Genomic DNA, 70088 nt, shown 5'->3' with positions numbered 1-70088 from the left:
GTTATTTTTGTAATGAGGCAATGAAGGCTGGGCAAACTTCGGGCTCTAAACAACCATTTGGGAGGGGAAGGGCAGCTCCTGAGGAGGCCTTTTCTGATCTTTGTGTGTACAGTGCCCAGCAGGAAAGGCAGCACTCCTGTCTGCCTCCTCAGACCTGGCAGCTCCTGATGGCTTTTGTGTCTTCTTGGATCCACTCACTCTTGTTTTCTGCTTCTGCTCTTCCTAAGGCCGTTGGGATTGTCAGTATTGTAGGAATCTGCAAAAATCCTCTGAGGAAAATGCCCTGCTGGCTGTTTGGGGTGTGTTACCTGGGGTTTTAGCAGCAGTGGTGCTCAGGACAGGGCGTGTTTGGGTCTCCAGAGTGGGCTTTGGGCGTGAGAGGGGATTGTGCAAGAGAAGGAATTCTTGCATTGCTCCTTTGCTGAGGTTTTGTTTCCTCCAGTTCAGAATCTGGGCCGTCCCTACTGGCTGACCCTGGCTCCCATGTACATCTGGATGCTGATTTTCTTCAGCCAGCCCCACAAAGAAGAGAGATTTCTCTTCCCCATCTACCCCCTCATCTGCCTCTCTGGTGCTGTGGCTCTCTCTGCTCTTCAGGTAAATTCCAGTGGTTTTTAATAAATAGCTGAGAATATTTCCCAGCTGTTATTTCATGGTGACTTTGAGTTGTTCTCCAGTCCCAAACGGGAATTCTGGAGTTGTGGTGCTCTAGTGCCAACAGCACCCAAAATCCAAGAGGTTGCTGAGGGTTCAGTGACCTGCTGATGGAATTGTGCCTCCTTGGCTGCTCAGCTCCAAGGGCAGGAATGTGGGTGTGTAGGAAATGCATTTTGATGTGTCTCAGAAGGAATCCCTCCCTCACTGGGCTGAAAAAAAAAGGCAAAAGGATCTCATTTAAATGTTGGGAATTGCATTGAACATTTGGAAGAGCCAAAAACTGGATGTTTAGTAAACATCACTTGAAACACTTCACAGAGCAAAGCACTAATAGAGACTGATATAAACCTTCCCAAAGCTCAGAATTATTCATCTCCTGCTGTTAAAAAGGCTCAGGAATGCAGCCAGGAGTCCCTGCTGGAGCCTGTTCCAGCTGTTTGGCCTCACCCTGCTGTTGCAGCTCTGTCCTGCTGTGCAGCACTGCTGCAATTCCTGCCCACCCTCAGTCCCTCATCCTTCCTCTGCTCAGGTGCTGTTCTCACCCTGGATCTCCACCACTCCCAAATGGGTTCCAGTCCTTGCCTTCACACAGGATCCAGCTTGGAATGGCACCAATTTTCTGGCTCTGACTGAGAATTCCTCTGTGCTCTCAGAACATCACAGAGCAGTGTTCATTTATTTTTATTGTAACTATGGCTTGAGGAAAGCTTCCTATACGTTTCTTGCATATTTTGCCACTGTTTGATGACATTTTGCCCAGTATGGAGCATCCAGCTGAGAATCTGGAGCTGATTGCCCACCAGCAGGACAAGCTTGTCACTGTCCCCCTCCAAACTATGTGGATGTTATGAGAAAAATGCAAACAGGACAAGAGAAGCAGAAAGCAGCTGAGGGTAGGGAGTGAATAACCACTCCTGCAGAGCAGCAGGGAGGGACCAAGGCAGGGACTGGATGCATTTCCTCCTGGCTATTCCCAGAATGGCTTTTTAATTGAAAAAAAAACCCAAACCTAAAGGGCTTTTCTTTTTATCAGTTTTTTTTAATCGATTTTTTCTTTTTATCGATTTTTCTTTTTATCGATTTTTCTTTTTATCAATTTTTCTTTTCATCGATTTTTCTTTTATCAGTTTTTCTTTTATCACTTTCAGAGTGACTTGTGTTCAAAGCTGGACGCAGAATGTGCTCTGTGGTGTTTTATTCACTTCAAAGCTGTGGTTTGTGCAGGCAGGGTAAACAACCAGAGGTCACTCTGGAAATCTGGGTCATGGAGCTTGTGTTAGGCAGGAGTTCAGTCCAGCATGGAAAATCAGGTGAGTCTGCAGGGAACTTCTGAAAGGAACTCTTGCCCCTGGTTTACCTGGGAGCAACCAAGCTGCAGCCCCTGAGAGAGAACTTTAGGTCCAGAGGCCTTCCTAAAAGCATAAAAAGCACTGAAATACCCCAAATTATCACTTAAATAAGACCAAACCCTATGAGCTTCTGTCATTTTGATGGCTCTGAATTAAAAAATCTGGTGGGGGATACACTGTTGTAAGAGCTTTATGAAAAAATGAGAATTTTGCTGAATGGATCAGAGTTGGAGTAACTTCATATTGTCTCTCTTTTTTTTTTAATCTCTTCCCTGAGAAATGTTACCACTTCATCTTCCAGCGCTACCGCCTGGAGCACTACACAGTGTCCTCCAACTGGCTGGCCCTGGGGACTGTCCTCCTCTTTGGCCTTTTGTCACTGTCACGCTCTGTTGCCTTATTCAAAGGTTGGTGTTTCACATTTGCCCTCTGCTCTCCTGGCTCTGGGGCTCGGGGCTGCAGAAGTTGTGCTGTAGAAAAGGGAGTTGACAGGAAAATTTCGTGGGAGACTGAGCTGAAATCCCTCAAGGAAGAGTTTAATGGAGTAAAGCAGGGTAAAACACAGAATTCCCAGCAGGAAGGAGGAGGTTTCATAATGTGGACTCCTGCTGGATTCCCCCACAAAGGTTTTGCTTGAAAACCTTCAAATGATGTTACCTGTGCCCTGCAGGTAAAATAATTTATTGAGAAGTTTGTCCTTGAGAAGTTTGGGTGTTGTTGCTGCAGGGGAAGGAATAAATTCTGCTGGTCACCATTAATTAATTATTAATTATACATTCATCCATATATATGTGTGAATGGGTCACCAAATTACATCACTTAAAAATCCTCTTCACCTTTCACCAGTAAACTCCACTGATCTAAAACCTGACTCTTTTCAAAGGAGATACTTCAGCCTTCAGATGGATAATCCCACTTGGAAAAGCATTTTCCTGTGTAAAATGTGAATTAGGTGCATGAGTCCTTAATGGAGATGGAATCAAAGCCTTCCCACCTCATCAGTATTTTTTGGGGGGGTTTTGGTGGCCATTGACAGCCAGGACAGGGAAATGTGAATAAAATTGGTAGGGGCACCAAGGGTAAGAGGGGAAGCTTTGAATCCAGCCACTTCTTAGCAGAGACCATTTCATTTATTCACTGAGTTACCAGTTAAAAATTTATACATGAAACAGGCTTTAATTAAATAACCCTTCTTCCTTTAACCTTAATTATGATGTTCTGCCTCCCACAGGCTACCACGGGCCCCTGGACCTGTACCCTGAATTCCACAGGATTGCCACTGACCCCAGCATCCACACGGTGCCAGAGGGGAGGCCAGTGCATGTCTGTGTGGGAAAGGAGTGGCACAGGTTCCCCAGCAGCTTCCTCCTGCCAGACAAGTGAGTGCTGCCATGGGAAAGGGGCAATTAGGGCAGGTGGATAACGAGGGGCACAGTAATGGGTGTGGGGAACCCTCAGGAATTGGATCTCTGGTGTCACCAGCAGTGTCATAAACAATATTAAACTACCCAGATAAAGGATTCTGAAGGTTTTTCATCAGAAAAACTGGCCACAAGTTCCTGGGAGTCTCTGGTGTGCCTGGGGATGGTGTCCTTGGTTTTGGGGCCCAAAAGTACCCAAATAAAGGATTTTGAAGGTTTTTAATCAGCACACTGGCCACAAGTTCCTGGGGATCACCTGGGGATGGTGTCCTTGGTTTTGGGGCCCAAAAGTACCCAAATAAAGGATTCTGAAGGGTTCTGATGAGCACACTGGCCACAAGTTCCTGGGGATCCTTGCTGTACCTGGGGATGGAGTCCTTGGTTCTGGTTTTGGTGCTCAGAAGTACCCAAATAAAGGATTCTGAAGGGTTCTGGTCAGCACACTGGCCACAAGTTCCTGGGGATGGTGTCCTTGGTTTTGGGGCTCAAAAGTACCCAAATAAAGGATTTTGAAGGTTTTTAATCAGCACACTGGCCACAAGTTCCTGGGGATGGAGTCCTTGGTCCTGGTGCTCTCACACCATGCTCTCCCTGCTCTCTGCAGCTGGCAGCTCCAGTTCATCCTGTCAGAATTCCGGGGCCAGTTGCCCAAACCCTTTGCCAAGGGGCCCTTGGCCACCAGGATCATTCCTGCAGACATGAACGACCAGAACAAAGAGGAGCCATCTCGATATGTAAGGATTTGCTCTGCTTTCTTTCCCTTACCTCACTGGATAATGGAAATTATTGCAATGCCTCACAGTGGATCTCCCCATTTCTGCTGGATAATATAAATTAATTCAATACCTCTCCCCATTTCTGCTTCCTGGGGAGTTCCAAAGCAAAATTGGTCCCTCTGCAGCACTTGGAAATCTCCCCATTCTTGTGAGTGGCTTCTGTTTGCCTTTCATCTGCCAGTTTGAAAACATAATGATAATAAAAGAAGCAGCAGAAGTAAGAATTCCTAATTACTGCAGTTTTGGGTTTAGTGTAGTGTGTTAATGTGATCACAGGAATGAGTAATTTGAAGTCCCCCACAGAAAATATTTGTCACTGAGCAGGAATTGAAATTTTCCTCTTTCATTTCTTTTTAAATATAAAACTATTCATCATATTTTCAACTGAGGAGGAGGAACTTAATTTGGAACTTAATTGCATTAGTGGGAATCTGCTAAGATAATGTATATTGGTATTATTGATTTATTTCCTGGTTGAACTAAACAAAACACAGATAGGAATGTCTTAAAATTACTGCTAGCTAGCAATGTTTAAAATTACTGACAGGTTCAATCTTGGCAGTCTTCTGGGTTAAAAGTCTTATTTTGAGGCTCATTATGCAGTTACTGGAAATGGGAAGGAGGCGTGTTCCCACCTGAGAGGAGCTGTCTGCTGCAGTGCATTTAATTTATGAAATCTTTAACTGGGGCTTATTTTTAGCACAGACAGCTGGCTGCTCCAGCCTGTGACTAATAGAGCAAAACACACTTTTGTTTCATGCTTGCTCCTTAATGTCACCCTACAACTTTGTTCTTTCTCATGCAAGCTCAAGGGCCTAGGACTTGAGAAATCAGAAATTAAACAGGGGCTTAAAACTCTTACTTTTGGCCTGCTAATTACACCAGGAGATCAAGATCTTTCCCCAGATTTAGTGAGTACCAGCATGTTCAGATTTTTTTAAAGAGTAGAAGAATAATTAGCAAGAACTGGTCAGGACTGTGAGAGGGGATAAATCTCAATAGCACGAGGCTGTTGGTCATTTAAAGGGGAGAAAACAAATGGTTCAGGAGGATTATCTGAGCCATGGATAAAGCCTTTAATGGCTGTGATCTCACTGTTCCAGGTGTGAGTATCTATTACTGCTCTGCTTGGAAATGGAAGAGGGAACCTCAGTGTTCCTGTTGCTATGAGACACTGGGGGAAGAGTGATTTGATCTTGTTTTGCAATCTCTCTTTCCTTAATCACATCGAGCTGCACTTACCTTGCACTTGCCCAGCTGGGGAGGTGCATTTGTCTCTGAAAGTGCTAAGAAACAGATAAGGAATATTATTTCTTCCCAAGATACATCCAAGCAGGACCAGCAGATTAGGCTGAAAGCTGCTAACAGCAGCTGCCTTCAATGAAAAGGGTTTTTAAGCATTTTCTCTTCACTTCCAGCACCCTCCAGACCCCGTGGCAGCAGCAGATGTGCCCTTAGCTCCAGCTCTGGGCTGTTCCCACTCCTGTCAGCCAGGGTGGGATCCAACTCAGCTCTCCTCCACTTGGCAGAGCAGTGGTATCAAATAAAGAAAGAGTGGGAGGAGGAAAAGGAAAGGGGAACAGAAGAGGAGAGGATGTAGTTTAGAAATCCCTCACAGCTTTGTTCAGCAGAACGAGTTCCTTTCTTTCATTTCAAGGTCTGGGCATCACCCAGGTCTTGTGTAAATCTCAAAATGAATGCAGAGGTGCTGTGTTGGCCCTCAGAGCAGGAGGAATATCATCCTTGGCTTCATTGTAATTGAAGGAATGTGAAAATACAAGGGAAACGTGGCTTGCACCGGGAATTTGGAGTCAGGGCAGCATTTAGGATGAGGCAAGTGAGGTCCTTGAGGCAGCAACTTGTCTTTCTCTGAATGATTCTCCATCACTTCCAGAAAAACTCGGTTAGTGGTTTGGGAGTCCTTGTGCTAATGAGCCAGAGCCTCTTCCAGGGCCTGGAATGTTCCTCTCACACAGAGCACAAAGTGGATTCAGCATCCTCAGCTGCGTTTCCTGTGGTGTAATTTCATTTGCCACTCAGTTGTGATGCCACAGAGCCATCTGCTATCCACCTAATTAAATTGTTTCCAGCCTAAATTGTTACATCAAACCCCAAAGGTGCTTCAAAAAAGGGATCTCAAGCACGGCCAAGAAAGTTGGCAGTAAAATTTTGTGGGAGAGTGAGCTGAAATCACTCAAGGAAGAGTTGGAGGGAGTAGGGCAGGATAAGACACAGGGCTCCCAGCGGGAAGGAGGAGGTTTCATAATGTGCTCTCCAGCTGGATTCCCCCACACAATGAATGGTGTCACCTGTGTCCTGCACAGAGCTTTCCACCTGCTGCGGGGAGTGCAGCCCCTTCTGACTGCTGTGAGTGAGCACAGAGCCTAAAGCCAGCACTGTCTGTGTCCCTGCAGATTGACATCTCCAAATGCCACTACCTGGTGGACTTGGACACAGCAGCAGAGACCCCCAGGGAGCCCAGGTACTCCTCCAACAGGGAGGAGTGGGTGACCATTGCCTACAAGCCATTCCTGGATGCTTCCAGGTAGGATTTGCACTTTGGAGAGGGAGGGATGGGGCAGTCTGGGATTTCTGTTTGCAAAAGTGGGCAGGGAGGAGAGATCCATGGGCAAATGCCAGCTTGAAATGCAATTCCCAGCAAAATGGAGCCTTTGTCAAACTCCTGCTTGCAAAATTTATGACCTAAGTTGCTTTAGAGGGTGAAACCCTGGGAGGAGGGTGGTGAGGAATATTTTTATAAAGAAATAAACAATTTCTTTATAAAGCTTCCTCTGAAGCCATGTTTTTTGGGAGTTGCTTTCCAAAGAAATGAGGTGGATGTGACCTCCTCCCAGGAGACTTTTCACTCTGTTCTGTCCCAGCCAGATTCAAGACAGGCATAAATCATCAGAGGGGATGAGATCTGAAGAATGTTCTGGAAGCTGGCAGAGAGGGGAGGCAGTCAGCAGGGCCACACCTTGATGAGGCACCAGAAAATCCATGGGAGAGATCCCTGCTGGAGTCTGTCCTACAGAGCTGTGCTGCTCACTGAGCACCTTGCTGCAGGCTCTGGGATTTGCTCAGCTCCAGGCTGGCAGGGAGTGGGATCAGGGCTGGGAATGATGTTCCTGCATTCCTGCAAACACAGGAACACTCCTCAGCTGTACAAGGATGTGATTTAGCCCTTCAGAGCTCCTGAAGGTGTCACCCCAGGACAGAGGCTGGAAAAACCTCTGTACCAAACCAACCCAGAGTTCAGTGCCCTCCTGTTTTCCATGAGGGACCCGATTGCTTCCTGCCTGGGCCCTGCAGGGAGTGGGGCTGGGAAGAGCAGGGCAGGGATGGGGGTGTTTGGGCAGCTCCCAGGAGGGCTCTGCTGTTCCCAGCTCCCTGACACAAACAGCTTTCCTTGGCAAGGTCTTCCATGAGCTGCATTTTCCAGGACAACCTGCTGCTACATTGGGGCAAGGGGGAGGTGGCCAATGACTTTTATTAACGAGGCAATTGAGGCATCAAAGGCTCTCCTTGTGCAGAAGATTTGCCCTTAAATGTGCATTTCTGCTTTAAAGCCACATTCGTGTGTTCTCACAGCTGCTTTATCTTGCTTGCCTGATCTCTGGAGCTGAGTTGAGGTTTCAGGTTTGCAGTTCTGCGGTTGCAGAGCAAGGGGCAAAAAAAAAAAAATCAACCCAAACCATGGAGCACCTCCCCAGCTCAGCCCAAAGCGCAGCTCTTGTGTGAAAATCAATGAAATCAGTGAAATCAATGACCCCAGCAGCTCGGTTCAGTCCTGCTGCACTGGAGGCTCTGGGGCTCACTGTGAGCCTCCCATTGACGTCAGCAAGTGCAAATGTAAATCTCAGCTGGCTCTGATAAATGCTGCTGCTAATTGAATTAGAGAGCACTCCGAGCCACCAGCTAATTATGCTCCTCAGGAAGCTGCTTTGCCAAGGTCCATTTAATTCTATATTGGCTGAATGCTCCGAATCTGGCACAGAAAAGGGGAAATATATCACAGCTCCCCTCTGAGGAGCACATATTTTCCAGCTCTTTAGGGCTGAGCTGTCTGCTTGCTCCAAACACTTGGGTTTTCCATCAAAAAAAAAAATAAAATTCTCTGTGCAAAATTAATGATTGGGTCACCTTGCAGGAACATAGCATTGATAAGAGGCTGTCTTGTTCCCTTTAATGCTGTTTTCCTCGGGTTGTTTTCCATATTTTTGTTTTTAAAGTAGCTGAATTACTTCTGAAATGCGTGTGTTGGTACAGAACTTAACCTCCAGAGGAAGTGCAAACATTAAAGGGCTTTCAGAGAGCTTTGATCATGAGCTTCTTGTGGCTGGGAGGCTCTGGGACCCGCCCAGGTGGCACTGGGACCTTCCCAGGTGGCACTGAGACCCGCCCAGGTGGCTCTGGGACCTTCCCAGGTGGCTCTGGGACCTGTCCCTGTGACTGGAACTTGCCCAGGTGGCTCTGGGACCTGTCCCTGTGACTGAGACCCGCCCAGGTGGCTCTGGGACCTGTCCTTGTGACTGGAACTGGCCCAGGTGACTCTGGGACCTGCCCAGGTGGCACTGGGACCTTCCCAGGTGGCTCTGGGACCTGTCCCTGTGACTGGAACTGGCCCAGGTGGCTCTGGGACCTGCCCAGGTGGCTCTGGGACCTGCCCAGGTGGCTCCGTGGCAGAGTTCAGCCTCATTCGTGCCATTCCCTGCTCTGCTCCTGCCTCTCTGAGCTCTGCTCTCACCAATCTCAGGTTACAAAATGCAGTTTTAGGAGGGATCTCTCACCAGTGCAGGTGCCCAAGTGCTGCCAGTCCATGTTAGTCTGGGAATATGGGAACATCTGGAACATCTTCACTTGGGGTTTCCTTCCATCCCACAACAGCTTCCTCTGGCACTGCCGGAGCAGCTTTTGAGCTGTTTCTCCTGAAATTCAGGCAGACACAGGCTTAGCTCCAAGGCTCACGGTGCTTCCAGCTCTGGGAGCTGCTCTGTCCTGCAGCAGCGCCTCTTTCAGAGCCCAAAATCCCTGGCAAAGCAGCCCCTGCTCAGCCAGCCTGGAGCAGCCCTGCTGCTGGGAGCCGAGTGCTGATCCAGGCTCCACACACTCCATCTCCGGGGGACAAATTTAGCAGCAAATGCAAATAGAACATTAAATATATTCCCTGTCATCTGTCACCCAGCCCCTTCCGTGTGCCATCTGCTGTCTGAGGTGGCTGAGCTGACACGGGGAGGTGACAGGAGGTGAAGGTCCCCTCTGTCTCTGAGCTGGGAGGCTGCAGGAGCTGCTGGTCCCAGCTGAGCCCAGCCAGGCTGTGCCAGAGCCTCGGCAGCCCCTGGGGAGATGCAGCTCCCAGTGGCAGTTCCTGCCTTTGTTTTTCTGCTGCGTTTTTGAAAGATCTCCAGTGCAGGCAAACAAAACACAATCCGTCTTTCTGATGGGGAAAAAAAAATAATAAAAATCGCTCGAATTGGGTGTGCAGAGCAGCAGAGCTGGGGGGTGAAGTGACCAGCGGGAGTGTGCCATCCCTGAGCACTCAGCAATCCAGATCTGAGAGTCTGAGAGCTGCTGCTGCTGCTACTGCTTTTCCAAGGTTTCTGTGACTCGGGTGACACTCGTGGCTGGCAGGGTTGATGTTTTCCCATCCAGGTGATCTTAAAGACACAAAAAGAGCAGCTGTGGTGCTGAGGAAGCAAAGCTCTGCCTCAGCCCCGATTTCAATGGGTTGCTCAGATTTTTGAAGCCTCACAAAGCTCAGAGCTGCTGCTGAAGGAGGTTTTATTTGTCCACTTCACACCGAAACCCGGACCGTACCATTAGTGAGAGAATACATTCATTCACAATGCCCTCAGCCAGCGCAGCTCCAGCAATTAGCAACCCAATCAAAGGTGCTAATTTCACCCAGACATCATTAAGCCCTCCGTGCTCCACTGGTCCCGTTTTTGAAAGGCTGTGAAATGCCAGCTCCCAGCCCTGGCAGGGCGTGGGGTGAGTGTGGGTTTAGAGCTGCCCAGCCCTCTGTAATTCAATATTTCCACAGAAGATCGGCTCCAGAGCCAAACTGCAAAATGCCAGTGCCCACTGGAGCTGCTTTTTGCTTCTCAGAGAGGCGTGGGGCAAAAAGGATGGGATAGAAAAGATGGGATAGAAAAGAGGAGATTCCAGGGGGGAAACGACCCCTTCACCTTCACAGTGCCCCGAAAGACAGAGCTGTGTGACCCCCAGGAGCCCCTGGTTGCTGATATCTGGGATTTCATGTCTTTCAATAATTACAGTTCAGTTGAATTTCTCTCAATAATTTCAATACTCCATAATTACTCTCAGTAATTACCTCCCTGCCCTCTCTCCCACTCAGTCCTGCTGGAAATGGACGGTGGGCACGAGGTTGTGTTGGATTTGTGTTGAACCCCGGATAAGGAGGGAATTATGAATCTGACTCCATGGTCTCAGAAGGCTCATTTATTATTTTATGATACTATATTGTATAAAATAATACTATACTAAGATTTCCCTCTAATATATAACCCTCCCTTTTAATTTTTAATTCTTAGGGAATTTAGGGGTTTTCCTTCCCCATTGTTTCTTTCATCTTTCAATGTCTAATTTCATTTATCAGCAAACCTAAAGTTTATTTGTAAAAGCAAATCTCTTTATCCATTCATCAATCAGTGGAATCCTTCCCATTGTTTCTTTTCTCTCCCAGTGCTGGTTTTATCCACCAGCAGCTCCACAGCTTGTTTGTAAATACAAATCTGCTATTCCTCTCATAAATAACCAAGCAATACAGAAAGGATACTTACAGAATGCTAAAAAGGTAATAATGAAAACTTGTGACTCTCTCCAGAGTCCTGACACAGCTTGGCCCTGATTGGCCAAAGAGTGAAAACAACTCACAGCAAAATCCAATGAAACAATCACCTGTGGGTGAACAGTCCCCAAACACATTCCACATGAGCAAAACACAGGAGAAGCAAATGATATAAAATTGTTAAATTAAAAAAAAAGATAAAAAATAAAATAAAAAATAAAATAGATAAAAAAGAAAATAGATAAAAAAATAAAATAGATAAAATAAATAGATTTTTTTAAAAAGATAAAAATAAATAGATGAAAAAATAAATAGATAAAATTGTTTTCCTTTTTCTCTGAGGCTTCCCAGGAGAAAAATCCTGGGCGAAGGGATTTTCCAAGAGATTTCTTGAAGGGATTTTTCCAGAGAACGTGAATGCCGCACAGCTTGGACTCTTAGACCTGTGCCAGCCAGCTCTGGTGGCACCAAGAGGAGAGGGTTGGGCGCTGAGGGATGATTTATTTTATTTTTCCTTTCCCTTCCTGCTGCCCCAGGTCCTCGCGGCTGCTGCGCGCGTTCTACGTCCCGCTGCTGTCGGAGCAGCACACGCGCTACGCCAACTACAGCATCCTGAAGGCCCGCAGGAGGCAGCCCAGGAGGAAACTGGGGGGCTAGGACACACCTGGGCCAGCCAAAAACCCGCCCAGAGCAGCTGCTGGCACTCCTGGAGAGCCGCCCCGAGGGAAGGATGGGGCTGGGAGGGTTCCCTGAGCAGCCCTGGCAGCCTCCGCTCCTCTGCCTCGAGCCATTGGAAAATCCAGCAGCCACCTGTGGATGGGGTGTCCCTGCTGCTCCCTGTGTTCCCTCCTACACCAGAGAAGAGAAAAATGGAAAATGAGATGGGGTATCCCTGCTGCTCCCCAAACTTCCCTTACACGAGAGAAGAGTAAAATGGAATATAAAATGGAAAATGAGATGGGGTATCCCTGCTGCTCCCCGTGTTCCCCTCCTACACCAGAGAAGAGTAAAATGGAAAATGAGATGGAAAATAAGATGGGGTATCCCTGCTGCTCCCCGAACCCCCCATACAACAGAGAAGAGTAAAATGGAAAATGAAATGGAAAATGAGATGGGGTATCCCTGCTGCTCCCTGTGTTCCCCTCTTACACCACAGAAGAGTAAAATGGAAAATGAAATGGAAAATAAGATGGGGTATCCCTGCTGCTCCCCGTGTTCCCTCTTACACCAGAGAAGAGAAAAATGGAAAATAAAATTGCCCTCTTATACCAGAGAAGAGAAAAATAGAAAATAAAATGGCCCTCTTATACCAGGGAAGAGAAAAATGGAAAATGAGATGGGGTATCCCTGCTGCCCCCCAAACTCCCCTTACACGAGAGAAGAGAAAAATGGAAAATAAAACAGGGGGTGGCACCTTGAGGTTCTGCTCCAGGCTGCAAATGTGGGAAAATCCAGCTCAAATTCTCTCTGTGTCTCCCCCACCTGCCCCTCTGCTCTCCTCACCTGCTGTGTCTTTCACCCAGGGAATTTTTCTTTCAGGTAACAAAGTTTAGGAATTTTCCAAAGGGAAAAGGAGGAAGAACACCTGACTGACAGTGAACTGGAATGCACTGGATCTCCAGGAGCGAACCCTCGTGCACCACAGAGGAACAGCCAAAGCTGCTCTGTCCAGGAGACATTGCCAGGGATAAACCTCTGCTTTTGGGAAGAAAGAACCAAACTGGGACAATTATGTGTTTAATGGGATCAATATTTGTATTATCTGTGAAGCCAAGTGTGTGTCTGCTATTTATAATGATTTTTTTTCAAGATCCTTTGACTTCTGGACTTCAGCATCTTAAAAATTCTGGAATCAACCAGAGAGGAGAAGGATGAATCCTTTCTTTCTTAATTTTTTTTTGCAGTTCTGTTTCCCAGAATAGCCAGGATGTGTTACGTGGGTCCAACATGCCTCAGAGCAGCGCTGTGCTTGTTAAATTTCTATTTTTAAATGTGCAGCATCACCAGCTGGATGGAGGGAGCTGTTTTCACTCACATGCCTGGAACTCTGTGGGATTGGGATTGGGATTGGGATGGGATTGGGATTGGGATGGAGCAGAGGGGATGTTCTGCACCTCCTTCGTGCTGTGGCTGTGGTTGGGTTGCTCTGACCAGGGGGTTGGGGAGCAGATTTGGATGTTTGGGATCCAAAAAAGGAAAAGCTCTGGGGATCCCTGTGTTGGTTCAGGTGGTGGGTGCAGCTCTCAGCAGGGTGGGAGGGCTGTGATCCAGCCTGATCCTGCTGGGACAGAGCAGGAGGAGCTGGATGAGCAGCAAGGCTGGGCTGAATCACAGCATCAACCTCAGAAACAGGAGGAGGTTCTGAATCCCATTAAGGGATTTTTTTCTTAATGCTTGTGCTGCAACCAGTGCCCTGCCCGGGGCCTGGATGGTCACACCATGGAGGATCCCAGTGCACCCCACTCCCTGGGGCAGCAGCTGGAAGCTGAGGCTCTAAATTCAGATTGAGGGGGTGTCAGAGTGGTGCCATCCCTGGGGAAATGCAGGTCCCACCTTCCCGGGTGGCAGCTGTGGAGCTCTGAGGGTTTCGTGCAGTGGCCGGGGAGGGCAGAGCTGGCACCAGGTTCTGTGTCTGTGTCCATCCTCTCCCCCCTCAGGGAAGTTCGCCCAGGGCTCTGTGGTGCTGCTGAATCCAAACCTGGACTTGCCCTGCTGGCTGCCTCTTCCCTTGCTCACCCCTGACCTGGAGTCACAGCAGGCACAGCCCGAGCAGGGATGGCAGCAGCTCTGGGCTGTCACTGTCACTGTCCCCTGCCCTCGGCCCTGGCTGGTGTGGGCACAGTGCTGTGAGCACCCACTGGAAACCACTGTGCCTGCTCCACCTTCCTTTCCTGTTCTGGAACTGATAACTTGGCCATAATTAGGAGTTACCAGTGTTTTCCAGAGGAACACAGCGAGTGTTTGTCCCTGGGAGTGAGCAGGGGCAGTGCTCAGCCCTGTGGGTTCTGCTGGGGAGGTGAATTGCTGGGTGAGTGTTAGACAGGACAGATCCCACCAACAAACAGCTTTTCACAGATCCCACAGGCTGCAAACACCTTGTGGGAGCACTGGGGGTAGGATGGTGGGGATGGACAGAGAGCAGAGATCTCTGAAACCAGGGCTGGGAACTTGGGGTTTACTGCAAAGGGCCAAGTGCAGGGCCCTGCTGGGAGCTGCCAGGCACAGCTGGAGCAGGAGTGAGAGAAGTAAAGAGAAAGGTAAAGAGGATGAGAGAGAGAAGATGAGAGGGTAAGAGGGTAAGAGAGTGAGGTTCCCATTACAATACAATAAATCTTCTTCTGTGTTGAATATTCTGATTCTCACTAACCAATCTAGTCAAAGACACAAATCCTACAGCATTTCCATACAGCCTATAAGAATCATTACATCACCATCCTGTGTTACATTTTAAACCCTATAAACTCCTCTTGGGCCCTTCTGCCAAGCTGCAGGGTCTGCTCTGCCCCTTGGGCCTGTCTGCAAGCAGAGGGTGTTTTTCCATCAAAAGGGGATCACCTTCAGCAGCCACACCATTGTTTTCCAGTTGTTCAGTAACTGAGGGATCTCAAAGCTTGCTTTCATTTCAATCTCGCTTATAGTTTCCATATTCTCCAAATCTTTTGCCAGGCAATAACATTGATGAGGCTTTCCTGTTTGGTCTCCCCCACCACACCTTCTCACAGATCTCACAGGCTGCAGACAAACATCTTTGCACAGAAAGGCTGAAGCTCCTGCGTCCCACCCAGCAGCTCTGGGCTCCTCCTCGTGGCATGGATGTAACCCCTGTCCAGCCCGAGGGAGTTCAGAGGAATCCTGTGTTGAAATGAGCAGCTTGGGCAGGCTCAGAGTGAGCAGCAGGGTGGGGAGCTGCTCCCTGGAATGCCCCAGCCTCAGAGCAGCCTGTCCAGGTGCTGCCCAGCCCAGCCCTGTTCTCTCCCTTGCACAAAGCCCAGGCTGGTTTGACCTTTCCTGTTTTTCATCCTCCCCCGGGAGCTGCTGGGGAAGCTCCAGCACTTGGAGTCAGCGGCCCCAGGGCTGTGGATGTGGCTGGGGGGTGATTCCACCGTGCCAGCTCTGGGCTGGGCCCTGCCTGGTGCTCAGGGCATGGCAGGGTCGTGCTCTCACCCTGATTTTGGCTTTTCCGCACCCCTGGCAGCCTCTGCAGCAGGTGCCAGGTGTGCTCAGGTGTGAGAATCCAAGGAGAGGAATTCATTCCCAGGTTTGGCTCCTTCCCTTCACAGCTTCCTGGGAATCTGCTCCCAGGACAGGAGCTCTGTGCAGCTCTGCCTGGATCACACCCAGCCCAAACCCTATTATTAGACTCTGCAAACTGCTGCCTTAGAGACAGCTTTGCTTATAAACCCCCATGATTTTCTCTCTGCCTCTCCAAAGCTGGCAAGGAAAAGGGATCTCTGCTTGGCCAGCACCTGCCTGAGCTGCTGTGGGAGCTTCTCCCCACCTGAGCTCCTCCTTCCAGCCCCCCAGATTCCAGCTGGGGATGGTGAGACATCCACCCCAATGTCGCTGCAAGTCCTCGGTCTCTTTATTTTCAATTACTGGCACACTTAACTTCCCCATTTCTGCAGTTCCTGTGATCCCCAAGAATGTTTTTCCAGAGAGGAATTGACATTTCCTGCCCTGCCTTTCAGCTCAGCGTTGCCTTTCTGCTTCTCCAACAAGAGGCTTGAAGATCCTCCCTGGCAAAGTCTTTGATTTGTCAGAGTTGCTTGGCTGCAGCAGGAAACTTTTCTCCTCCTCTGGAAGGGGAAGGCAGAGCTCCTTAATTGCTTTCTGCAGCTTGGCCAAGTGAAATCCATCTCTGTGCCCTCGCAGCTGAAGCCAAAAAAAAAAAAATATCCCCAATAGGAAGAGCATTGCCCTGGTACCCCTTAAACCTCCCCTGGCACAGCTCCAGCTGTGGATTTCTCCCCAATATTCAACCTAAACTTCTCCTCTCCCAGTTAGAAAGGTCCTCATCCTACTGTTCAATGGCACAATGGCACTTCTAATTGGTTGGGTTTGTTTTTTTTTTTTTTTTTCTCCAAAAGAATTAATTGTAAACTGCCTAAAAATAAGCCTGGAGAGACTTAGAGGGGAAGGGAACCTCAGCTCCTGCATTGTCCACTGAGGGATGGGGGAAACCTTTCCAGACCCTGAATTAGAACAATATGATGAGGACATTCCTAACTGAAAGAGGAGAAGTTTAGGTTGGATACTGGGGAGAAATCCTTCCCTGTGAGGGTGGTTTTTAAACCTTGATTTCAGAGGAGAGAATTGCTCCTAATGGCAGCTCCTTTTGGTTATCAGCTCAAATGTGTGGCTGTTCCATTTTATTTTTATTTTATTTTATTTTATTTTATTTTATTTTATTTTATTTTATTTTATTTTATTTTATTTTATTTTATATTATTTTATTTTATTTTATTTTATTTTAATTTTACTTTATTTTATTTTCTTTTACTTTATTTTATTTTATTTTATTTTATTTTTACTTTATTTTACTTTATTTTCTTTTATTTTCTTTTACTTTATTTTATTTTATTTTATTTTATTTTATTTTATTTTATTTTATTTTATTTTATTTTATTTTTACTTTATTTTACTTTCTTTTCTTTTCTTTTCTTTTCTTTTCTTTTCTTTTCTTTTCTTTTCTTTTCTTTTCTTTTCTTTTCTTTTCTTTTCTTTTCTTTTCTTTTCTTTTCTTTTCTTTTCTTTTCTTTTCTTTTCTCTTTTTGAGCCTCTTCAGGAGGTCTCTGGGTCTGGAAAGGTTTCCCCCATTCCCCAGTGAACAGTGCAGAGCTCCCAGGAGCTGAGGTTGCCTTCCCCTCTTGAGTCTCTCCAGGCTTATTTTTAGGCAGTTTACAATTAATTCTTTTGGAAAAAAAAACCCTCAAAATAATTAGAAGTGCTATTGTGGCTTCTAAGAACTGTTGATAGAAAAAAAAAGAAATCAGCCCTTTTAAAGGCTGATATTCTGGGACAAATCCCCCAGGGAAAGGGAAAAATGTGGCTGTGGCCTGCCAGGGTTCCAGGCAACGTGTTCAAAATAAACCAGAAATGGAGGCTTGTGCTTCCACTTTGCTCCTCTTACCCAGCCTCCAGCTGTGGGTCGGGGGTGACACTGGCATGAGCTGCTTCTGAACCCTTCTTTTCCTGCTGCTGCCCTGGGTTTATCTTGATTAAATTGTGCAGGTCGGGATGGAATTATGGGGGCTTCTTGGAGCTCAGGGAGCAGAGTGAATTTTCCTGAGCCTTCCCCCAAAATTCCTGATGTTCTAACGGCTGGAATGAAATGAGTGTTTGCTTTTCAAGCCCAGCTTGCCCTGTGGAATATGAAATGCACCACTTGTTGTCATTATTGTCAATATTTAGGATAAATTTGGTCAAAGAACTGAGAAACAGCTGATCTTCATGAAGCTCTGACCTCTCTCCAAAAATGTGATTATTTCCAATAAACATCAAAGAAAGGTGAAGTATTTAGGGGCCAAGAGTGTCTTTGGAGCCAGGGTTAAGGGTTAAGCTGGGAAGGGGAAGGGCCTCTCTCCAAAAATGTGATTATTTCCAAGAAACATTAAGGAAAGGTGAAGTGTTTGGGGGCCAGGATTTCTCTGGAGGTTGAGGGTTAAGCTGGGAAGAGCTGAGGGCACGCGGTCCCAAAGGAGGTCAAGGTTTTGTTTGTTTTGAACTTGGCCCAGTTGGGATCCGTGTCTGTTGGCCAAGGGTGATTTGGGGCTGGAAATGGGGAATTGTGGTGGGGGCAATGAGGGGCTGAGCTCTGGGACCCCTTTTTTGTGGGGTTCGGAGCAGGACATGCCCCTCTCAGGGGCTGCTTTGTGACTCGGGCTTTGGGCAATTCCTGCTGGATTTTCAGGGTTTTCTGTGTGGTCTTGTGGTGTTTTTTGTGGTGGTTTTATGGTGGTTTTGTGGTGTTTTTATGGTGGTTTTGTGGTGGTTTTGTGGTGGGTTTTGTGGTGTTTTTTGTAGTGTTTTTGGGGTGTTTTTGTGGTGCTTTTTGTGGTGTTTTTGTGGTGGTTTTGTGGTGCTTTTTGTGGTGCTTTTGTGGTGTTTTTATGGTGGTTTTGTGGTGGTTTTGTGGTGGTTTTGTGGTGGTTTTGTGCTGTTTTTTGTGGTGTTTTTGTGGTGTTTTTATGGTGTTTTTGGGGTGGTTTTGTGGTGCTTTTTGTGGTGTTTTTTGTGGTGTTTTTATGGTGTTTTTGTGGTGTTTTTTGGGGTGTTTTTTGTGGTGTTTTTGAGGTGCTTTTTGTGGTGTTTTTGTGGTGTTTTTTGTGGTGTTTCTATGGTGTTTTTGTGGTGTTTCTATGGTGGTTTTGGGGTGGTTTTGTGGTGGTTTTGTGCTGTTTTTTGTGGTGTTTTTTGTGGTGTTTTTATGGTGTTTTTGTGGTGTTTTTTGAGGTGCTTTTTGTGGTGTTTTTTGTGGTGTTTCTATGGTGTTTTTGTGGTGTTTCTATGGTGTTTTTGTGGTGTTTCTGTGGTGTTTTTTTTTGACCTTGCTGCATGCAGAGCTGGTGGATCCCTTGGCAGGGGAAATCGAGCACCGCTTTTCCTTTTCCAGCAGCACCTGTGAGAGTTCTGTGACCCCAAGGGGAAGGGGAAGGGTTAAAACCCCTCGGAACCTGAATCACCCGAACCTTGGGATGGCCCAGACAGATGCGTTGCCATGGCAACGGCTCCAAGGAAAAGCTGCGGGGATGGGGAACCGCAGCCCTGCCCTGGCCCTGGCCCAGCCCCTGCTGGCAGCCCCTGATTAGTGGCAATCATTAATTATCCCCCACCAGCCCCTCCGGTGACGCCAGCAGGGCTAACGAGGCTGGGCTGTTAATTTGCTGCTTTAACGATGATGTTCTCCCGATTTGGCTGGCAGGGAAGGGGGGGGGTGGTTAAAGTCACTTTTTCTGTGGGTTTGTGCTTCTATTTCACCCCATCCAGGGCTGGGAGTCCGGGGGAAAGGGAATTCCTGAGCTCTGGATTCAGCCTAAATAGCTCTGCTCCGAGAGCAGCACGCCCGGTTTGATGGGGGAGCTGGGAACGGGTGCCTGGGGGATGCTGGGCTCTCATTTTCCAGCTCCAGGAGTTTTCTGAGGGGAGAACTGTGCCTTTATAGGTGTTCAGAGTTCCTCACCTGCCTTTTCTGGGCGCTGTTGGACACCATCCTGGGTGTTCTGCTTTGCTGAAGGACAGAACTCAGCTCCTGCAGGCTCCTTTGCCATGAAAAAGGAGATTTTTGGTGAAGAAGCTCCTGATTCTCCACACCAGGAGCTTCTCCAAGTGACCAAGATGTGAATTGTTGATTTACAGAACAGCCTGCTCTGGAATAGGGGAAGGAACAGGAAAATGATGTTTTTGCTCCCTTCTGAGAGGTTTTGCTCTATGCAATGTGTGTGACAGCACCAGAGAAGCTGAAGGAATTTCTTTTCGTAGCAATATTCATTCTGTACTATTTTGCTGGGGCTGGTGGTCCTGGAGAACACTGCCTGGCTCTGCTGAGGAGTTTTCCATGGAAGCAGCCCCCTGTGCCCAGGGGAGGCAGGCCCAGGTGATTCAGCCCTGCTTTATTTCCCCTCCTGCCTCAGCTCTGCTCCCAGCCCTGCTCTCCACAGGGAATTCTGAGCTCCCAGAATGGGCCTGGGCTTGGCAGGGCCCTCTCAGCCCCGTGCATGTCCATTTGGGGGTATTTTGGGAACAAACCTTCCATTAGCTCCCCGGGTGTGAGAGGTTCTGCTGCTGCTCTGCAAGGCAGCCCCGCACAGATCCTCATCAAATCCCCCTCGCCTTTATTTGCTGAGAAGTCACCCCAGCAGGGGCTGTTCCATAAAACCACATTTTGGCATTTCCCCGGCAGGAAATCACCACCTTTAGGGAGCTTTTTGAGCAGAGAGGTCTCTCCTGAAAGCCCCACATTGAAACTCAGCAAACACTGAGTGACAGCTCTGGGGAAAATGGAGCTTTCCTGGGAGGGAGGCTGGATTGGAAACCCTGGGAAAACGGGCAGAGAGAACTCCTAAAATGAGATGAAGGAGGATGAAACCTGCTGCAGCCTTGTGCCCACATTCCTGAGCGTGCTGCCGTGGGGGTGTGTGCTCCTTTTGGGATTTCCTGTGCTCAGGGCGTCCCTGCTGGTGTCCCCATGGTCGCCCTGGGCTCAGTGTGGGCTTTGGATGCTCCTTTTGGAGCTGTCAGGCTCCAGTTTCTCAGCCTTTACCCCCCACTCACCGTTTATTTTGCCCCCAGGGTTAACTCTTGTCCTTTGTAAGATTTGTGGGGTTTCTACCAGCAGGCACAGGTTTTCTGTGGTTATTCAATTATCAGCAATGGATGGAATTCTCTGCTGCTGGAGCTGCAGGTGTGATTTTTCATCAGGGGCCGTTTCTATTGAATTAGAGGATGCTCCTTCCTTGGTTTCAGTTTCCACTCAATCTTGTGGTTTTACACTCAAATTAACCTCAAATTTCTTGGTTTGCCTGCGTGTCTGGGCTTTTCCACAATTCACTTTTTGTTCTGCTAATTTTTAACCACTGAGAATCAGGATAACCTGTCCAAAACCAGATGAATATCAGGTTTAGCCCACACAGAGTCCATTCCTTTAGCCTTGCAAACCCCAGCCAGTGGCACTGAGTTATTCTCTGCACCTCGAGGTGCAAGCAGCAGAATCCTCAAAGCACTGGGGGCAGAAACATTTCCCTTATTTCTCCACTCATTTCCCAGTTTTTATCCCTTTGAGGGTTTGCCTCAAATTCCCAGCTGATGCTCTATGGGAGTCGCCCAATTAAAAGTTTCTTCTCGTCACATTTCAAATGAGCTCTCTGCCATCTGACCTCCCCTCCAGTGCAATATTCCCATCAGAAAATCACCTGAATCAGCAAAAACCTCTGCTGGCTGAGCTTGCAGCTCTTTCCCCTCAGTGACCTGCTTGGCCACCTTCCCATCAGGGGCAGGGTTGCAGAATTTATGCCTCATTTTCCACTCCTGCTCTTCGTCCAGCAGTGGAGGGAGAAAGGGAGGGGAGGAGAATTAATTCCTGCTGTAATCTTATAGTCAGTCTGAGATATTCCTCAATTTCAGGACTGTCCAAACCAGCTCAGCAGCAGAGCTGGGTGCACTGAATCCAGACACAATTTTAAGGCTCTTTTTGGATTTTCCAAGCCTGTGTGCACTGAGCTTGTGTGCACTGAATTCAGACACAATTTCAAGGCTTTCCTTGGATTTTCCAACCAGCTCAGCAGCAGAGCTGCGTGTACTGAATTCAGGCACAATCTTAAGGATTTTCCAAACCAATTCAGCAGCAGGGCCATGTACACTGAATTCAGACACAATTTTAAGGCTCTTTTGGATTTCCCAAGCCTGCTCAGCAGCAGAGCTGTGTGCACTGAGACAGTTTTAAGGCTTTCCTTGGATTTTCCCGACCAGCTAAGCTGCAGAGCTGTGTACATTGAATAATAGAAGCAGCCTTAAAATTGTGCCTGAATTCAGTGAATTCAGGTACAATTTCAAGGCTCTTTTTGGATTTTCCAAACCAGCTCAGCAGCAGAGCTGTGTGCACTGAGTTCAGTCCCAGGGTCACAGGATTGTCACTAGTGATGTTAAAACAAGAGCTGCTGAGGATCTTTCCACTGGTTTTTTTAATCTCGTTTTAATTAATTCTGAACGAGCCTTCTGTTAACGAAAGTGCAAAGTGCAGTGCCAACCCTGTGGCACCAAGTTTTCCAGTCTTTCCAAATTAATATCTGGCAAAAGTCAGTGGTACCAACAACCCCAAGTGTGTCAGAACCATGGGGAGCAAACCTCATCTAGAAAATCCAGTGTTTGCAGCAGACATCAATTGTTTTGGTGCCTCAGAGAGAAAATAACTTGACCCTAATGAAGACAAGAGTGGCAGGCGCTGCTTTAGCTCACTAGAAATTTAAAAAATGAAATGCACATATTCTTTATTTTGTATTAATACACTGTAACTGCTTTACAGAGTCCAGCAGATCAGTTGCATGTAAATACTACAGATGAACTTGCCAAACTGGAGCTCACAAAACTAGTGCATTTATCCCAAAGCAGAGACTAAACCCTCTAAATCCTTAAAAAAATACATTAAAGAACATACCACACACACACATATTGCACTTTTCTCCGTATGAAATTTGTACCCCAGATACATCACACCAAAGTCTCTTCAAAGGAGGCTGTAGTACAAGATAATAAAGCTAATAATTACTCTAACAGTAGTGTACACAGTTCTCTAATGTTAGAACAGAAGAGATTGGAACAAAAAAGCCACTTCAAAGGAGTGGGAAGTGGTGCCCAATGGATCCTCTCTGTATGAGAAGGCTTCAGAAGCCTTTTAGTCCTAATTGGCTTAAAGGAAATTACATGAAATGTTAAATATGCTTTTGGCTGAGGGGAAGGAGTCAGTCTAAACTACATTAAAAAATACTGCAGCTTCCCCCTGCCCAGCCCTGCAAAGCTCCAAGGAGCTCACGCTGGTTGGCACATCCTGATAAATGAATTGCAGAGCTCCAGAACGGAATTATTTTTATCTTCTGAGCCCTGAAACGTGCGGGCTCCCGGAGCTGGATGGGGAAGGAAGTGGTTATTGTTCTGGCAGCCCCCCAGCCTTCCCTGCCCAGCTCTGAGCACAGGTTCCCCGCTGCACCAGGTGTGGGTTGTGCTCTGGGGTGGGGCAGGGGCAGGGCAGGGCCAGGGCTCTGTGTGCTCCTCGCTCCTGCTCTGTCCTGCTGCAGATTTTGTCAGGCTCCTTCCCTCCAGGTGTGGCTGGGCCTGGGTGTCCCAGGGTGTCAGGCAGGTTTCCTTCTGAAGGGAAACCACACGACAAAACCCTTTTCTCTTTAGAGCAGCTTTCTGGCCATCTTTACCTCGTGATCCCTGCTCCTCCAGCTCTCCTTTGCTGCTGCCTTGAGGATCCCTGTGCTAGCAGAGGCAGAAGCTGAGCACTTTTGGCTCGGGCCAGTGTCAGAGAAGGTTCCAGAGCTGTCTCTGCCTGCCCACACAGGGCCCAGGTGCCTTCTGTCACCCGTTAAACCCTCTTCCCTTCACACAGGGTGCCCAAACCCCTCCTATTCCATGTTTTAATGTGGTCTTATTGCTGTAAATGCTGACTTTCACCTCCCTCTGCCCTGGGGATTTGCAGTATCAAAGACCAAACCTTCCAGCAAACTCTGGTGTGATCAGCACAGTTCCTCTCTCTCTCTCTCTTTGTGCTTTGATGGAGCTGCAATTGTGCTTAATGTTTGCTCAGGAAAGGGCTGGCCTGGCCCCTGGCCTGGCCCACGACACCTCAGGGTCAGAGCCAAACCTCAGACTGGAGATCTCAGCTTCCTGCAGCTCCCTGAGCCTCCCCCCTCCTGGGACTTGGGTTTCATGAGTGGAAAGTTGTGGAGAGACAGCTCCGGGTGGAGCTGGAGCATCCCTTGAAATGGTTGACACATCAAGAGTTGGATGCTGAAATATTGCTGTGATACTTTCAGTGTCCTATATACACGAGCCATTCAAGCACTGAGGAAGTTAAACATGCCCCACATGGTGGGACCTGTGCTCTGAAGGGACTTTGGCCACAGCAGGGATATAAATGGGGTATTGTCTACTTTCTTCAGAAAAAAAGCATATAGGCTGATAAAGAACTGAAAAAGGCACAGCACTATCACTTCACAGGGGTGTTTTTTTTACTTTTTATAAGCTCATTGTTTGTTTTTTTTTATCCTTAAAGTTCTAAAACCCTAAATAATTGTCCAAATATACAAAGCTCAAGAAACCACCAGCAACACATACTGCAAATTCAAAACACAGTTTTGTTTGCTTGTTTGTTATTAAAATGCAACCCAGGGACAGGCGGATCCTTTCCAGCCAGCAGAATTCCTCCTGAAAAAGGGGGTGATTTTAAAAGCCACCCAGGTGGATTTTAATTTTTTTTTTTTTTAATTCCATTTCCTGCAGCTCTTGCTCTCTCTCTCATGGCTCTCTTACCTTCTGTCTCTGTTGGCTCATCCTTGATCCTCCAGAATTCCAATCCCCACCCAGAGGTCTCTCCACACGATCCCAGGTTCCTTGTGACAAAGTCCAGGTCCAGATTCCTTCAGCAGACAGTGAAGAGCTCCTTGGCAGCTTTGGGAAATCCTGTTTGGGTGCCAGCAGGAGGAACTGGAGGCTGCCTGAGATGCTCAGGGCTGGCCACAGAGGAATTCCAGAGCAGGAGCTCAACCCAAGTGCAACTTCCCTTGGATTCCACCTCGTGCTCCTGTTCTCCAGAGGATTTCAGCTGCCATCAGCACAGACCCAAATCTACCCTGAATTTCAGTGAAAACTATTGCTTTTATTGCCAAGAAGTACGAGAAGTGTGCACTCACTCTCCTCTCTCTGAGTGGATGGTGGATGAATGCTGACAAACTCCCCGAATGTTTTCAGAAGGGGCTTTTTCCTTCCTCTGAAATTCTCCTGTTTCGCCTCCTTCCACGCAGACTTTGTGGGATGAAGCTGCTGTTGAACTCCCTGTTCTCCAGCCCCTGCCACTGGGGCCAAACACCTCCTGCTTTTTTATTTTCCTTGCAGCCAGGTGGATTTTCAGTTCCCCTGTCAATGTGAGGGTCGAAAAACTTCGATGGGGCGGGGGGGGGTAGGAACAGGGTGGGGAAAAAAAAAAAGAAAACCAAAAACCAACCAAAAAATTCACATGCTTCTCCTTGTGTCCTTCCAGCGTGCCCTGGGTGCTAATTGACCAGGACATAGCCACCGTGCTGGGGATCCACAGCCTCCATCATCTCACAATCAAAGAGTCCGGGCAGCTCCGGCAGGGGCAGGGAGTCGTAGCTGGGCTGAGCCTCTGCAGAGCTGCTCTGGCTCTCAGGCAGTGCCCCGGGGCTCTGGGGGGCAGAGGGGACAGCAGGCAGCTCACAAGTCTGGTAGGGGAACGGGAGGGGCTGCGCCGGCTGGCCCTGCCCCGGGCTGGGCTCCAGCTGCACCTTGGGGAACTGCCTGAGGAAGGGCTCGAAGCGCAGCTGGCCCGAGGAGGGCTCCAGCACGGGGCTCAGGGGCTGCTGCAGGCTGAACTGGGCTGGCTGCTGCTGCTGCTGGGGCTGCTGCTGGGGCTGCTGCTGCTGCTGGGGCTGCAGCTCCTCCGGGCAGGGCAGGGGCAGAGGGCTGGCCCGGGGGTACGAGCTCTCCGCTATCTGCATCTGGTTAAAGTAGGCCTGCAGCTGGGACTGCTTCTGCAGGAACAGCCTCTTCTGGTGCAGCCTGCAGGCAGGACAGAAAAAATGGTTATTTTGGCCATTTGGGCCACTCACACAGCTCCAATCCCCGGGCAATCCTGCTCAATGACTGCTGCAGCACAGCAAAGTTACCACCTTGCAGTGTTATCAAACTGTCCTCTGATAACTCTATCCACATCTCCTCTGATAACTCTATCAATTTTTTAAGCTAACCCCATGCATGGTTTAATTCAGTTTGTTCAGAATGAGATGCATTTTTTGTGTTTGTATTTTAAAGCCTCCTGTTCACTGCTCTGGGGAATCTGGGAGCTGAAGATCGGGCAGAGAAATTGGTAAACACATGGAAGGCCTTGTTCTTGCTTTTAAAAGAAGTTTTGCAGTGAAACTTTCCTTTCTTAGATCATTTCTAAATGGACAAGGAGAGTTCCAGTTCTTTTATTACTCTTGAGCGTAATTTTTGTGCCTAACTTGGGGGATTCTCACCTGTGCTCCTGGAGCTGCTGTTCCAGACTCCGGGGCAGTTCCTTGCAGTAGAGCTGGCAGGTGTTGGGAGCTTTGGAGAGCAGAGTGGGCTTCTGCAGGGAAAGCAGAGCTGCTTTAAATGCCTTTTGATTTAATCAATGAGTCCAGAAAGCACAAGAAACATTTTCTACCCTTGTAACTGCCCAGCTGTCCACAGAGCCACTCTCTAAACCCATAATGCTGCCCATTGGCTTCTGACCCTTAGGCAATATTTTTGCAGGAGAGATTATGCCATAAAAATCCATGGAAAGCTTCTTCCCAAGTGGAAGAAGCTGGGAAACTGGGGAAAAAACAGTTTTTTTATGAACTAAAGGTATATGAAAATGGGTTTGAAATAAAGGGGGTGTGGAAGAGGAAGGCCCAGGGGGTTAAGAAGTGGCTCCTCAGGTGCTGATGCAGAACCTTTTTGGGATGTTACAGCAATAATCTGTATTCAGCAGCAGCTATTAAACACTGCCAGGCTGGGCAGGAAAACAGCAAGAATGGACTTTTGGCATAATGAGGGTCACAAAACCACAGTGCAATTCCCAGGTCAGCTGTTCTCTGAGAGCTCTCCCTGAGGCCAGGAGAGGGCAGGGTGGGGCAGTGTTACCTTGATTTTTTAACATTTTTTTTTAAGCTTTTTGATGTTTACATTCTTGCAACAGACTCACACACTTTCTGTAAATAACTGATTGTTTTGCATTCTTTTATGGAGGAGGAGAAATTTGATGCACTGTTGGTTTGTGCAGTGTCATTGGAGAGGTGGCACTGTCACCCTCCAACCCACTGTCACTTCTGGAAATCTATAAATGCTGGAGCCAGAAAATAAACTGCCCTTTTCCACCTTAAAAAAACAGCGTGTGGGCATCGTGTTATTTCATGTCCTACAGTGACAGGGAGGGGCAGGGTGGGATTCAGAGGGTGGGGCAGAGCAGGGTGGGATGGGCAGGGCAGGGTGGGGCAGGGTGGGATTGGCAGGGCGGGGCAGGGCAGGGCAGAGGAGCGTGGGGCAGTGTGGGATTCACAGGGGACAGCAGGGCAGGGTGGGGCTGGGCAGAGCATTGTGGGTTTCACAGAGTGGGGCAGAGCAGAGTGGGGCAGGGCAGGGTGGGATTCACAGAGCAGGGAGGGCAGAGCAGTATGGCATTCACAGGCAGGGCAGTGTGGCATTCATTCCCAGGCAGGGCAGTGTGGCATTCATTCCCAGGCAGGGCAGTGTGGCATTCCCAGGCAGGGCAGTGTGGCATTCCCAGGCAGGGCAGTGTGGCATTCATTCCCAGGCAGGGCAGTGTGGCATTCACAGGGCAGGCAGGGCAGTGTGGCATTCCCAGGGCAGGCAGGGCAGTGTGGCATTCATTCCCAGGCAGGGCAGTGTGGCATTCATTCCCAGGCAGGGCAGTGTGGTGTTCATTCCCAGGCAGGGCAGGGGTACCTGCAGCCGGTGTTTCAGGTACTGAGTCTCCAGGCTCTGCCTTCGGGCCAGCAGCGGGGGCTGTGCACCACTGGGGAAAGCAGCTGGAGCCTCCTGCTGCTGCTGCTGCTGCTGCTGCTGCTGCTGCTGCTGCTGGGAGCCTTCCTCCTGCAGGGGGAAGAGGAGCAAGCTGAGAAAAGGCTCCCTTAAGCCTTGCTTTGAGGGTTTTCCCTGCCAGAGGTTCTGTTGTGCTCCTGTTCCACTGCAAATGGGTCGCTGGGAGTTCTTTAACCCTCACTCTGCACGTCGATCTGTGGGTAACTGCAATCTGCTTCTTGCAGTTGTGCCTCCAGCAAGAAAAGGTGTCATTGGCCTTTGCTAAATCTCAAACACCCCTCAGACTGAAAGCAGTGACTGTTGGATTTGGGAAGCTGGCAGAGCCCCTCACTGACACCACAGGGGTGGGCGAAGGCTGCGAATTCTGCAGTCTGGGGAAGGCAGAAAGGAGAACAGCACATTTAATCTGTGCATCAGCTCTTCCCAGATCTCCACACCACCTCATCCTCTGCTGATCTGTCCCAACAGCACTGAGACGGAGCTCGAGTTCTGCTTTAATTACCTGTGCAGGGCTGTTAATGAGGTCCTGCAGCTGGGTGGCAGCTGATGTCAGGGAAGGCTCTTCCTCTGATCCCATCTGCTCATACAGCAGCTGCACTTTGTTCAGCTCCAGGATTCCTTTGGTTCGTGCCAGGTTCTGGAGGTGCTGCCTAAATGCTACAATTCCTGGAGAGGAGAGAGAGGAATGAAGAGAAGAGAAGAGAAAAGAAAAGAAAAAAGAAAAGAAAAGAAAAGAGCAAAACCCCCTTGTCAGAATAATCTGATTTTCTGGTTAGCACAGGAGATAAACTGAGTGATAACTGAGCCACGGCTGAGCACAGAGGGCATTTCCTGCAGTGCCTGGCTGTCACTGCCATTAAAGCAGGCTATTGAAAGAGCAGGGTGGTGTGGAACAGAGGAGTTACCTTGTGTGAGGGAGGTGTCGGAGGCGCGGCGGCCCTCGCGGAAGCTGACGGGGGAGCGGTTGTGAGCCTCTCGTTTCTGGCAGCTCAGGGCCTGCATGGCTGGGTTGGCAGGCCTGAGCCCCAGGAAAGGGGAGGTCACCCCTGGGGGCTGCTGGCTGCTCAGCACCATCTCCTTCAGGGAAGGGGTCTCGCCCAGGAATTTGAGGTCCCTCTGCACGGAGCCCATGTCGTACTCCGAGTCGATGCTGCCCAGCGAGGAGTTCTCATCCAAGGAATAGACTTTCCCTGGGGCAATAAAAACCCAAAAACCAGGATGAAAGTGAGAATCAGCACCACTGACTCCAGCTACTCCTGCCAACAGTGGCTATCTTAGAGTGAACATCCAAAGAAATCAATTTGGACAAAGGATTTGTCACGTGAAAATTGCAGTACAATAATGGGGATTTGCTGCTGGGTTTTTGCAGTACCTTGCAGCAGCCAGACACTCTGCAGATGTTCACTGGAAAGGGTTTAGGGGCTTTTTTAATCCTGACAAAACTGTAGCCTGAAAGGCTTGGTCACCTCGCTGGTGCTGGAGTCCAGAGGGTTTTATTTCCCCACTGTTCTCTGCCAGCTCATCTTTAGGGGATGAATAATACTTTGATTTGATGATTTGGGGACATTCAGTTGAGAAAGCAGCCAATCTTGCCACATTTCCCAGCAGCTTTTGGGGTTTTGCATGAGTTTAATCACCTGTAAATTTGCTGCTCTGATTTTATACCATCTCTAAAGCAGATTTTGGGGTATTTTGTGGTGATTTTTTTCCCCTTTGTCTTTTCTAGTCAATACAAACTGTCTTGTACTCATCCCTCATAAACCCTGATCAGCCTGAGTGCTGAGGCAGAGAACGAGCTTTGAGCTGAGCTGTACCTGTGCCTGGCACCATCACCAGCTGGTTGGTGACCTCAGCCAGGGTGTGCCTCCTCTTGCCCCCTCGAGCTGCCTGCAGGGCAGCGAAGGCCTGGGCCGGGTCCTCCTCTGCCTCTCCTTCTGCCTCGATCCCTTCATCAATGGAGGTTTCCATCATGCTGGAGGGCAGGGACTGGCATCCTTTCCTCATCACCACGGGGGGCACGGGGTCCAGCAGGCAGCCGTTCACCTGGGGGCACAGGGACAGCTCTGCTTGTGCCCAGCTCTGCTTGTACCCAGCTCTGTTTGTGCCCAGCTCTGCTTGTACCCACCTTTGTGCCCAGCTCTGTTTGTACCCAGCTCTGGTTTGTGCCCAGCTTTGTGCCCAGCTCTGGTTTGTGCCCAGCTCTGTTTGTACCCACCTTTGTGCCCAGCTCTGGTTTGTGCCCAGCTCTGGTTTGTGCCCAGCTTTGGTTTGGGCCCAGCTCTGCTTGTACCCAGCTCTGTTTGTGCCCACCTTTGGGCACAGCTCTGTTTGTACCCAGCTCTGTTTGTACCCAACTTTGTGCCCAGCTTTGGTTTGTTCCCAACTCTGTTTGTGCCCACTTTTCTTTGTGTCCACCTTTGTTTGTGCCCAGCTTTGTTTGTGCCCACCTTTCTTTGTGCCCAGCTCTGTTTGTGCCCATCTTTGTGCCCACCTTTCTTTGTGCCCAGCTTTGTTTGTGCCTATCTTTGTGCCCACCTTTCTTTGTGCCCACCTTTCTTTGTGCCCAGCTCTGTTTCTGCCCAGTTTTGTGCCCAACTCTGTGCTCACCTTTGTTTTGTGCTCACCTTTGTGCCCACCTTTCTTTGTGCCCAGCTTTGTTTCCTGCCCAAAGAATCACCCCCACATGCAGGAACTCCCTGGCCTGAAGGCACTTGGGATCTTTAACTCTGCTGAGGTAAGTAAAGCTTGTCATGTACAGTTCTTCATTTCCTATTTGTAATTCCCTTAACACTCAGTTCCCTAAAACTAAATACTCTTATTCCCACAGTTCTGTGCTCTCCAGGACTGGGGTTTTTTTTGTTTTTTTTTTTTTTTTTTTTCTTTTTTTTTAGTTATTAAAAACTTTGCCAGCTCAGTCACAAGCATAAAATATTTCTGGAATGTGCAATACTGCTGTTCCCCCCTTCCTATACCTCCTGTGCTCATTTATCACACTCAGATAAACACCAGGAAAAAAAAACCCCAGCCTTGCATTTCATCCTTGCAGGGCTGTGCTCAGGAATAACTCCATAAATGCACCTTTTTCCAGCACAACTCCACTTGATTAATGTTGTTCCCCTGCAAACACAGGTTGCCTGGAAAAGCTGTGGAATCTCCCTCCTTGGATTTACCCAGCCTGATAAAGCCCTGAGCAGCCTCCCACAGCTTTGAATCAGACCTTTAAAGGCACCTCCCCAACCTAAACTGCTCCTGGGGTTTTAATTCTGGTTTTATTCTCCAAGCCAGTTTGCCATGTACCTTAACTAATTATTTGCCATATGAAATTATATGGGTTTTAAGGAAAAATATTATTCTATATATTTAATTATTTTTATTTATTACTTATTTTTAATATACTCAATTACTTCATTATTTATATATTTAAAATATGTCATTAACATTCTATTTATTTATATTAGTATTATATATAAATATATATTATTTATATATATAATATAATATAATATAATATAATATAATATAATATAATATAATATAATATTTATTTATTTATAAATATTTCCATGTCCTGCAGCTTTTGATACCTCTGTCCTATAATTACTGTCCTGCTGTACAATCAGGATCACACTGGGTAAAATATGGATGGAAAAACCACGACCCTTTACCACAAAACCTGGCACTGCTGCGGCTGATTTTATGTAAAGCCATTTTTTGGGAGCCATTCCTGAATTTTCCTCCAAGTTCTTTGGTATTTTGCAAAGGAGGAGTGTTTGGAAAAGAGCTTTCACTGCATGGACAGCAACTCTTAATAAATGGTCTTGAGGCAGAACTGTATGGTAGGAAAATACCAAGAAACAGCAATAAATAATTTAAACAGCAGGAAAATGATGATTCCTGCACGGGAGAACTCTGGCTCTGCTGAGTTTTGACTGAGTGGATTTTACCTCTAAATTTCATTTTTTTTGAACACCTTCCTTCCCATTTGGAACTTCCCCACTCAAATGCCTGGCACTGATCTGGCAGAAAGGAGGAGCAGAACCCATCCCACGTTGGTTCCCTGCAGATTTTCCAGGGATCAGAGCCTGGAAATCTTTAGTGCTCATGTCCTACAAAAATTAAGAATATTCCCAAGTGACCTCAGCCCTGACACCTCACTGCTGTCACCAGTTGCTGACCTACCCTGGCCAAACTGCAGCTATAAAGCAAAATAAAGCTGGAAATGTTAATTTTGAAGCGCCTTTGAACTGGTTTGTGCTTTCCAGCTGCCACAGACCACACAAGGAGCCCGAGCTGAGAACCAGGGCCACACTCCTGGTGCTGGGAACAAACCAGGGAGCAATAAACCCTTCAAACTGGCAGGCAGGAAATCAAACCCCAGCTGGCACCAGGCAGGAGAAATGTGCTGAAATTCAAGTTATAACGTGGTGCAACATGAGAGAAAACAACAGGGGTTTTATGAGAGTCACATACTTCATAAATGTAATTATTTTAAGCTATTTCCCCTCTCTAACTGCTGACTCCAGATCAGGCTGGAGCTCCTTTTGGACACTTCAGCTGCATCCAGGACTCCTTTGTGTGAGAAGAAGGAGTCTTCAGAGCTCTTGAAAATACATTTTAGAAGGACAAGGGAAGGAAATCCACTTTTTTTGGGTTTTTTTCCCCTTTCCAAAAGCAGTGTGGTGAGAATGGAATGAGAGCAAAGAACAGGAGGCAGAAGAATGATGAAAAAAGACACAGCTCTGGGGAGTCACAGGGAAGGAGAATTTGGAATACCTACAGCTCTTGATGCTTAAATACTTAAATTTCAGGAAGCACTGCTGTGCTTTTAAAAGAAAACAATATTTTTTAGCTGGAATGATTTCTGGAAAAAAAAAAAAACAACCCAAAAACAAATAACAGGGTGATTTCAAGCTGTACCTTTGGTGTCTCAACCCTTTCCTCCTCCATAAAAGCTGCCTCTCCCTGGCAGCTGGAGGGAGGGAAGGAAAAGGTTTCTGCTCCTGAGGCTGAGGGGAGCCCTGGAGACTGCAGCAGCCTTGGGTTTGGGGAATGCAGGTTCACCGAGGGCACCACGGCCTGGGCCTGGAAAACAGAACTGAAAAACTCAAAACTGGAACAGCTCGAGGTGGGGAGCAACGCCCAAAGTCAGGGATGGAACAATGTGCAGCCCAGGGCCAAAGCAGAAGTGCAAGATTTATTTCTTGGTTCAGGATGAAGAACATTCTTAGCCTTTAAACTTGGGGGGAAAAAAAACAACATTACCACCCCCAAAACAGCCAGGCCAACCCCAAATGGAATTAAGCTCAGTACTTATTGAAGCTGACTTATTCCCAGCAGCACAGACAGAGTTTGGGGCTTCCTGGTGCTCTAAAATTCCTTTTTTATATTGAGTACAAACCCCCCTGACTGCTACCAGGAGGCTCAGGAATGGTTTCAATGACTTTTTTTGGGAAATTTCCTAAGAATCAGGAGAACAGGGATATTTTCCCTGGTTTTGAGCCTTTAATTCCTGGAGTGCAGTATCCACACCACTGGCCAAGAGGAAACAATCACCCTCAGCCAGGAGCTGTGGTGCCACCATGTGTGAAAACAAATTATCCTTGGGACAACTGGCAGGCTGTAACTGAAGAATAAAGGGGGAATGTGGCTCTAAAATGCAGGAATTCAGTACAAGAGGTGTTTTATTCCTCCTTGTTCATCCTGCTTTTAATACATCTCAAAACTGATCATTAATACGTCTTAAAATTGATAATTTTCTCTGCAATACTGTGACTTTCTATCACAAGAACCAAGTTTAAACCTGGGTTCAATCTTTGTCACGCTGTTCCTGGACCTGTGTTTTCATAACTGAAGCTGAGCTTCAGCTCAGCAGAACCCAAATATCCCGAAGGGAATCTCTCAGGTCAGCCCTCCCAAGGCATCACTGGGAGACGAGCAATGAGATCCTCGCTAAAACCAAACCCAACATTTGCATTTTAGGCTTCAGGATGAAACCCCACCAAGCAGAGAGGGATTGCAGGTGGGAAGGGAGGGATTTTGGAGGGGAATGAGGCAGAGGAGCCCAGGGGTGAGGAGGGAGCTGACCTTGGCCATGGTCTGCTCGGTGATGGTGCTGGACCAGCATTTTCAGCATTTTAAGGCTCAGGATGAAACCCCACCAAGCAGGGAGGGATTGCAGGTGGGAAGGGAGGGATTTAGGAAGGGAACGAGGCAGGTGAGCCCAGGGTTGAGGAGGGAGCTGATCTTGGCCACCGTCTGCTCAGTGATGGTACCAGACCGGCATTTTCAGCATTTTAAGGCTCAGGATGAAACCCCACCAAGCAGGGAGGGATTGCAGGTGGGAAGGGAGGGATTTTGGTAGGGAATGAGGCAGAGGAGCCCAGGGGTGAGGAGAGAGCTGACGTTGGCCATGGTCTGCTTGGTGATGGCGCTGGGCCGGCATTTAAAGCAATTTAAGCTTCAGGATGAAACTACACCAAGCAGCAATATTTGAAACGCAGTATTTGCATTTTAGGCTTCAGGACGAAACACCACCAAGCAGTGAGGGATTCTAGATGGGGATTCTAGATGGGAAGGGAGGGATTTTGGAGAGGAATGAGGCAGAGGAGCCCCGGGGTGAGGAGGGAGCTGACCTTGGCCATGGTCTGCTTGGTGATGGTGCTGGGCTGGCATTTTAAACATTTTAAGGCTCAGGATGAAACCCCACCGAGCAGAGAGGGATTGTAGGGTGGGAAGGGAGGGATTTTGGTAGGGAATGAGGCAGAGGAGCCCTGGGGTGAGGAGAGAGAGGCAGGTGAGCCCAGGGTTGAGGAGGGAGCTGACGTTGGCCATGGTCTGCTCAGTGATGGCACCAGACCGGCATTTTCAGCATTTTAAGGCTCAGGATGAAACCACACCAAGCAGGGAGGGATTGCAGGTGGGAAGGGAGGGATTTAGGAAGGGAAGGAGGCAGAGCAGCCCCGGGGTGAGGAGGGAGCTGACCTTGGCCACGGTCTGCTCGGCGATGGTGCTGGGCCGGCGCTGGCGCGCGTCCACGCGCTGCTCCACGGGGAAGCTGCTCCTGTGCGACTTCAGCCTCTCCACCAGCAGGTAATAGATGGCAGCAAAGTGGTTGTAGCTCTTGTTCTGCAGGGACTGCAAAAACAAAATTAAAAAATAAAATAATAAAGCACAGCGCAGGAATGTGCCCCCTGTTGATGAAGCGGCCAAATCATTCTCTGTCTGCTTAAAAAGGTGAAAAAGCCCAGGAGTTTCTTTCCCAAGGACACCGCATGGGACCTTTGGGGCTTCACCTCACACCTGGGGCTGAGGACAGAGGCCAAGAGGTCCAAACTGTACCCAATTGTACCCAATTTGGTACAAAGGTACCTCACAGGAGTTTTGGGGCTTCACCTCACACCTGGGGCCGAGGACAGGTGTGTTGTACCCCCATTTGAGGTGTTTTACCCCCATTTCAGTGTGTTTCACCCCCATTTCAGTGTTTCACACAAATTTCAGCATGTTTCACCCCCATTTCAGTGTGTTTCACCCCCATTTCAGTGTGTTGTACCCCCATTTCAGTGTTTCACACAAATTTCAGCATGTTTCACCCCCATTTCAGTGTGTTTCACCCCCATTTCAGTGTGTTTCACCCCCATTTCAGTGTGTTGTACCCCCATTTCAGTGTGTTTCACCCCCATTTCAGTGTGTTGTACCCCCATTTCAGTGTGTTTCACCCCCATTTCAGTGTGTTGTACCCCCATTTCAGTGTGTTTCACCCCCATTTCAGTGTTTCACCCCCATTTCAGTGTGTTTCACCCCCATATGAGGTTTTACCCACATCTGAGGTGTTTCACCCCCATTTCAGTGTGCTTTACCCCCATTTGAGGTGTTTCATCCCCATTTCAGTGTTTTTTACTCCCATCTGAGTTTTACCCCCATTTCAGTGTGCTTTACCCCAATTTGAGATGTTTCACCCCCATTTGAGGTGTTTTACCCCCATTTCAGTGTGTTTCACCCCCATTTCAGTGTGTTGTACCCCCATTTCACCATGTTCTACCCCCATTTCAGTGTGTTTTACCCCCATTTCAGTGTGTTGTACCCCCATTTCAGTGTGTTGTACCCCCATTTCAGTGTGTTTTACCCCCATTTCAGTGTGTTCTAGCCCCATCTGAGTTTTACCTCCACAGTTTTCTGCTGGTCTATGCCCAGGCTGTGCATCAGCCTCAGCACCTGCTCGTTGTACTCCCCCAGGGAGGGCTGGTTCTCCTCTCCTGCTGGGTACAGGATTGGCCTCTGGGCAGGAACCTCCACCAGCATCCACTTGTGCTCCTTGATCTGAGCGATGCTCAAACGTTTGGAAGGGTCCAGGACCAACATTCTCCTGATCAGGTGCTCACACTCTGTCGGAAAGGGGGAAAAAAAAAAAAAAAAAAAAAAAGCAGAATTTTAAACTTAGTGACCTACCAGCCCAGAGATGCATCACTGCTGCTAAAAACCTCTCAAAACAAGATTAAAAATCACATTAAAGTGGAGAAAAGCCCAAATTCTTCATGGCCAGCAGTGCCATTCCCCCTGCCCACCTTGTGGTTACCCCAGCATTTATTCAAAGCACACCAAAATGAGTAAAACCATCCCACTGTTACCTTCTGACATGAAATAAGGGATCCTGAACCTCCCCTCCAGCACTCTCTGCCTCAGGATGGGCAGGGTGGGTCCATCAAAGGGCAGGGCTCCACACACCAGCACATACAGCACCACCCCCATGCTCTGTGGGGAAAAAAAGGGAATTTTCAGCTCAGTTCCAAGCTCCCAGCAGTGTCTCTGAGGGTGCAAGCCAATTATTTCTGCAGAAATAATTATTTTCTGCTGAAAAAGGGAATTTAGATGCAAAGGAGGGAGCTGCACACGGGTGACTGAGAAGTGAACCCCAACTTCAGCTGAGAATTTGGGATATTTTTATCATTTTATTATTTATTATATTATTATATATTCATTATAATATTATTTATTAATATGCTATTCATTAATATAGTATTTATTATATTTTTATTTATGTTATCTACTACTAATTATTTATTATTTATTTTTTATTTTATTTTATTTTATTTTATTTTATTTTATTTTATTTTATTTTATTTTATTTTATTTTATTATTAATCTCAGCCTTGCCCAAACAAAAGCCACCCTCACACAGCAGCCCCTCAAAGTGAAAAACTGTAACATTTTCCATTTCATGCCTGTGGGGAGGAGTTTCTATGAACAGTGAGTTTAGGGGATTGTTCAATGTGAGCAAAAGGGGAAATTCTGGGCAAGAGCTCTGCTGCAATTGTTTATTCCTGGAAGGATGCAATGAATTGGCAGTGCCAGTGGGAATGTTCTTGCCAAAAAAGTCCCAGTGAGAGAACCACAGCAGCCTGGCACAGCACTGGGTCTCTCAAGGGGGAAAAAGCAGGTGTTGACCTCAAAACTTTGTAAAAATGCTGAGATTTTACAATTAAATATAGATTTTTTTAAAAAGAAAACCCTGTCAAAAACCGAACTGGGGATTGCTGCAAGCTAAGCACCTTCACAGAATCCTTAACTCAGAAGTGAAGGCGATTTTATTTTAAATACCAAAACCTTCTCAGGTTAAAAAAATCAAATACTCCAGATCTGCAGCTTAAGCACAATCAAATATTCCAGATCTGCAGTTTCAGAAAAATCGAATACTCCAGATCTTGAGGTTAAGAAAAATTGAATATTCCAAATCTGCAGTTTCAGAAAAATCAAATATTCCAGATCTGCAGGTTAAAAAAATCAAATATTCCACATCTGCAGGTTAAGAAAAATTGAATATTCCAAATCTGCAGTTTCAGAAAAATCAAATACTCCAGACCTGCAGCTTCAGAAAAATCAAATATTCCAGATCTGCAGGTAAGAAAAATCAAATATTCCAAATCTCCAGCTTCAGAACAATCAAATATCGGTTCCAGCTTCCCAGAAGTGGACTGGAATGCAGTTAAAATTCAGGATGAAGGTACCCAGATGTCCAGCTGGGGTCCCTCGTACTGCTGCCCTTCAAAGACCTCTGGGGCTGCGTAGGGGGGGCTCCCACACCACGTGGTCAGAGGCTCCCCGCTCTTGTAGAAATTCCCAAAGCCGAAATCTGTGGGAAAAAAAAAGAAGGGAAAAGTCACTCCAAGCTTCCACTGCAGCACAAAGAATAATTCCAGGCACGCCCCTCTGTGATTTCATCCCAAATCCTTCTGTGGGGACAATCCCAGTCCCATGCTGGGATGCTGGATGTTCTCTGTTTTTGCTGGTTTTGTGTCGTGGAATTATTGAAACACTGCAAAACCATCACAACCTGGAGGAGTTTCGAGTACATTTGTAAACAGCCATCATTAAAATTCAACAAACTGTCAGTCCCAGCAGATAAATGAGATTATTGACTTGCCAAGAGATAATCTGAGATTTCCTGGGCTTTCCTGAGGTGCTTTCTAGCCTTGAACACACAACAAATTCTGACAAGGTTTGGAGCTGGGAGGAAGGAGCTGTGCCAAGAGCAACAGGATGGGAAAGCACGGGGACTTTAGCTGGGAAGGACAGACAGACTTTAGCTGCTGCTGGGGCTGTCTGCAGCCCTTGGAGTCACCAGCCCACAAACAAAACATTCTTTTAAATGTTGCTTTTTATGGCTTCGTGCAGGACAGGCTGCGGTCTGATATTAATCAGAATTTTTATAATTCAGGCGTGAGAAGCAAAAGGAGCTCAGAGACAGAGGCTGGTGCTGCTGTGAGAGAGGTGACAAACAGGGTGACATCAGGCTGGGGATGCAGCTCTGAGTGTCCCTGGGAGGTGACAAACGGGACACTGGGAGGTGACAAACAGGGCTCAGGCAGTGGATCCAGCTCTGAAGGCTCCCAGAGATGATCTGAGGTGACAAACAGGGTGACATCAGGCTGCTGGTGCAGCTCTGAATGCTCTGAGGTGACAAACAGGGATGCTGGGAGGCGACAAAGAGGGCACTGTGAGGTGACAAACAGGGCTCAGGCTGTGGATCCAGCTCTGAGTGCTCCTGTGAGGTGCAAACAGGGCACTGGGAGGAGAAAAACAGGGTGGCATCAAGCTGTTGGTTTAGCTCTGAATGCTCTTGTGAGGTGACAAACAGGGTTCAGGCTGTTGGTGCAGCTCTGAATGCTCCCAGGGATGCTGGGAGGTGACAAACAGGGTGACATCAGGCTGTTGATGCAGGTCTGAACGCTCCCAGGCTGCTGGAATGCTGACCAGCAGATCCCAGAGCTGATAAACGCTGTGGTTTCCACAGGCTCTCCTGAACCATCCCATTCACCCCGTTTGTGTTGTCTGTGCTGTTCAGAGGAGCCAGAAAACCACGGGAGATCCCTCAGAAGCAGAGAAACAGAGAAAGATTTAACAAAAAATCAGAAAAGTCACCCTGGAGCTGGTTTGGGGCAGCAGGGCAGAGCTGGGGCTGCTGACACGGAGCTCTGGGGGAAAGGACTGGGGGCTGCTTCCCCAGCAGCCTCTAATGGATCTCCACCTGCAAGACCACTCAAAAACGAAGCATTTTGGGAACAGTTTTCGTTTTGGAGCTGGGAATGAACACCCTGCAGTGCCCTAAAGCCCTGGTACGTGCAGAGCCCGACTGTCCCAGCCCCAGAGGGGACCAGGGTCAGCACACCCGATAGCCTGCAGGGTGAACTCTGGCACCTGGGCTCCATCAAAGGCTGCTGCCAGCCAGGCTGGCTGCCAGGCAGGCTCTGAAGGTCAGGGTGTCACAGCAGAGCCCAGGGTGTCACACAGAGCCCTGACGAGCAGGGATGGTGACGCCACCGCGGCCCAGGGACGTCACCGGGCCCGGCGGCCAAGGCCGGCTCAGATTCCAAACTCCTGCAGGAGCCAGGGGTGGAACAGGACAGCACAGCCCTGCTGCCCTCCCTCCCTCATCCCCCTGCAGTTCTGCAAAGCCTTCAGCTGCAACAGCACAGGGGGGACAACAGAACCCACCCCAAATCCCCCCATCCCTCTGGGTAACCCCAGCACGGTGGCACCTTTTCCCCTCTTCCCTTTTATCTCCATTTCCCTTTTTTCCCCTTTCCCCTTTTCACTTTTTTCACCTTTTCCATTTTCCCCTTTCCCCCTTTTTACCTTTACCTTTTTCCCCTTTTCCCCTTCTCCCTTTTTTCCCCTCTTCCCTTTTTTCACCTTTCCCCTTGTTCCCCTTTTCCTTTTTCCCCTTTTTCCTTTTTCCCCCTTTCCCCTTTTCCCCCCTTTCCCCCTATCAGAGCCAGACCACTGCTGTGAATTTTTTTTAATCATTATTCCCTTTTTCTTCCCACAGAATTGGCTTGGCCACGGTGACAATGCCTCAGGAGGCACGAGGCCATTCCTGCTCTCCACAGGAGCATTTTGCCACCCCGTGTAGGTGTCCTTAAATCTGATTTCTCCCCTCTCTTATCTCGGATTTGTCAGGTTTTCAACATCCTCATAGTGCAGATAAACATCAGGTTTTTATCTCAGAGCTGCAGCTCTCCCTCGGGTGCCACCCTCATAAATCTTCCTATCAGATTCACAAGTACAAGAACATTTATTTGTAAGCACAGCTAAAGAAAGCATGACCTGCTTGGGAGCACAAGGATTTCAAATCCTAAAAAAAGTGACATTCTTTGCCTGTCCAGACTGGGATTTAAAGTCACCTCTTTGAAGAAATCACCAAAAAGAAACATGAAGAAATCTGAGCAGCAAAAAGCCAGTGTAAGAGAAGCCCCAGGTTTATGTTATTATTACCATCAGATGATGAATTTTGTGATACACAAAGGTTTTATTTCTGGACCTCAGGAGCAAGGACACATCCTGGAGGTGCTCCTGGCCCCTCAGAGCAGGAGAAGTGCAGAGCTTGCAGTGCTGAACTGGCTGAAGAGCAGCTCTTGGCTGGCTCTGATGGCCCTGTGACAGCACAACTGACTGAGCTTTATTAGAAAATCCATGAATGAGAGGCTGTGAATTGCTCCCAGAAGGAGCAGCCACAGCCAGAGGGAATTCCTCACCAGCCCCTGTGCCTGCAGTGCTGTCCTGTACACCTGGACCATGATTTCCCCACTCTGCCTCAGCCCTGCGCTTCTAAAGCTTCAATTTCTTCTCTTTTCATGACCAATGGAGCACCAGAATCCTTCAGATCTGAATTTCAGCAGCACAAAGCACTGCCAGACACCTCCTGACTGGCACTGGGCTTTTTCATGGAATACATGAATTAAAACCAGTGCTCTGTATGTCAGCAACTGGCTCTTAGCTTTAAAAAATCCAATTCTGTTTTCTCTTATTGGACAAAATAATTCCCTGGGTGGGGGAGATCAGCATTATTTGTTAGGGTACACAATTTCTTGTGCTCACCCCTTTTGTCTCCATTATTCTCCCCACACAAATGGCTGGGAAACAATTTGTAAGCACTCCAGCATGGATAACATCCATGAAAACCCTTTCAAAGAAAAAAAAATCAGGATTTAGTCAGGATCCTGGATGCTTGCTCCATGGGGCTTCCTCAATTTTTAATTACTGCACTGTCAGTTGAGTTGCCCCACTTTTTGGAGTGGCCAGGATTCAGTTAAGCACAAAAAAATCATCAGTCTCTCATTCCCCCCCTTCCACCTTGTTCCTCTTTTGCCATTGCTGATCTGTCACAGCCATTCTGGATCCAAAGTGGTCATTTTTAACCCCAAAAATGTCTCATTCCAGAAGAAACATCACTGATATTTGAGGGAAAAAATGTGCTAGCCCTCAAAAAAAACCAAACCAAACAAATCAAACATATGCCAGCCACAGAATTCTAAAAGGACTGAAATTGGGTTCATTACCAGCGGACTGAGATTATATAATGGAGTGATCTCCTTAACATTTCCCTGAATCTGCACGTTAAAATAAAAAACAAACCAAACAACAAAAAGCCCAAAAAAAGGCCATCATTTGCAGCATTGTGTTCAGTTGAATAAACTCTGTGTTTGTGCAATCTGCAAATATTGGCTCTGCACAGTTGTGGTATTTGGTTTCTCAATCTCATTACCCCCTTCAGAATAATCTTGAATTTCGAAGGTATCATTTTTTCGAGCGCACATCACGCCAATGGAATCTGTTTTCCCCTTAAAAATGGAAAAAAACCAGCCTGAGCTTTCAGCCCCGTTTGCAATCTGAGAAATGGCAGAGCCACTGCAGCTTCTGCTGAGCCTCCAGCAGGATGGCAGAGCCTCTCCCTGGTGCCTCCAGAAGCCTCCCAGAAGGAGCTCCAGAGCTATAATTAATCCATTCTCCTAAAACGAGGAGCAGAACTCAATCTGCCTGCCTCGCAGAGAGCCACAGGGAGCTTTTGTTGGAGGAGAAATGTGAGCCTGGCAGATAATGGGCACAGAGGTGCTGATAAAGGCAAGGTATGAGCAGCAAACCTGACCCACTTCAGGGGCTGAGGGCTGAGCAGCCTCTCCTGACGTCAATGCACATTTCCCTGTCCAGCAGCAGCTCCAGCCTCCTTCAAAATAACAGTCTCTGCCTACCTGGGCTGCTGCAGGCAGCAGGGTGTCACAGTTTCCTGCAGGCACCTCAATCTGGGGCTGCAAGGACAAGAACAGGAGCTGGCTCCCCATTCTGAGCAGGTTCGGGTTTCAGGGGTGCATTTCTGGCTGCACAGCAAAGGTGGAGCTCAGAGAGAGCTGAAATGCCTCAGATGCCCTCAAAAGCAGCAAAACCAAAGGACACAGCACCAGTGCAGCTGCTGAACTCTGGGGAGAGCCAGGCAGGGCTGCCTGGCCAGTGCTGAGCACAAATTCCACATTAAACCTGGCAGGGAATTCCTCACCTTCCCCCTTTTCTCAATGGACATTTTAGCTCATTGATACCTTCAGTTTTGCTACTTGCACTAAAATTTAAGGGCTCTGCTCCCAACCACCTCTTCCCTTTTACAAAATAAACCTATCAAAGCTCTCACCTCAAATTCTTTACTCATCCTCTGTTTGTTGTCCAGTTAGAGAGAAAAGATCCTTAAAATTCTGCCTGTCCCTGTCCTTTTAGAGCAATATTAACACAAAACTATTGGATTTCAGTCCAGCCTCAGGCATCAGAGGTGGCAATCTTATGAACCCACAGGTTTTGGACCACTTTTGAATGTTAGTTTATTCTCCCGGTGGCTGAAATACAGAGGTGACTTTGTGCATGTTTCAGTGTTTGATAAAAACTGCTGTGTTCTTGAGGAGCAAAAAGCTTCAGTAAAAGTCTTGGAAGCAGGAGAGCAAAGCAAGAGGCCCACTGGAAGCTAAGAAGAGCTTTATCAAAAGAATTCATCAGTTCTTGTGCTGGTTTTTCCAATTCCTACATGACCTGAAACCAGAGGAAAAGCCCAGCTATCAGAGCTGGGATCCTGGCTGCCCTCTGTCCTTCCCCAGCCTGATAAATGAGCCATGAGCAAGATGAACAACTGGAAGAGGCTGTTCCCAGGGATCTGCACAGGCCAGATAACTCCAAAAACCCCAGATAAACCCTGTGCACTTCGTCATCCTTCCCCTCTGCAGCGAAAAATCCAACAACTGACTCGGCACAAATCACTACAAAGTTTCAGCAGCCTGAGCTTTCCTCCAGCTCCTTCAGCAGCCAGGCTGGACACAGGGAGTTCTTATCAACCTGATAAGGACTGAGATCCATGGAGGAACCAGTTCATGGGCTCATTTACAGCCCACCTGTAATTAACTCTGTGCACTGGAGAAGTGGAGCAGCAGAGCAGCTGGGGCAGGGCAGAGCTGATGGAATCTCCTCATCCCATTTCCAGTATAGTTCTAATACAGCATTTTCTTTTCATATAATATATACCATAAAATAATAAATCAGCCCTCTGAAACGTGGAGTCAAGATTCTCATCTCTTCCCATTTTGGGGTTGCCTGCAAATTCCACAAGGCAGGAGTTCAGTCCAGCGTGGAAGATCAGGTGAGTGTGCAGGAAATTCTGAAAGGGACCCTGGTTCACCTGGGAGCAACCAAACTGGAGCTCCTGAGAGAGCACTTTAGGTCCAGAGCCTTTCCTAGGAAGCATAAAAATAGCTGAAATCCCCCAAATTATCACTTAAATATGAAATTCCCAGTGCCAGAACAGCTCCTGGCTCTCCTGAGATGCTCTGGAAGGAGCTTCCCCCAAGGGATTTGCATCCCTGCAGTGCTCAGGACATCCAGGGCAGGAAAAGCTCTGGATGCAGGAGCTGAGAGGAAAACAAGCAGAGGTCACTCTGGAAATCTGAATTCTTGTGTTAGGCAGGAATTCAGTCCTGGAATTCAGCAGGAAAAGAGCTGAAATATCCCAAATTATCACTTAAATATGAAATCCCCAGTGCCAGAACAGCTCCTGGCTCTCCTGGGATGCTTTGGAGGGAGCTTTTCTCAGGGGATTTGCATCCCTGCAGTGCTCAGGACATCCAGGGCAGGAAAAGCTCTGGATGGAGGAGCTGAGACCCCTGAGGAGCTCTGGAAAGCTCTGCCAGGCTGAACATTACAAGGTGGAGAGGGATCAGAGGGCAAAAACCTGGCAGTGAAGGCAGGAAAGAAAGCACAGATGAACAGCAGCACAGAAATTCCCTTTTTTCAGCTCAGTTCCCCAGAGCAAAGGGGTGACTGGCAGCCCTCAGACTGAATTTAGGATTTATTCAGTATAAACTGGCCTGGTGAATCAATTATCTCTCAGCCATAACTCTCCAGGTGCTGTGATTGCTGCTGGAGGTGGGTTCAGGTGTGAAATCAGAAATGAAAACAGGAAAACCACCCCAGAAACGGCAGCACTGATGAACCCACCTGGGGAAGGCTCCACAGCCCTTCCACCATGCCAGAAATGCCAGCAGGGAAATGAAAAGGAAAAATAATCTAAAAATGTTTCATCATTTCACCCTTCTCAGCCTGACAAAGGGAATTCCTTCTCCTTCCTTCACTCTTTCCCTTCCTGCTCCCCTGTTCTTGAAGGCTGAAGTTCAACAGTCCCCCAAATCAAGAAATTCTCTCTTTTACCCATTTCCAGCCTCTCTGGGCTAAAGTCAGCATGGAAGGATCCGTGGAATTGTAATGAAAATGATTTCTATTGCTAGCAACATCCGCTGTGTTGAAATTTATAATTAAAGTGAAATCATGCATGCAAAAAGGAAAAAAAAAAGAATCAATAAGCTTCCATTTTGAGTTGGTTTTTTTTTTAATGTTGAAAGAAATTATTTGATTAACTCTGTTTTAACCTGAACATCTGGCAGCTTTAAAGACAGCTAGAAAAAATGTCTCTATATATTATAATGTCTATATACATTATAATGTCTACATATATTATATATATATATTATTAATATATATAATATTAATAATATATATAATGTCTATAGCTATTATAATGTCTATATATATAATATATAATTAATATATATTATATATATTAATATTATATATATAATGTCTATAACTATTATAATGTCTATATATTATAATGTCCACATGTATTATGTCTATATATATAATATATATAATTAATATATATATTATATATTAATATTATATATATAATGTCTATAACTATTATAAAATGTTTATAATTAATTTTTTTTTTTGTTTTTTTTTTTTGTTTTTTTCTGGAAGTTAATATTGGAAATTTGGATGGACTTTGACACCCACCATGGAGGAAAATTCAGGTGGAAAACCACAACGGAATCACAGGCAGCACCAGAGGGGGATTTTATAAAAAAAATACCTAAAAATAAAGTGGAATACCTGCTATTTTGATGTTCATGTTGTTGTCCAGCAGGAGGTTCTCAGCTTTGAGGTCCCTGTGCACGATTTTCCTGCCATGGCAATATTCCACTGCGGACAGGATCTGCCAGAACTTGCGCCGCGCCTCGGGCTCGCTCAGGCGCCCGTGGCTGGCCAGGTAATCTGGGAAATGAAAATAAAATCACCCCAAATCAACCAAATCTGCTTTAATCAGCCTGGACAGCAGGCAGCAATGCTGATTTTTAATGGTTCCCCCCCACCCCCAAAAAATTAGCAGCAGGAAAATCAAATTGATTTCCTGGCTCTTAATCTTGCAGCTGACCCACCGAGAAAATGGAAAAAATAAGGAAAATTTTTTCTTTTCTTTTATGGCTACCTGGTCAATATTTCCACAATATTTTCACACCACAATTCATGGGGAATACTTGGAATCATTTACTTCATCATCCTGGACACTTCAAGCTTTAATTCCTCTTATGTTTCACATCACACTTCACCCTCTGAAGCCTCAGCAGTGGCTGTGTGCTGGATAAATGTATTTTTTTTTTTAATTTCTGGGAATAAAAACCAGCACCCCAAAGGTGCCCATGCTGACCTCTCTCTCCTCTCCACTGCGTCACAGGCAGAGAGAACATTTTGTTTTCATATTTGATTACATTGTAAAAACCAATGGCAGCCCTGAAACCAAAAACTCCATTTATCCTCAGGAACAAAAACAAGGGGAGCAGCAGCGGCTGGGCGAGGGAGCAGTTTTAAAAACCCCTGTTCTGGGGGAAAAATCAGAGAATCAGGGCCTGGGATGGGCTCAGAACACCCCACAAAGAATGCAGGTAATGGCCAAGGAGCAGCCAGAGCAGAGATTTGAGAGTGATTAATTTTATAGTGATTAGGTTTATAGTGATTAATTTTATAGTGATTAATTTGATCGTCTACAGCACTTGTGCAACACCAGATCCCAGCAGCAGCACCTTGCCCAGCACAGCTCCAAACATGCCTTGGTTAGCCTGTGTTTTAAAGGATTTTTAATTCAAATATTATTTAGGGGGCTGTGTTAGCCTGTGTTTTATAGGATTTTTAATTCAAATATAATTTAGAGGTCTTTGTTAGCCTGTGTTTTAGGGGACTGTTAATTCAAATAAAATGTAGGGGGCTGTGTTAGCCTGTGTTTTAGAGGACTTAATTCAAGTATCATTAAGGGAGCTCTATTAGCCAGTATTTTATAGGATTTTTAATTCAAATATCATTTAGGGGGCTGTGTTAGCCTGTGTTTTATAGGATTTTAAATTCAAATATCATTTAGGGGCTTTGTAACTCTGGCAATATTTTCATTTCAACTCTTCTCTGTGGTCAGAGCTGGTCTGTGGGAGCTGCAGCTCAGCTCAGAGCTCCCACCCCACCTCACACACTCTCAGCTGGTTTCACTTGGCAAAGCACAAGAACAAACAAAAGCCTGGCAGTAAAGGGAGATCATAATATTTGCAAGCTAAATATCACTCAGGCACAGAGTGACTGACAAATCATATGACAGCAAGGTGAAGTCAGATATCAAAGGCACAAACTCAATTAGCCCTGAGCTGTTAATCCAGCATTTGTTGGCAATGCAGAAGGAGTTCATGGGAGGAGTGTTGGGGGGTAGGATGGTCAGGATGGATGGAGATGAGAGATTCTTGAAGCCAGGGCTTGGAATTTGGGGTTTATTGCAAAGGATGTGGGTGCAGGGCCCTGCTTGGGCCTGCCAGGCACAGCTCAGAGCAGGACTGAGAGAGAGAAAGAGAAATAAAGAGAGTGGTAAAGAGGATGAGAGAGCGAGGTTCCTGTTACAACACAATAAATCTTCTTCTGGTCGTGGAATTTGGGGTTTATTGCAAAGGGTCAAGTGCAGGGGCCTTTTGGAATTTGGGGTTCATTGCAAAGGATGTGGGTGCAGGGCTCTGCTGGGAGCTGCCAGGCACAGCTCAGAGCAGGACTGAGAGAAGTAAAGAGAGAGGTAAAGAGAGAGAAGGCAGGAGTGGGATAAAGAGAAAATGAGAAAGAGAGGATCAGAGGGTGAGGTTCCCGTTAAAATACAATAAATCTTCTTCTGGTCTTGGAATTTGGGGTTTATTGCAAAGGGCCTGGGTGCAGGGCCCTGCTTGGAGCTGCCAGGCACAGCTCAGAGCAGGCCCCAAAGAGGAGCCCCAAAGAGGGAGAGAGGAATAAAAGCAAGAGGGAAAAAGAGAGCAAAGTTCCCATTACAACACCATAAATCTTCTTCTGTGTTGAATATTCTAATTCTCACTGACCAATCTAGTCCAAGACACAAATCCTACAGCATTTCCATGCAGCCTATAAGAATCATTACATCACCATCCTGTGTCACATTCTAAACAAGCTCTTTCCTCTCCAAGCCTTGGAAAGCAAGGCCAAGCCTGGAGCCTGCTCAGAGCCCCAGAACCTCTGTGTCCCCCTCATCCAGGGCTCTGAAAACCACTTGCTTGCCATTGTCTCCAATTTGTTTGTGTACAAATTTTATATTTAACCTTGTAAGGAGAGTTAAACCACATTACATCACCATCCTGTGTTACATTTTAAACCCTATAAACTCCTCTTGGGCCCCTTCTGCCAAGCTGCAGGGTCTGCTCTGCCCCTTGGGCCTGTCTGCAAGCAGAGGGTGCTGTTCCATCAAAAGGGGATCACCTTCAGCAGCCACACCATTGTTTTCCAGTTGTTCAGTAACTGAGGGATCTCAAAGCTTGCTTTCATTTCAATCTCACTGATAGTTTCCATATTCTCCAAATCTTTTGCCAGGCAATCATACTGATAAGGCTTTCCTGTTTCATCTTCCCCAACATTCATGAAGCCAAGCTGGCCTTGGCTTTTATGGCCCTACCAGGATTTACAGGGAGATCTCAAACCCAGAACAAATCCCTGATTCTGGGATCAGCCCTGTCCCTCCTGCAGCTCCAGGGGTTGTGCATTAACCAGAGGGCAAACAGGGACGGGCATGGTGCCAACCCTGGGCACAGCAGCCACTGGCCAGGGACCCTGCAGGGGACACCTGGGACCTGCAGGGGACACCTGGGACCTGCTGGGGACACCAGGACCTGCAGGGGACACCTGGGACCTGCTGGGGACACCAGGAGCTGCTGGGACAGAGCCACAGCTGGAGCTGCTGCAGAGCCCTGGGCATCCTGAGGGGCTGGAACTGCAAAACCACCTCTGCCAGGAAAGCTCCAAATTTTCTACATTTATCTCAGCCTGCTGTCATCTCTGGCTACACCTTTCTACAGCAGGGATTGGGATTTTTAAAAATCTTATAATAATTGTATTTTTAAAATATATAAATATCTACATAAAATTATAAATATCTATATTGTGTAATAATAAAAATTTAATTTCATTATAATTTGCTATATATATAAAATATAGAGAGAATTATATCTATTTATATTGTATAATAAAAATTTAAAACTTTAATAAATTTAAAAATTCATTTCTAATAAAAAATAATTTTAGTTTTAATACAATTATATTATATTTATTTATGATAATATTATAATTATTTTATTTATTGTATATGTATTATATAATGTATATTATATATTATTTTATATATACTATAATATTATATATATTATATAATGTAATGCATATTATATTATATAATACATATTGTATATATTCAATCTATATGTAACATATAATACATATTAAATATATACAATAATGTCTTTTATATTACATAATACATATAATGTGTATATATTTGTATATATTTTTTATTTTATTATAATAAAATAGAAGCCAGAAGTGATTTTGGATTTGCAGCCAAACCAGCAGGATTTTTGTCCCAAGACAAAGCACAGCAAAAGCCACAATGGAGACCAAATGAAACAGAGGAAATCAGCTATAAAAGATTTTTAACTCTGCAGGTGCACAGAAATATTCAATCTAAGAACAGACCCAAAAGATTCTTATTGACATAGACACCAGGAGTGCATTAAAAAGTTCAACATGCAAATATTCTCCTCCTTACCAAAAATCTCCCCATTTTTGGCAAATTCTGTCACGAGGTACAGCATGCTTTTGGTCTCCATCACCTGTGGAGGCAGAAATCACACATGAGGGCTCATGGGAAAAGCAAAAAAGCCAAAAATCACCCAAAAGAATCCTTTTTTTTATGGTTCTCTCCTAAAGCTGTGAAAGTTCTGCCTCACACCTGGAATTGTCACAATCTTCCAATGTGTGCAAACAAAATAATCAAAAGCTTCACTGAGAAAAATCCCCAAGTTCAAAAAGTCATTTCAGATTTCAGGACAATTTCAAGGTATTTTGGGTTTATTTCAACAACCTCAGAGAAACATTTCAGCATCAGCTGAGATTGTCCATGGGCAAGAGCTTTGTGAATTTGATTTTGCATTTTATGTATGAACTGGCCTGAAAGTCCCAAGAGACTGCTCACAAATAAAAGCAAACCAGGGAGACAATTTGAAGGCTATTTTAAAAATAAACTCATTTATCAAATGCATTTTTAACCAGGCACTGAAGGAGTGAGCACCACCCAAGCATCACCATCCCTTCAAGTGCTGATCTTCAGACTTTATTTAAATATTCTCAACCTCTCTTCTGCCATTTTTTGAGTGGTGTCATTCATTCAGAAAGGAACTGAGGGGAGATATTATCAAATAATAAATTGCAAGTTTATAAATTGCAAATTTAACTCCTTAAGCTCCACCTCCACCTGGCACATCAATATTTTAAAGACCAGGTTTATTTTTTAAATAGACCATTTATTTCTGAAATATTTTAAAGGCCAGTTTCTTCTGCATAAAATTAATTTAAAGCTGAACTGGTCTTAACTGGGATCTTCATTTTTGTTTAGCAGAACTAAGAGAGGGGAAAAAGTGGGAAAAAGGGGGAAAGAAAGGAAAAAAAAGGGAAAAGCCCCTCTAGGCCCACCTGGTAGAGTTTTATGATGTGTGGGTGGTCCAGCATCTTCATGATCTGCACCTCCCTGTAGATCTTCTCCAGATTCACAGCATCCAGCTGAGATTTGTCAATGATTTTTATTGCCACCTGCAGACCAAGAGCAAAAATGAGGTTTAAAAACTCCCCCAACGTGAGTTCACCCTCATTAGGAAGGGAAAAATGCAGCCCCAGGCTGAAAAATACAGCAGGGCAGCACTGGAAGGGTCTGGGGTCCCTCCAAGGGGCTGCAGGGATCTCACCCACAGCAGCATGAGAGGAAACGCAGGTTTTCAGTGAGAAAAACCAGATTTTCTTTGAGAAAAAGCAGATTTTCTTTGAGAAAAAGCAGTTTTCCATGAAAAAAACCCAGATTTTCCATGGAATGGAAGGCACAGAACAGGCCAGTGCTCCAGGTGCTCTTAAATCAACAATTTGCAGTGACCAAAATCATCCTAATGGCGCCCATTTCTGGAGTCAAGGTGACAAATCTGAGTCCCACAAAATGATATTTTAAGAGAAAAACTGACAATGCAAACCTAGGGGATCCATGCAGTTGCAGCTGTGACACGTTTAATTAATTCAAATGCTGTTATAGAAGGGGATCTTCAGTTCATCCCTTCAGAGAAAAAACTCTGCAGGTAAATTTACCAGTCAAGCCTTGGAAACACATCTCAGTTAGTTCACAAAACACATCCTGGCCCTGCTGGCCTTGTTTTTAGCCAATAAATGCAAAGGGAAGATAAGTCTAGATGCTGAAGGGATTAAAAAGCTACAACAGAAGACATTTAAAGTTGAAACCAAGAAGAAAGTGAAAATTCAGCCCCTGCACATGCAAAGGGTAAAAATGCTAAAGAGTGCTGAATATAGAAATGGTGTTTATTCAGCCTGAATGTCACTTTGTTAATGCTGAAGCAGGAGCAAACAATCTAAGTCCCACTAATGCTTCCAATTATAACAGAATTTCACAAACTATTGAACAGGGGAGAGCTGCTGGAGACAGAAATTCATGGGAGGTGAGCCTCATTATCTGCTGACACTGACTGTGGGCCCACCTGAGTTCACAATTAACTATTTACTGATCTCAGCTCACTCTGATTTTCCTTCCTTAAAAGTCACTTTTTTCCCCTCAATTCCCAGGGAAATGTACAACCTCAAGTGTGCAGGAAATGTGTCCATAAAATGGATATACCTGCTAACACTGACTGTGGGCCCACCTGAGTTCACAATTTACTATTTACTGACCTCAGCTCACTCTGATTTTCCTTCCTTAAAAGTCCCTTGTCTTTCCCCAACTCCCAGGAAACTGTACAACCTCAAGTGTGCAGGAAATTTGTCCATAAAATGGATCTACCACAGCAGAGCAGCAGATTAAACACCTCAGCTCGTTCTGCATCTTCATCTTGCCAGGACCAGGGGAGGGTTTTGCAGAAGAACCTCTTGAAAGTACTCAAAATCCAGCAAAGTCTTCCCAAGGATGTGAGGAGGAGCAGGGAATTGAGCAGCTCCTTTTGGAGCTCAGCTGTCTCTTGATGACAGGAAAAGGGATGTAATTCTTAGAGGTGGAGAAGCTCCTTCAAGGCACAGAGCAGTTTCCTATGGGTAAAGTGTGTTTTGTTCCTAAACATGCAGCTTGCCAACAATTACTGGCAACAGTCTGAAACAAACAACAACAACAAAAAAAATCCCAAATTTCAAGATATAATGTCAGCACATGCTTCACCTACAAGGAAAACCAAAAGGGAATCCCTGATCTCCCCCTGTCACCAGGTTTTGCTCCTTAAGGAGTTAAATTCCAAGGTATCTTTGCAGCTTTCATGCTTCCTTCTCATTTAAAAACCCAAGGAACTGCACTTATTTCTTATTTCCTTCCCTCTTCCACTGAAGGCCCAGGGAATGGGAGTTTGCTCAATCCTCCCCTGACATCTGGGAATTGCAGCTGCCAAGGAGTGAGGATGAAATGCTTGTCAAGAAAAGATAAAAGTTGTTCTGCTCCTCAGCTACTCCAACTGTCACTTTTCATTGTTTTTGTTTTATTCATTTAATTCTTGAAAGGGAAAACAAAGGCAAAAAGCAAACACCCAAACAAAAAAAAAAACCCAAAAACAAAACCACAACACAACCTCCTGTTACAAATTCACATTCAAACAGAGCTTTGTCCCTGCAGGTTACAGAAATTCAGATTTGTTAACCCAGGACATTCTTAAAATAGATAAAATGCATGAAAATTAACCAACACAACTTCCTGCAGTCTGGGAAAACTCCATATTTTCCTGTGTGGCACAGGGAGCTGCTGTCTCTGCTGGAGTTACTCGCTCTGCAAATACCTGAGCACACCTGAGCTGGTGCCACAGACCAATCCAGGGCCTGCAGGGTCATTTTCCATACTTATTTCCAGATAAAAACACAAATTCCCTGTAACAGCAGCCAGGTGAAAGCACATCTGGGAGAGCCAGGCTTTATTTTCCCCTGGGGAGCAGCGAGCAGAGCTCCTCTGCAGGGGATTAATCCTTGGGGAAGGGGTTAATTAAGGATTTAGGGGTGGGTTCCCAAATTCCCTGCATTTTCCAGGCAGAGCCTTCACTGCTCCAAACCTTTTCCTTATTCCCTACATTCCAAACTTCCCTACACTCCAAACCTTTTCCTTATTTCCTACACTCCAAACCTTTTCCCAATTTCCTACACTCCAAACCTTCTCCCTATTCCCTACATTCCAAATCTTTTCTCTATTCCCTACATTCCAAACCTTTTCCCAATTCCCTACATTCCAGACCTTTTCCATTCCAGACCTTTTCCAGACTTCCCTACATTCCAAACTTCCCTACACTCCAAACCTTCTCCAAACCTTTTCCCTGTTCCCTACATCCCAAACCTTTTCTTTATTCCCTACATCCCAAACCTTTTCTCTATTCCCTACATCCCAAACCTTTTCTCTATTCCCTACATTCCAAACCTTTTCCCTGTTCCCTACATTCCAAACCTTTTCCTCATTCCCTACACTCCAAACCTTCTCCCTATTCCCTACATTCCAAACCTTTTGCCTATTCCCTACATTCCAAACCTTTTCCCAATTCCCTACATCCCAAACCTTTTCTTTATTCCCTACATCCCAAACCTTTTCTCTATTCCCTACATTCCAAACCTTTTCCCTGTTCCCTACATCCCAAACCTTTTCCTTATTCCCCACATCCCAAACCTTTTCCCAATTCCCTACATCCCAAACCTTTTCCCTATTCCATCCCCATCCCATATCACTGGAATCAAACCTCCCCATCTTCTCCCAACTTTCCAATTATTATTCCTGCTCTCCTCCTCCTCCCCAGGAAAATCTCTGCTCATTTCCACGCCTCATTAGCAGGAGCTGCCCTGGGATCACAGGATTTCTGGGCAGCAGCATCAAGGATGGAGCGTGGCAGGAAAAAGCCACGTGGCCTCCACTCAAATGGCACCAAACACCCAAACAAGGCAAGCAAAGGTCGGGTTCAGCCCCCCCTGGGAGGACTGGCAGTAAAAAGGGCCAGGCAGCACCTCTAGTCCTAATATCTTTAATTAATTTATTTATTCCCGATATCTTTATCACTTAATATCCTTATTAATTCCCCCCTGGATGGACTGGCAGTAAAAAAGGTCAGGCACCTCTATTCCTACATATCTTTCTTTAATTTATATATTCCTAATATCTTTATCACCTAATATGTTTATTAATCCCCTCCCTGGGAGGACTGGCAGTAAAAAGGGTCAGGCAGCACCTCTATTCCTACATATCTTTAATTAATTTATTTATTCCTGATATCTTTATCACCTAATATCTAATAGAAATATTAGATATTTATTAATCCCCCCATTTTCCCCAACTTTCACACTTCTGTATGGTTGTTTAGAACTTGCATTAATTCAAGTGATGATTTCTGATTTTGTTTGCACACACCCTGTGTTGCTCTCCTGCTTCATGTTTGTTTCCATTTAATTTCCACCTCTGCTCACAATTTGTGGCAACAATTTTATTTTCTCACCTGTAGCCTTTCCATAGAAAGGATGGATTGTACACAATCCATAAGTGCTGCATTCAAGGTAATGAGAGCCCATCTTTTTTAATTTGATGGTTATTGGCTAGGCAGAGTTGTGTTTAGAAAAAAAAATAAAAGCAAATATTTTAAAGGTCAAAGTCGTATAAAACATAATTTCAAAATGCCAGTGCTAGAAAATCCCAACAACAAACAGGTTCTGAATCTAAAGGGTTCAAATCAGGAGATTCAGGAGAAACTTTGACAAGGAGTCCTTTTAAAACAGGATTTTGGAGCAAATCTCAGCAGCATCACATCATCCTCCTGCAGCACAGACCTGAGGGTGCACCAGCACAGCCCTTCCAGGACCTAAAAACTGAATATTCTCCCACTGGAACTTAAAGAACAATTTAGAATAAGCTTGGAATATGAAAACCCTTCAGGCTGGAGTCATTACCAAGCAGGATTTCCACTCTGTGTGTCAGGGATCCAACGATCAGGTGAGCTGCTCCAAGCTGGAAGTGCTTATTCCAAAGAGTATTTGGCTGGAATTAATTTCCTCTGACATCACCAGAAGTGATCTTAACAGGGTTCCCCTTCCTCAAAGATTGTGTAAATACTTCCAGCAACCCAGTCAGCAATTCAGTTCCAGAAAAACACTCTTGCATCTCTCACTGCAGAAGTCAGAGCTGACTCAAAAAAATCAAAGACCTTGACAAAAAAATCCTCCAGCAGAGGCAAATTTGCTGTAAAAATCCCACAGAAGAGAAAAAGGCTGCAGACTGGACAGAAAAGCTGGTGAAAAAAAAATAAATTCAAGATACCAGAATTCAGCAGCTCCTTAGGACACAGAGGAAAGAATCATCCAGGACTTGGGGAGCTTTTTAAGCTCTGTGTTTTCTGTAACCTTTGCTATTTCCAACAATGCTAAACCAACAGGCTTTCTAAAACGACAACAAAAACGAAGATTAAAGTTTTCATCTCCATCACAAAGCCTGCCAAAGAAACGAGGGCTGAAGAGCAATGACAACCGAGTATCTTCAAGTGGAGCATTTGCAATTCTGGCACATGGCCCCAAACTTGGGAAGGGAGCGCTGGCACCGCTTGGCTCTTCCGCAGGAGCAAGGAAGGGCTCAGAAAGAACCGAGTTGATGATGAACTTGAGAAATGAGGCAAGAGGAGAACTTCGCTTCAGTCCCTGCGCTGCAGAGCTCATCAATCACAGCGTGGCCAGAGCCCTGTGAGCACCAGGGCTCAGCTGAGCTCCAGATTTCAGGAATGCCCCCATTCCTTAGGGGATGATTTTCCCGCACAAGCTCACGGTGATGGACACCTGCAGCCCTTCCAGTCCGCGCCTGGGACGGGGTTTTAATGACTTTGGTCAAGTACAGAGCAGCAGGAACCTCTTCCTCAGTCACCAATGAAACAGACCAGAAGAGAGCCTTACAAAAATCTCACCTCTAGGTGTAGCAACTAAAACTACCTAAAACAGAAGAGGAAGCTCCAGAGCCATTGCTCTCATCAAATACCTCCTTTTTTTTTTCTTTCCCTTTTTTTTTTTTTTTTTAAAGTGAACACGACTGCATTTTTACCCAGGCAGACTGACAATCATTTCTGTTTTAGGTAAAGCACCAGGTATTAACAATAATCACCGGGTAATACACGGGGGCGGTGAAACAAAGGGGCTAAAAATGGTTGGATTTGGTGAAGTTGGAGGATGCCGTGCTGAAGAATTCCGCACACACACACCAAGTTCCTCTGCTGGAACAGATAACCCAGCATTGCCCGGGTCAGGAACCCCCAAAATCCCCAGGGCACCACGGCAGGCACAGCACAAGGTCTGACCCTCCGCAGGGAGCAGAAAGTGGTGCTGGAGCAGCACCGGAGCATCCTTGGGGTGCCACCCTGGGGCGACGCCACCACCCCGGGGCGATGCCACCATCCCGGGGGTGACACGCCGCGGGTGGCATCTTTGGGGTGACATCCCGAAGGGGAGGGGGGTGACATCCTGCGGGTGCCATCCTCGGCCATCCCCCCGCGGCCTCGGGGGCGTTCTCCTGCCGTTCCCCGGAGGATGCGAGCGGGAGAACCCCCCCCACCCCGGGCGGCCGGGGCTCCGCGTCCCCGCGGGAGGTGCCGGAAGGGACAAAAGCGGCGGCCCCGGCCCCGGCGGCCCCGGCCCCGCGCAGCCCCCGCGGCCCCGCCGCGCCCCCCGCGCCGTGCCCACCTCGCTGCGGGTGATGCGGTGCCGCGCCAGCTTCACCACCGCGAAGTTGCCCTTGCCCAGCGTGCCCTCGATGTCGTAGAAGCCGACGCGGACGGGCCCGAGCCCGCGGGGCAGCAGCGCCGGGGGCCGCCGGGGCTCGGCCATCACCATGCTGGGCTCGGGGGGCGGCGGCGGCGGCGGCTCCGGCTCCGGCTCCGCGCGGCGCCCCCGGGGCCGCGCCGCCCCCTCCGCCACCGAGCGAGGCACCGAGCGACCGAGCGGCGTCACCGCGCGCGTCACCGCGGGCGGGGCCTCGCCATGGCAACCGCCCCGGCACGGCCCGCCCCGGCTCGGCACCGGGACACCGGGACAGGGACAGTGACACCGGGACACCGGGACACCGGGACAGGGACAGTGACACCGGGACACCGGGACACCGGGACCGGGACACCGGGACACCGGGACACCGGGACAGGGACACCGGGACAGGGACAGTGACAGGGACAGTGACACCGGGACACCGGGACACCGGGACACCGGGACAGGGACAGTGACAAGGACAGTGACACCGGCACCGGGACACCGGGACACCGGGACACCGGGACACCGGGACAGGGACAGTGACACCGGGACACCGGGACACCGGCACCGGGACACCGGGACACCGGGACACCGGGACACCGGGACAGGGACACCGGGACAGGGACAGTGACAGGGACAGTGACACCGGCACCGGGACACCGGGACACCGGGACAGGGACACCTGCACCGGGACACCGGGACACCGGGACACCGGGACAGGGACAGTGACAGGGACAGTGACACCGGCACCGGGACACCGGGACACCGGGACACCGGGACACCGGGACAGGGACACCGGGACAGGGACAGTGACACCGGGACACCGGGACACCGGGACACCGGGACACCGGGACAGGGACAGTGACACCGGGACACCGGGACACCGGGACACCGGCACCGGGACACCGGGACACCGGGACAGGGACAGTGACAGGGACAGTGACACCGGCACCGGGACAGCGGGACACCGGCACCGGGACACCGGCACCGGGACACCGGGACACCGGCACCGGGACACCGGGACACCCGGGACACCCGGGACCGGGCACAGGGACAGAGCCACCGGCACCGGGGGGACACCGCGCGGGGACAGGGACAGTGCCACCAACCCCCGGGCGACACCCGCGGGACCCGCGCTGTGTCCCCGCCAGTGCCGCCAGCCCCGGGGCACCCGCGCTGTGTCCCCAGGGCTCGGAAGCCACCGGAACGTCCCCTCCGCGCTGGCATTTCCCGGTTCAGCGCCCTCGCCGAGGGACGGTCCCCTCCCTGGGGCAGGTGGCACCGCAGCGCGGCCGGGTGCCTCGGGTGTCTCCAACCCCTGGGCAGCGCTGCCACCCTCCATGGGAAGAAGTTCTGACCCGTTTTGGGGTGGAACTTGGGGTTTATTTTTAAATTTCTGACCGTTGTTCCTCATCCTGTCACACTGAACAGAGGCTGTCCCCATCCTCTGACACCCTCTGGAGATGTTTGTCCCCCTTGGTGACATCCCCTCAGCCCTCTGTGAGCCAAACACGCCCTGCTCGTTTTTGGATGAAGAGGAACAACCTCAGGCTCTCTGCAACTTCCTGAGGAGGGAATGTGGAGAGGGAGGTGCTGAGCTCTTCTCCCAGCCACAGGACACACGGGGATGGCTCAAAGCTGTGTCAGGAGAGGTCCTGGAGGTTATGGAGCATTTCTGTACCAAGAGAGTGCTCAAAGCTTCCCAGGGAACTGCTCAGTGGCCCAAGCCTGGCACTGTCTGAGGGGTGTTTGGATAAAGCCCTTAAATGACTTTTGTGATGTCCTGAAGTGGCCAGGCAGATGCACAGGGTGATTTTTGCAGGTCCTTTCTCAGGGAATTATTCTTCTCTTTTTACTTTCTGCACATTTGGAAAGGCAGATTTGGAAGCTCTGTGGGTCCCTTTGACCTGAAATGGTCTGAGGACCGTCAGAGCTGAGAGAGAATGTGTGAAGAAATTTAAGGCCCTTTCTGCTGAAATTCCTTTTCAGTGCTGAATTTCCTTTTCAGTGCTGAGTCCACTCATTCTGCTTTAGCACATAAGTGTGCATTTAAAGGATACACTTACCAAGTGTGCATTTAAAAGGTGCACCTGCGTTTTCAAACAGGTGTTTGTTTCAGCAATCTTTGCTCTCTGATTTCATGCCTGTCCCTCCCTCTCCCCTGCTCCATCCCAGGCTGAAGGATTGGTGCCTTCCTGACATTTGGGAACCAGGAATCACTCCTGGAATCTTTTAGTTCCCCTGACTAAACCAGGCCCATCCCAGAGCTGATGGCACAGCACGTGCCTGTTGAATTGTTGAATCAGCCACAGAGCTTTAGGAACACACAGAGTGGACACTAAAAAAAAAAAAAAAAAAAAAAAGAAAAAAAGGAAAAGAGTGGAAGAATGCAAGGAACAAAGTTGTGTCGTTCTTTCCCTTTTTAGGCAGATTTTACACGTAAAGCTGCCTCATCCTTGTGAAAAGTTACTTTTGTTCTGTGTCAAGCAGCGATGACTGTTCTGCAGAGGGAACTGAAGGTCTCTGTGCAGAAATTAATGCTTGTCCTTCACTGCTGATGAGATTCCTCCAAGGAGTGACATTTGGGGATGACGCTGCTGGCTCGGGCTGCCATGGAGAAGCAGGGAGCTGCTGCTGCTCTATTTATCCCCTGCAGAAGTTCTGGCAGTGAGTAACTGATGGCTGGGGTTAGTCAGACATCCACCCTTTCAGTGATTGATGGCTACGTGAGAGAGCCTTCCAGAATCCTCTTTGAATAGCAAATGGTGTCATCCCGAGCTGCCGCTTGCCGAATTTCACTCCTCTTTCACCTTTTCTTCAAATCCAAACTCGGCGTGTCAAAAGTTACTTCTTTTCCTACAGAATGTTACCTAATACTCCTTCTCACTCACGTCACCCTAAATGAAGCTTTTTAGCCTCCAAACATTTATTTGCTTCCTGCCCACTTTCCAAGCCTCATCCTGGTGAGGGTGAATGATTGATTGGTTGAGCCAGATTTGAATGATTAAGCCAGATTAATGAAAACGAACGACTGAGCCAGGTTTTGGTGCTCGGAAGAGAAAATCTCTGCAGAAACCCCACCACAAAGCTGGAAAGTTCAGGTCACAAAAAAACAGGGCTTGAAAACGCAGCGAGAGGAACCGCACCCACAAAAAAACCCCAAAAAACAAAACAAAAAAAAAACCCCAAAAAACATCTTCTGCAGGGCAGCTCTCAGCAGCCGCTGATGGATTTTGCTCTGCTCCAAGAAAAGGGATTCAAGCTCCTCCCGAACGGGGCTGAGCGGATTCTCCAGGACACAACGTGGAGCGCACATGCCCTCATGTGGTCGCTGCTCCCGCACATCCTCCCGCAGCTGGGATGCCCCAAAGGATTTATAAATCCCAAATTTATGAAATTTCCTCACTTTAATAACGCCCGGCACACTCAGATCACTGCCCCAGCCCAGGGGCGGCTCAAGAGGTCGGGCCACACGTTTGGCTGCCGAGATTTGCCTTTACACAGCTGAGCTCCAGCATCTGACAAGTTCTGCTCCTCATTTTCCTGGTTTCCAGTGCCTAAAAGATGCTTAATAGCTGCCAAAAAGAAAAAAGAATAAGGAGGCCAGGAATCCAGGATTGAAAGTGGACAGACTTTTGCTTGATTTGCATTAATTACTGCATTAGAAACTCCAGATATTGTGAGCGCCCAGCCCTGACCAGGATCCTGTACCAGGATTTTGCTTTTCAGGAGAAATTGTTGCCCACTTGATACTGTTTTCAGAACAATTAGAAGATTATTTATTTTTTAAAGGGATTTCTCCTTTCAGGGCTTTATTTGCACCACGTCCTGGTGGAGGAACAGCCACTGTGACACTGCAGCCACAGCACCTGGGACATTTAGGAAGTGAGAAGCAGCTGTGACAATTGAAATATTTCAGTGTTTGCAGCAGTCAGCAACAGCTCAGAGATCTAAAAACTTCTTCCTGCCTATTTTGGCAGAAGAGATTCATGGCTGTGCCTGCACTCAGTTCTGTTGTTGTTTCAGCCACATTTAAAACACCTTTTTGCCAAAGCTTTGTTTCCTCCCAGCTTATGAATTTTTTTTTTCATTTTCCTATTTAATTTATTGACGTACAATGGAGAACAGCCAACTTTTAGGCAAGCAAAAAGTTTTAGGTTGAAGCACATTTAGGTGCTTCATAGTCTTGTCCTGCAGCAATGCTCCTCTCCTGGAGCCGGAAAATCACCTGCAGAACAAAAGGTGTGAAATATTTGTGTTCCTTCCTGGCACTCTTTGGTTGCTTGGTCATTCCCCTTCCACTTCTTGGTCTCTGCCTCTTCCAGCAGAATGAGGGAGGGAATTGGAGGAGTAAAAATGAGCAAACTCATGGGTTGAGATAAAGAAATTTAATAGGCACAGTGAAAGTCACACACACAAGCAAAGCAAACCCAGGGAGATTCCTTCCCCACCTGCCATGTTCAGCATCTCCAGGAAAGCTCCACCACACATTAAAGGGAACTTTTAGCACCTTTGAGGAGGAGGAGGTCTATAAATAAATAAGGATTTTGGATTGTCCTTCAGTTTCAAGGCAAATCTTTGGTCCAAAAAGGAATGGAGAGTATTAACAAGCCATTCCTGGGGCCTTGGTGCAAAGCAAAATCTGTACATTCCTTTCAGTTTGGATCTTTAAAAACCCCTATTCCTGCAGAAAATAGAAGAATAAGGGCACAATGCAAAACCAGGACAAACACCACACACACCATTGTCACCCTGATTTTTTAAGTTTTTCTAAGCCTTCTGATGTTGACATTCTTGTAATGAACTTTCTGACACGCTTTCTGTAAATAACTGATTGGTTTGCATTCTTTTACGGAGGAGGTTAAATTGGATGGGCTGTTGGTTTGTGCAGTGTCATTGAGAGGTGGCCCTGTCACCCTCCAACCCACTGTCACTCTTGGAAATCTAGAAATGCTGGGACTCAGAAATAAAACTTCTCTCTTTTTTACCTTGGAGAGTTGCGTGTCCACGTTGTAGTCATGGACATATTTTATGAAAAATCCTTTTGCTGGGATCCTTTCTCCTGAGAAGCTGAGAGGCCTCAGGAACAAAATACAAACAATGGTTATCTGCTGCTGTGGAATGCAACAGGTGCATCTGGGATTGGGCTCATGTGGTTGTTTCTAATTAATGCCCAATCACAGCCCAGCTGGCTCGGACTCTCTGGTCAGCCACAAGATTTTATTATCGTTATTTTCTATTTCTTCCGAGCATTCTGAATGAAATCCTTTCTTCTATTCTTTTAGTATAGTTTTAGGATATAATTTTCTTTTAATATAATATATATCATAAAATAATAAATCAATCTTCTGAAACACGGAGTCAGATTCTCATCTCTCACCTCATCCTGGAGACCCTCACAACACCACACACCCCATTATCAAACAAGTGCACAGAGAGGGCAAGAAAGCTCTTGCTGACACCCAAAATCCAAATTCCAGTGGCTTTTTTAGGTCCATTTCCTCAGTATCCATAAATCTCATTGTCCACCCAAGTGGACTCCTTGCTCCTGCCCACGCGGTCCCCGCAGAGCTCGTAGATGTCGTTGGTGACAAAGCCGCTCTCCGTGCTGGCCGGCGTCACCCAGCCCCTGCTGGAGGCGTCCCGGGGGTCCCTGCAGGGGCTCTGCAGCCCCTCCTGGGCACGGAAGGAGGAATTCTTTGTGCCAGGCCTGGCCCCAGCCAGGTCAGCTTCGGATTGCTTGTGGATCACCCTGGAGATGTCCAGCCTGGGGCTGTCCCTGCCGGGCTGGGGCAGCCAGGTCCTGTCACCCTTCGGGGCCACATCCAGCAGCTCCTGTCTCCTTGGGAGGGCAGGGAAAAAGGGAAAAGCCATGGAATAGCACAGAGGAAAACACAAACCAGCAGCAGAACTGAGTGATTTGGTGATGAGCCTGGACATTCCTTATTCCCAGGACATTCCTTATTCCCGGGACATTCCTTATTCCCAGGCTGCTCTCCTGGAAGATCCCAGGGCAGGACCTGCGGAGCTCAGAGGCTGGGGCAGCAAAACTCCTCCTGACATTCCCAAAATCCCAGCCAGCACTCCCCCTCCAAGCTGCTGTGCATGCAGGGAAAGCAAGGAGAGGGCATTGCTAAACATTCTCTGCTCCAAATTGTTTTTGTACTTTTGTTTCCATTGCTGCAATTTTTTTTTGCTTTTGAAGGGGAACTTCTGATAATTCAAAGCTTGAATAAGAAAAGTAGAAGGGTTAACACATCCAAATTGTAATCTTGGTGATATTTTTTTCCTGCCTGCTATGTCTGTGAATGCGGGAAAAGAAATAATGTGATTTACTTAGAGTTTTACTTCCAATTAACTCAGCCTGGAGCATCAGCATCACTTTTTCAGCATTTCTTTGGCCGCAAACACTCCTGTGCAGAGCTTTTTACAGGATGGTAAAATTAGCTGTGAACAGGACAAGGTGCCACTGCTAATTCAGAAAGAACACAAGAATTCCACTCACCTCTTCATGAACAGCCAAAAGCAGGAGATGCCTGTGATGGCCAGCAGGAGAAGCAGCACAGGAACGCTGGAAATGAGGACAAAGGCAAGGCCCTGCATGGGTTCTGGGGGTAAAAATGAAGCAGGGTCATGAGAAGAAATTGCAAGTTTTTCATGGTTAATCACAGGTGTACAAACAAAACATTCACAATAAATATAGTCATAAAATCTTCAATAATAATATAATATTCATTATATAACATTCACAATAAATAGAATAATATAATTCACAATAAATAAATAACAAAAGTGGCTTTTTCACACCCAAAATACTTGGCACAGCTTTGGATTTTGAACATTTTTACCTCCAGAGCAACCTCCTTATTCTGTCTGTGAAATACTGCGGGAAGTTTTTTTCTCAGAGGTTGTTTTCTATATTCAGCCTTCCACATTTTGAGCCAAACACTTGAAATGAGATTTTGAGAGCAGGATTTACCTTTGGCTCTCCCAGCTGTTCCATTGCCACCTTTCCGCCCGCGTTCCTCTGGGAATTTTGGCTTCCAGGGCTCTGTTGCCACAGCTGGAAAGAAGCAGCTTCATTAATTCTGCAAATTTTATTATTTTATTTTTTTTAATAATAAAAAAGCGAGGCTGAGAGGAGATTGAGGAGGCTGAGAGCTGCAAGGATGCGTGAGGTGCACTGGGATTCTTGCACTTCAATCCCTGCAGGATTTTCCCTGCAGGATGGGGCAGGGAACAGCACAGGGGAAGTGCAAACTGCAGGGGAGCTTCTTTTTGGGTGTCCTTGACAGTGAATGGCAGAGTATTTCCACTGCAAGCCAGCAGTGGATATTATTTTAAAAAAAATTAATAATTAAAATAATTATTAATTGAAATAATTATTTTAATGATTAAAAATGTTTTAATAATTTTTTTTAAATTCCCAAACAAATATGTCCAACTCACCTCTTCGGGAATTGTCTATTGGAGCTGTTGTTGGCTTCTCTGGAAGAAAAGAGAAATGCAGAATTTCCCCATGAGTGAAATGCACAATTTCCAGCCTGAGCACAGCTCTTCTGTGTTCTCCCCCAATCTGAGACCTCAAACCCCTCACAAAAACCCCCAGGGAATTGATGCAAACCACAAGCAGCTACAGACACTGGGATTTTTTCCTCATTTGCTGCATGAATTAAAAACTGAGGGAGGGTTTTCTGTCCCTGTTAGGTTGGATGTGACACACACGTGATCAGTATCTAAGGAGAAAAAGGTTTAATTCTGCATGTTCTCCAGCTTCTATACTCTTAACAAAGCCTGATCTTATATCATTAACTGCACCACAATAATTCATTATATTCATTGGTGCAAAGCAATTAGCGTCAATATAATTGGTAAGCTTTAGAGAAAATTCTGTAAGTTCACAGAACTTCTGTAAAACAGAAATTTTGTAAATTCTGTAAAACAGAATTTCTGTATAACTTAGAGAAATTTCTGTGAGTTTAACAGAAATTTAATAAGTCATGTATACACATGTACTCATGCACGTAGTCCAGTTTACAAACATTTTCATGTATCTTTCCTAATCTGTTCCCAGCCTTGTCTCCTTCCTTGCTGTGGATACACTCAAAAATCATCAATTATTATTTAATCATCAATCATTATTTAACCTTCAATCATTATTTAATCTATTAATTCAGCTTTTCTTGCAGGCCACCTCTCAAGCCCCTCCAGAATTTCCCAATCACCCACCACACTCCTCATTCCTCCTCCTGGGGGCCTGCAGAGCCTCCTCACCCTGGGAATATTTGCAGATGAAGTTGTTTTTCATGGTGCATCTGTCATCGTTCCACTGGAACATGTAGGGACCCCCCAGCCCGGGAGGGGCAGAGGGTTGGTGGTAGAGCACCACGCACACCTCGCCCCCGCACGACGGCTCGTCCACGTACCAGTTCCTGGGGAAACACATAAAAACCACCTCAGGGGCGCCTGCCAGCAGCTTGGAGGGGGGAAAAAAGCAGAGTTAGAGGGGTTATGGCCCACCCTGCAGCTCCACTGGGGAAAATGGGAGGGGTGAAATGCGGTTATTTGTTCTTTTAGTTCAGATTTTTCAAACCCCGCAAGCAAGCTCGACAAATATCAGAGAGCAAAGGGTTGAGCTCCTCACAATTTCCCTCCCCTCTGAAGGGAAATTTTCCTCCACTGCAAATGGAAAATGGGAGGGATGAAATGCAGTTGTTTGTTCTTTTAATTCAGATTTTCAAACCCTGCAAGCAAGTTCAACAAATGCCAGCGAGCAAAGGGTTGAGCTCCTCACAATTTCCCTTCCCTCCTTCCTCTCCCAGTCAGCATTACCAAAAGGTCTCAGCTAGTTCAATTAACAGACTTTTATAATTATTTTTTAATAAATTTGTTTCTTAAATGTTGTGGCAATGAGTATGGACACCATGGAATAAACCAGAAACGAGGATTCGGTTCTGGTGCCTGGGTACATCTTTAACAACGTGGGTTTAGAATTCACTATTTTCTTGTAGACAAGGTCATTTCTTGAACATTAAAGTAGCTCAAAATGAGCTGCAATTGTGTAGAGAAAGTCCAAGTTCTCCTGAGCTTTCACTGAGCCTTGCAGAGGAATTTCTCCACACAATTTTGAACCTGTGCAAAAATCGTAATTTTTGCTTTCTCAGTCTCAATGCCTGCAGAATTTTGGCACCTATTTAATGAAAAAAAATGAAAAATCTGAAGCAGAACCTGGCTTCCTCTGTCAGAAATGCACCACCACAGTCTTGCAGATAACTTCTTTTTTTTTTTGTTTTCTAAGAATAAACCTCACCACCAGCCACCTGTGCTGCTTTTCCAGGCAGTGCACAGGAAGAGGCAGCACTATAAAATCACTGTTGGTGAGGAGATATTTTATGCAACTCAGAAAACACCTCTAAAAGTGCCCTGATTTTGCCAATTGTTCAATCCCCACTGATTCTGGAATGAGCAATTTTCTGCCTGCCAAAAATTATGCATAGGACATAAATAATTCCAGATATCCCGAGGTACTCAGCATGGGAGAACACCCATTTTAAATGGTGCTTTTCCAACCATTCCAATGCTTTATTCCTCCCTCATTTCCTTCCTCCCCTGGTGTTTTCCTTGGCTTTGTAACTCAGCAGAAAGAAGAGTGTCTCACCAAGGGAAAGCAGGAAAGCTGTGCCTGTTTCTTAGCAGCAAATTCTGGTTCCAGCTTCCCATTATCCACCCCCAAGATCTGAACCACGGGAGAGAATTTAAGATATCAAATAATGCTAAAACCTGGTTTTATTTGTTCATTTCTGAGAGGATGAAATGCTTTATGGGCTGCTCCCAGAGCAAAAAGGTCAAAATTTCAAGGTGTTTTTTTTACATGTCTGATATAAGGATGCAAATTGGTGTCAATGTTGTTGCTTCTATAATTTAATTATAACAAATCCTGTGGTTCCTTAAGACAAGGAAGCAGAAATTTAAAATTGCTGTGAAAACTTTAGTTTTCCATGGCTGCAATAAATCCTGCAGCTCTAATATTTTGCTGTCTCACAGGAAAAAAATATTATTCCCTCAGTAAGTGAATCACATTTTTCATTATTCAGGACATCAGGTATAAAACTTTATGGGATCTGCAGTGCAGGAACCTTCAGTAGGGGAATAAAATTTTTCATTTTTCACGACAGCAGGTATAAACTTTATGGTGTGGAAGGGGCTAACAGCAGACCTGTTAGCTAAAGGAGTGAGAAGGAGCTGAGGAGAAAGAAGAAGCTGATAAGGAGCTCTCTCCAAGGCTGTAAGCAAGGAGAGCGAGAGAAGAAAGATAAGAGAACCTTGCAGCTGGAGGAAGCATTTTTAGAAAGTTAGTTAAGTCACTATAACTTTTCACCAATAGTATAACTATTATAGTTATAACTATTATAACTATATATATATATATAAAACTATATATAACTATATATAACGATAGCTATATATATATGGTTTTATATATATATATAACTATATATAACTATAACGATATTATAATAGTTATAATAATATTATAATTATAACTCTTTCACCAATAGTGTTATGTTGACTTATTGTGGCCAATAGTTGGGGTAGAAGAAGCATAAACAATTGCAAAGTGTATAAAAGTCAGCCACGTTCAATAATAAGGAGTTGCCAACTGAGCCTGTTTGTGGTCTCTGCTCTGTGTCGTGACCGCCCCGACAGCGACATTGTGGGCTCTGCAGTGTAGGAATCTTCAGGTCATTTGTAGCTGCCTAATCAGAGATTTTAAGGCCACAGCTCTTGTTGTTTCCCTTCCTTTTAGCCCCCAAAAATGATCAATTTAGCCTAAAGCAGCCACCCCCATGGAGCACCACCAGGAGGGCGATGGGATGGGTGCAGAAGTGTCACCGTCACATTTTCTGAAAAATCCTCTTTGCCCAGGATTTTTCTCCTGGGAAGCTGAGAAGCCTCAGAGAAAAATGAAAACAACAATTATCTGATTGGCTTCTCCTGTGTTTTGCTGCTTTGGAATGGGTTTGGAGATTGTTTCATTGCTTTCCTGTGAATTGTTTTGACTTAATGGCCAGTTGGAGCTAAGTTGTGTCGGACTCTGAGAAGAGAGTCACGAGTTTTTCATTATTACCTTTTAGCCTTCTATTTGTATCCTTTCTGTATTCTTTAGTACAGTTCAGTATAGCATTCTTTAATATAATATAGATCACAAAATAGTAAATTCGCCTTCTGAGAACATGGAGTCAGAGTCATCCTTCCTCCCAACAGTGGAGGCCTCAGAAAATACAACACAGGAGGAGGACAAGTGACAGCTGTCGCTGCCTGGATTTACTGGACAAAATCCCGAATTCCTGAGGGCCCTGCCAGTCCCACAGTGCCACTCCCAGGTACCCACCGAAATTTGGACGAGCTCCCATCTGACCAGGAGTAGAAGCTGTGACACTCAGTGCCGTTGTCCCCCTCCTCCTTCCTCCTCCTGAGCCCTATCCAGAAGTCTCCATCGGAGGCCAGGAGGCTCCTGATCAATGACTCAATCAGTCTCTGCTCCGCTGGGCTCTCGATGCTGACCAAGTGTCCCCCGTCAGCTCTGCAGGCCAGGTGAGCCTCCTCATAGCTGGTCCTGCGGGAGGCATCGTGGAAATAAACGATTTTGTAGCAGGGTTTCTGCGTCCCACGCCTGCAAACCGTCTGCCCTGCAGGGAGGGAGAGAAAACTGTCACAGGAATGGCACTGAACAGCACCAAAATTAAAATAAAACATCACTTTGAATGGGTTTTGTGCTGTTTATATGGACAACACAACACAGGATAAAGGCTTTTGTGTTACTAGGCTGGTAAATGGCACCTCCAGATTTTTATTAGTGAATCTCAAAGTTTAGGTCCTTTCCTGTCCTGCTCTTCTCATGATTTTTCTGGGATTTGCAGATCCTGGGAGTTCCTCCCAAAGAAACACTATGCCAGAGCAAGCTGGCACATGCAACCTCTTAAAAAGCAAAGTTCCCCTGCAAGGGTTCCAAGAAGCTTTTAAAATTATGATTATTTTTAAGGAATTAAATGGTAAAAATTAGAGATTTCCTTATACAAGCAGAGATAGCAAGACTTAATCTTTTATGCAATATATATCCATATGCAATAATATATATCAATATGTAATATAGATATAATATAGATATACAATAAATATAATATATATCTCTATGCAATATAGATATATAGATATGCAATATAGATTAAATGTATATTATATCTATATGCAATAAATATACAATATAGATATGCAATATAGATATAACAGATTATCTATATGCAATATAGATATATAGATATAATACATATATGCAATATAGGTATAATATAGATATGCAATATAGATATAATATAGATATGCAATATAGATATATCTATATGCAATAGTTCAATGGATATTGCAGTGCCATAGAATCCCAGATTATTTGGGGTTGGAAAGGACCTTAAAACCCTCTCATGGGGACACCTCCCACTATCCCAGGCTGCTCCAAGCCCAGTCCAGCCTGGCCTTGGGCACTGCCAGGGATGGGACATCCCCAACTCCTCTGGCCAAGCGGGGCCTCACCACCCTCACAGGGCAGAACTTCTGATTTACATCCAACCTCAAACTCTTTTATTTCCAGTATCTGTACTGGGGATCACAGGATGAATTCCCACAGCCCAGTTTCCAGCTCTGCAATGTTTCTGCCTGCCCAGGGAGTAAACAATGTCTGTTTTCAGGCTGTCACAAGCCAAGGATTGTCTCATGCAGAAGCAGCAGAGCTTATTTTGGTTCGGAGGGAAGATCAAAGTGAAAAGACACATCATTCAAAATGATGCACTCGGGTGTTTTTTTCAGCAGAGCAGTCCCAATATTTAGACTGTGGAAACAAACAGCTTTGTTTTGCTCAGTAAATATTTCTTTGCAGGCACAATCTGCTAACCTACATGTTTTTACAGAAGGAAAACATTCAGCAACACTTGTGGTGTGCTTGGAACAAATGGATAATACAAGGACAGGTCGTTATAAACCCTGCCATGGGATCATTGCTGGCTTTGCTTTATCCTTTTATGTTGGTCACTGGAGGAGTGGGAGTTTGAACATCTTTCACACTAGGATTTTTCAACAGTTAAATAGCCAGAAATAGAGCTTGCTAACATTTTGCAAAGGGATTACAATAGAAGCAGGATTTTTACTCCAACAACACTACTAAAAAATACATTTCTAGCACAGCCTGTGTTTCTCTTGGAAATTTGATACTCTGAGGAAAAGACAAAGTCCCTTACCTCTTCTGAGGGAAATGTCCACTGCTGCTGGGAGAGGCAAAGGGAAAACACAGACAGCAGAGTGTCACTAAAAACCTGCAACTCTCCAGAAACAGCGTCACAAAAACTGCATCGGCTCTTCCCTGACACACAAACACATTCTTTCCTCATTAAAAAAAATAGAGGAAGAAAGTCTCTGCCTTATCGGCCAAGCTCGCCGTTGCTTTCAGCAGAGGAAATTAGCTGGAGCTGATTCCTGGCTGGCTTTCAGTGCTCGGTTTGGGACCCGGAATGCGCAGCTCTGAGCCAGCCTGAAAGGATCCCTTGTGCTCCTTCCCCTTTATCTCCTCACTCGGGATCTGACTCCAGCGAGCTCCCCGGGCCAGGGCGGCGGGCAAAATCAGCCGGAAAAGTTGGAAAAGACGCCCAGAACGACCAAACCCAACCTGTCCCTGCACCGCCGCGAAGCGACAGCATCCCTGCCCATGTCGCGACAGCGCATCGCGACCCTCCCAGCCACAGAG

General features: G+C 46.6%; 3 protein-coding genes across 4 annotated transcripts in view; 1 reads left to right on the top strand and 2 right to left on the bottom strand.

The window, feature by feature from the left end:
- Positions 1-13026, top strand: part of ALG9 (ALG9 alpha-1,2-mannosyltransferase) — a 34785-nt gene extending 21759 nt beyond the window's left edge. The window contains 6 exon segments of the mRNA XM_054517093.1: positions 443-597; positions 2284-2413; positions 3238-3385; positions 4032-4161; positions 6618-6748; positions 11551-13026. Coding sequence (XP_054373068.1) covers positions 443-597; positions 2284-2413; positions 3238-3385; positions 4032-4161; positions 6618-6748; positions 11551-11671 — 815 coding nt within the window. The 3' untranslated portion in view covers positions 11672-13026.
- Positions 13027-21970: 8944 nt separating this feature from the next.
- Positions 21971-56463, bottom strand: SIK2 (salt inducible kinase 2). The gene is made up of 15 exons (XM_036397416.2): positions 56237-56463; positions 50000-50116; positions 49077-49140; positions 45062-45223; positions 37315-37439; positions 35938-36061; positions 35474-35694; positions 34295-34447; positions 32231-32395; positions 29128-29356; positions 28219-28503; positions 27816-27979; positions 27218-27364; positions 25765-25856; positions 21971-25306 (listed from the first exon to the last, which is right to left on the bottom strand). The coding sequence occupies exons 1-15, from the start codon at positions 56384-56386 to the stop codon at positions 24781-24783; spliced, it is 2724 nt and encodes a 907-aa protein (XP_036253309.1). The 5' UTR covers positions 56387-56463; the 3' UTR covers positions 21971-24780.
- Positions 56464-60669: 4206 nt separating this feature from the next.
- The window catches only part of LAYN (layilin), a 9761-nt gene continuing 342 nt past the window's right edge, over positions 60670-70088 (bottom strand). Inside the window, exons 2-8 of one of the 2 annotated variants that reach the window (XM_036397454.2) lie at positions 69586-69609; positions 67689-67986; positions 64571-64728; positions 63746-63784; positions 63276-63359; positions 62802-62904; positions 60670-62138 (exon numbers count right to left, since the gene is read on the bottom strand). In XM_036397454.2, the coding sequence (XP_036253347.1) occupies positions 61799-62138; positions 62802-62904; positions 63276-63359; positions 63746-63784; positions 64571-64728; positions 67689-67986; positions 69586-69609 (1046 nt within the window). In that variant the 3' untranslated portion in view covers positions 60670-61798. The remainder of the gene's footprint in view (positions 62139-62801; positions 62905-63275; positions 63360-63745; positions 63785-64570; positions 64729-67688; positions 67987-69585; positions 69610-70088) is intronic. The other variant, XM_036397455.2, reaches the window with a different exon arrangement.

Source organism: Molothrus ater, chromosome 22 (genome assembly GCF_012460135.2).
Source record: "Molothrus ater isolate BHLD 08-10-18 breed brown headed cowbird chromosome 22, BPBGC_Mater_1.1, whole genome shotgun sequence".
Lineage (NCBI taxonomy): Eukaryota > Metazoa > Chordata > Aves > Passeriformes > Icteridae > Molothrus > Molothrus ater.
The sequence above is the reverse complement of the archived record's forward strand: the minus strand, read 5'-3'. Positions and strand labels throughout refer to the sequence as shown.

Excerpts from the sequence above, each read along its gene's own strand:
- SIK2 (XM_036397416.2), bottom strand. The coding sequence starts at position 56,386 with ATGGTGATGGCCGAGCCCCGGCGGCCCCCGGCGCTGCTGCCCCGCGGG. Across the intron at positions 35,695-35,937 it reads CCCTTATTTCATGTCAGAAG|AGTGTGAGCACCTGATCAGG; the intron begins GTAACAGTGGGA and ends CCTTTCCGACAG. Across the intron at positions 27,980-28,218 it reads CGACACCTCCCTCACACAAG|GAATTGTAGCATTTAGGCAG; the intron begins GTAACTCCTCTG and ends TCTCCTCTCCAG.